General features: G+C 38.2%; 1 pseudogene; it reads left to right on the top strand.

Moving 5' to 3' along the window:
- The first annotated feature begins 41,928 nt into the window (after positions 1 to 41,928).
- On the top strand, positions 41,929 to 43,566 carry LOC136306183 (elongation factor 1-alpha 1 pseudogene; annotated as a pseudogene).
- Positions 43,567 to 72,089: the final 28,523 nt, after the last annotated feature.

Below are 72,089 nucleotides of genomic sequence, written 5' to 3'. Positions count from 1 at the left end.
ATAACTTGATTTCAGACTTCTAGCCTCCATTGTTTTAAGCTGCCTTTATTTTACTATGAATATACTTTTGTATAGATTCTTTCACACTTTTTCTTTTTGCTTATAAAGATCCTAGTGATTTATTAATATTTAAAGAATAATAAAAAGCAGAGAGTTAGTTGGATCATCTTAATGATTAGAAGCAGAAATCTATGATAGTTTGACAGATTAATTTCCATGTGTGTGACAGGCTTGTCAATAAGACACTTATCAGCTGGTGAGAAGAGAAGATAAGTAAAAAATGGGATGTTTAGAAGTCTAGAAGTTTTGGTTTAATGCTGGCCAAACCTAAAGTCATCTATCATTCGGTTTGCTTCCTGAGATACAAAATCAAGTTCTTTAAGATCAATTACTATTCTGTCGTATCATTTTTATGTTTCAAAATATTTACTAGTCACATTTGAGGTTTTTGGTATTAAACATGATGACCTGCTTCCGAGTTCAGTTGAAAGTACCAAACATTTAGATGGGAAGACTGTAATACAACTGAGAGCTGCCTTAAATATCATGGCATCTCTCCTTGGACAGCAGACTTGACAAAGAGGCATGATTAGGACTGTGTGGAGGAATTTACAGAATGAGAGATTTCATTCTATGAAAAATGAATTATTAAAAATTAATTGTGTAGAACTACTTACAGAGATTAACTGTATCTTGTTCATGTTTAAACAAATGAAAAATATTTCTCCCTCCCTTCTTCCAAAGAAGTAACCAGAACTTCCTTTGAAATACAAGTTTTTCTTACTCTCAGGAAAAATGAACAAGTCAAGGTTTTGAAAGAGAAATAGAGTCAATTGTGTAAGAGGTAAACGGTTACAGGATGTGAGCTTAGACCCAAAGGGTTGACCTAGAGATATTGTAGAATCCCAGTCTACTGGAAAAAGAGAAGATAGTACATTACCTGGTGGCCTTGGTTACTGGAGCTTCCATAAAGGTGTCAGCTCTGAAATGGCAGAACCTCAGATTTGTGGCTGGTGAGAGGTAGCAGACAACTTGTTAAATGTCTGGGTTTCAGAGAATCTGCCATGGCCAGTTAAGCTGCCAACCAGCAACGAATCCTAAATGCCTAGATCCACTTGGCACAGAACCATCACACTGGACAGAGAATGGAGGAGGAATGGGAGTATGACTGAGAGATCATGTTTTATTTTCATTTCAAAGTAAGTTGTGTGTGTGTGTAAAATGAATGTGTATTATCTATCTATCTACTGGTGTTTGGGTGAGAGGATGGGTATTTTTCCATGGAATGACTGATAGTGACTTTCCTACAATCTTGGTGAATTCGTTTTAATTTGCTTTTCCTTATTTCAGACATATGACATTATTTGTGCCCTTAATATTTTAAAACAGCTCATACCTACCTCAAATGGAAATTTTAAACAATTTTATCTGTCCAAATATAAAATTGGATGCCTCAGAAATTACTAAGTTTTTTTTTTTGTGTGTGTGTGTGTGTGTGGCTGAATCTAGTAAAACAAACTAGCTTCCAAGAACATCATAAGAAAGAATCTTATACTGATTGGGAGGTTAAAACATTTTAAGATTTATAGTTGTATCTTAGTATTTAAGAAAGTACCAGGAACATGACAGAGTGGCATATATGTGTGTGTAGGTGTGTGTGTGTGTGTGTGTGTGTGCGTGTATATACACACATTTGTTGAATAAGTGGATGAATGGATAGATGCATTAAAGTGACCCCCCCCCAGTGTGCTTATTAGATGAATATATGGATGAACTAAAGTTATTAGAATATAATTTATATGGATGCTATATCAAGCAAGTTATATATTTCTAGGGAAGATTTAAAAAAATCAATGCTTAAACCTATTCATTTTACTTGCAATAACAGTTCTTGATGCTACAAAACCTAATGTAATTGCTAGTGCACCCTTGGATAGGAGCCTGCTTACTCTGACTCATTTGGAATTTGTGGCTCCTCTAATTTTGTCCCTTGTTTCAGCACTAAGTTGCAGACTGCTTGCCTTTTTTGTTCACTCACCACTACACCATTGTCATCTGGATTACATGGTTCTTTTTCTCATGCAAATAGTTATATGTGTGGCCAGGTAGATCATTTGGTTAGAGTGTTGTCCCGATATACCCAGTTTGCTGGTTCGATCCTTGATCAGAGCACATACAAAGATCAACCAATGAATGCTTAAATAAGTGGAACACAAAATTGAGGTCTCTCTCTACCCCTTCCTCTCTCTTTCTAAAATCAATGAATAAAGAATTAAAAAAAATTATATGTGGGCTTTTAAATTCCAGGGTGACCCTCTTCCTAGAGCCTAAGGTAGAAACAGTTTCTTATTTTGTTCTTTTTGTGTCCTTTAAAAACTAAAACAAAAACTCAAATGCGCTATAAAAAGATAAACTTTTCCAATCATTGTTCTTTTATACCATTAATGCATGTTCCTTGTCTGACTTAATGTTTCTAGCTATTCTGGCTACTGACAAAAGTGTGGGTTGTCTTTGTGCTCTTTGCAGCGTAACTGTTTTCAGTGTTATTCTATTTAAATTGAGCAAGGTAGAGCAGAAAAGATCCTGGTTTGAAATTCTGGCTGCAGTGGAAACTTGTCCTTCAGTTTAACCAGGTGGACTCCAAGGTCCATTTTATCTTCAACATACATTTGACACATTGTGTCTGCAGTTTTAGACAATTTTAAAACAAACGGGCATAATCTATTTTGAACTAAAAATAGTTTTCTAATATCAGAGGATTTTTTTTTAATGCTGCATATATTTAGATTTTGAAAATCTGGTTGAAATTTGCACATTAGAAGTTCTGCATTGTAGTATATTCATGTTTCCAGTTTTGAGTCAACAGCTCTGTTTTAGAAAATATTTTGCTAAGTATTTTTCATTTGTTTTAACATAAGTGTGTCACCTTTTAATTTCTCTGGATAATGTGAGAAAATGACATTTGTTTCATTATAGTAGTTACTATTTTTTCTTTCCTTTTTACAACTGGGGTCTGGGTTGGTCAATACATATAAGGTATATGGAGTCTGCATATACTAATGCTTATGTCTAAAGAAGAAGATAATTGTGGGGAATTTTTCTTTTTGGTAAAACACTTTAGAAAAATACATTTTCTTACCTATTCTGAAGTTGCTCCAGCAACGCTCTTGCAAATTAGTAATTCAAGTTTGATTGAACATACATACTCAATGAAAGTTTACTGTATTTTAAGGCTCCATTTTCATTTTAGAAGGCTTTGTTAGGAAACCTTCCCTACCCTTACATTTAGCTAAAGTCTGCCTCTCTTGAACTTCTATACTTTGTTTTTAGTTCTAAAATTTGTAGCTCTCCAAAATAAATTTGATCTTAGTTTTATATGCTAGTCATTCAATAATAAGGCCTTTAATGCCTCTTCTTTTTACATTTTCAATACTAAATATCTTCAGCTACTTACCATTTTGGTTATTCTCTTGGGGAACTTCAATTTGTACATATTTTTTGAAAACAGAAGTAATTAAGAACTGTTTTTTTAATCATAACACTCTATAGGCAGTTCCTGACTTATAAATATTTGATTTACATGATTGCAACCTTGTATGAATAGTGTGGAAGACTGAGTCAAGAACTCTTATTTTCTCAGGAGGAAATGCTATTTTCAAGTTAAAAGTAGTAGGAAATGACTCTTTTATACTCTTGGAAAAATCAGAGCTCACTCTTTTCTCTAGAGTGAACCTATGCTTCTTAATACTTCAAAAAGAAATCAAAGAAAACCAACAAAATACAATAAGGTAGAAATTTCAGGCAGGACTCCAAAGACAAAGAGGTTTATCAATCCCTGCTTATAAAATCTTTTAAAATTTTCTATGTCTGAGCCACTCTGAGCCTCCTAAACTTTTGGGAATTAGACAGAGCTATATTCACCTACAGCTGAGTGGTATCTGCTCCACCAGTGTTCTGGGCCTTTGATAACCTTTCTGGAGCAGATAGCATCATGTGCTGATATAAAATTGGAACTCTAGTCTGGCCTGTGGTAGCACAGTGGATAGAGCATCAACCTGGAATGCTGAGGTCGCCAGTTTGAAACCATGACCTTGCTTGTTTCAGGCACATAGAAGAAGCAAATAATGAACAAGCAAAGTGAAGCAACTATGTGTTGGTACTTCTTGCTCCTCCCCTCTTCTCTTTCTGAAAAATCAATCAATAAAAACCCAGGAAAATTAGAACTCTATGACTTCATTTAAGTAAGATTAGCAGTAATGGATAGAATGCTGGCAAAACTTTGGAGAAAGTTTTCTCTTATAAACTTTTAATCATTGAATATTAATGTTTTTGTTGACTAACACAGCCTTAACTTTCTCTCAGCTTGACTAAACTTAACACAGATTTCTTCCTGACTATAGTCCCTGATCTCCCTTTTCTTAGAGCATTTACAGTAGTAGGTCCTCCTTGGGAGAAGTTTGTAAAATTTGTGTTATTTGATTTTGCTCACTTTTATTGTTAAAAATGGCTGCTGCCCACATGAATGGCTGCTGCCAGGTGAAACTGCTAATTACCTTCCTGCTTGGGAATGGGCTGTGTTATGCTAATGTGTGCTGGAGGAAGGGTTTTCACACCAAAAAGTTTTAAGAAGAAGGAGAAAAGGGGAAGAATGAAGCCATGTTTTGCAGAGTTTGTGCAGAAAGAAGGAGATGGGGAACCAGAGGTGACTTAGACTGGTGGGGGGCCTTTGATTCTAGGAAAAACTGGAAAAGATTCTTCTGGTTGTGGAATCAGAGAATGTGTGAGTGGGTTTTGGTGCCCCATGTGTTGATTTACTTGCCTGCAGGTGCGAGGCTAGAATAAAGGAATGGCCCATTATTTTTTGGCTCTGTTGTTTCTTTACCGTCTGCCTGAATATAATGAGAACCTGCACCTGCACATGCCTGGCTGTGAAGGTTGTGACTACTGGCCCTATGATCCTCAAATAACATCATTTTTTTTTCAAGGCTTTTTTATTAAAACATTGAAGAGAAAATAGTTAATAGCATAATCAGTCATAATCTGTTACTTCCATTTTTTTTGGAAAAGTAGAAAATTATTAAATGCATGGTGATAGCAGAAGGATTTAGGACTGTAAAAGGGGATTTCATCAATAGACTCCAAGAACACCAATCCAGGGAGAAGGTATATAGACAATTTCTTTCTAATATGCAAATATAGTTAATATGTTCATTGGTAGCAGGAACTGGGAATGTTTTACTTTTGAGTGGCTGACATGCTACTGGCATGCCTTTTGGGGTCCTGGCTTGATTTTTCTGTTAAAATTATTTATAATTGAATAATTATAAATTTAATTAAATAATTAAAATTATTTAATATAATTATTAAAATTATAGCTTGGTTGGTTAGAGCCTCATTCTGATAAGTAGAGGTGGCTGGCATCCCTGATTGGGGCACATACATAAACAGATTGATGTCTCCGTCTCCTTCTTTCCCCTTCCTTTCTCTAAAATCAATAAAAAACAACAAGATAAGGCAATAAAATTATTTATAACTGTAGCTGGTTTTGGTCTCAGATGGAATCAAATGGGATAAAGACATGCTTGGGCATGTCTAGTATACTTGAAGAATAGACCTAGAAGGGGCCTCTTCATCTGAGGCCTGAGGGTAACTGTGAGGGAATGTTTGGTGAGAGAGTGAGTAGTCCAACGTGATGAAGGACTTTTTCCTTTTGTTATAGTGCTTCATTCCTCTGATCACTTACCATCATATCCTCTACTCCTGTCACCCTAAAGTCTGTGTGGACTATAGAAATGGCCTCTAACTGATCTCCATTCTTTCTCCCTTCCAAGTCCTTGCAGTTTATTTTTGTTTGCATCCACAGGGATCATTTAGAAATGTCCTTTCAAAATGTTATTTTTCCACTCTCAACTCTCCAATGATGTATTAATATGTTCCAAATAAAATCCAAAGTAATTTCCAGGGCTGCTAGGCTTCAGTGATCAGGCTCTTCTTGGACATGATTTTCTACACTTAGCCTATTCTTTATGTCTCTCTAGCTGCCAGGCCTTCTTGCATTACCTTCCTAGACCAGTCTGTTTAAGGGCCTTTGCACCATTGTTCCCTCTGATTAGAATGTCAGGTATTTGCCTTGCTCCCATCCCCAATCTATTTAAGTCTTTGCTCAAATATCATCTCTTTCGACCGTCTATAAAAGTATACCCAATTATTCTTTCTTTTTCTGAGAGAGAGAGAGAGAGAGAGAGAGAGGCATCAATTCACTATCCTATTTATTGCACTTCATATAGTCCCTGACTGGGACTTGAATCAGCAACTTGAGCCGGTGACCTCGGTGCTCCAGGGCAATGCTCTATCCACTGAGCTACTGGCTAGTGTGGACAAGTCCTGCTGGGGGTGAGGATGATGGAGATGCAAAGACCCGACTCCAGGGACCAGGTTCAGTGATGCAGATCCACTTTATTTGGAAAGTAAGCTACATGGGTTCAGCCTATAGGGTGTTACAGCATGTCCTTCACAGCCAATGGCTGAAAAGATCAGGGAGCTGCATGGTTGACGCTAAGTCACTTCCTTATAGCGGGCGAGCTCCCTTCCTGGGTATGTCCAGGAGGGTTCTGGGAGCTGGAGTATTCTCACAGCATTGCATCAGCCACAGCTGCTAGGAATGTGCACTCCACCCACATCCCCCCTTCTCTTTTAATGAAGGCCAATTGGACTTGATGAATAACAGCTTGCTGTTGTTGTACCTTCTGAATGCTATGCATTATGCAATGAAACCCTAGTAGAACTAAAACAACTATAATACCTATTATACTACATGCTAATAGATTAACTGGATTAAACAATGAGGCAAGCTTCTGTAATGTTTGACTAGTTAGGAAATAGAATGGGGGTCTTAAACAGGGGATTCCTCCTAGGGGTCAGGATGTCATTTCCCTCCCATTGTGTTACAGAGACCTTCTAGGTGCCATTAAACACAGTTCCATTTTGATTGTAAAAAATGGACATAGGTCCATGCATGCCCCTTTCCCACAAAGGTCCCAGCGTCCAAACATGAAATGGATGGCTTGCTGTGGGCTGCGTACTGCATATGGTTGCAAGGCATATTATACAAATTACAACATGACAAATCATACAATTTCAACAATTACAAAGGTACATTTCACCAGTCTCTGAGTACTTTGCCAAAAGCACAAAATGTCCTCAGCCTTCTTTCTAGCTATGGGAAAAGCTTCCCGGGGCAGGGGAGTGCTTCCAGCAAAGCCACCCCCCACCCCCATCAGGGTATTTCACATTGTCCAAAATCCTAAGTCCATCCAACAAAGGATCCAATGCTCACTCTGGTCATAGGCCAGGAAATCAGTCCATGTACATGAGGCCTCAGCCACCCCCCTCATCCCTGCCATCCTGGCAGATCTTACACTGTCCCAAAGAGGAGTACGTGGCAACGGCAGTCAGCATTTCCATCTCTGCTCCAGAGAGCATGACGGCTCCCACCCTATATCCCAAAATGTCAGCAAACCCACCAGCAGCTTAGCAGGCACTCCCTGCCATTCCAGCGACCACTCAGTGATGCAAGCCTGGCTTTCATTCATCCTCCTGCCATAGCTGCTGCCATTTACCTTCTGGAGTCTTGTGAAATGCAACTCCTGCCCAATTCTCCTCATCCTCCAAAGATGAACTGAAAACACCAGCTCGCACTGCGGGCTCGAGCCCTGGGCTGCTGCCGCCTGTGTCTGGGAGTCAGTGGTTACTATAGCACACATAAGCAAGAACAGAGCACCAGGGCCTGGGGGCCCATCAGGGGCCATTCTCTGGGCCCGCCCCATCAAAGCCTCCACATCCCCCCCGGTGATGGGGCATGCATGCCAGCCGCAAGGTCTTCTGGAGCACTGAGGACCTCCTCCTCTCAGGTGTAGTTGGTGTGGAGAAGGCCAGGGCTGTGGCTTTGGATGGGTGAAGACTGAACCACTTAGTGGGTCCCCAAGAAACTCTGTCAAGCAGGTTGGGGGGTTCCTGGGATCCAAATTGGCTGAAAAACACAAGCTTAACCTCTCCCTTGTGTTAGAAGAGGGTGTGATCCCCGCCACTGTGCCGTGGCTGGGTCCTTCCAGCGTCATTTCAGAGAAAGGGGCAGAGGAGATAGTAAGAGATACAGAAAAACAGACAAGACAGACAGATAGAAAGAAAAAAGACAGATGGAGGTGTATAAGCTGGCCCATGGTTCCGCAGCAGGAACATATGTTGGAGTTAAAGCTGGGGTAGAAAATGGCATCTGAGAGGCTGGGGTGGGGCATGAGCCCTGGCAGGGAATGTGGAAGTAGTGACTTCTGCTTTTCCCGGTGGCAGAGCTGATGGCGCAGTTAGCAATTCAGTTGGTTTTGTTTCTGTGCGCTCAGCCGCAAAGTCGGAGGCTAAACTACTTTCCTTCTCAGTGGAGGGGGACGAATAGGGAGGTAGGGGCTCCTCTGAAAGAGGAGTAGCCTGTAGGACCTTAGGGACTGGCAGAGGGTCCCCAGCAGGAGCACTGGTCAAGCAGGCGTGTATTGCCAATAAGACAGAAGTGAGGCCGAGAGGGAAGGCCCGTCCCTCATGTACCTCAGCCCAACGAACACGTTGGAGAGCGGGCCCAAGTGTCTGGGTCCCAGAGGGGCGCGTCCTCAATCCAGGGATTGAGACCAGAGAGAATCTCCCAGTAAGTACAAAGATCCTTTTCACAAACTTCAACTCGCCTACTCTGCAATAGGGCGTGCAGGACTCGAGCCTGCGGGGCTCGGGAGTGAGGGAGAAGGTTTCCCATTGCAGAGGGTCACTCACCCGTCCCTTGTATGCTGGTTAGGTCCCTGCCACATTGGGTACCAGTTGTGGACAAGTCCTGCCAGGGGTGGAGACGACGTAGACGCAAAGACCCGACTCCAGGGACCAGCTCAATGACGCAGATCCACTTTATTCAGGAAGTAAGCTAGCTTATATACACAGGTTCAGCCTATAGGGTGTTACAGCGTGTCCTTGACAGCCAATGGCTGAAAAGATCAGGGAGCTGCGTGGTTGGTGCTGTCACTTCCTTATAGCAGGTGAGCTCCCTTCCTGGGTATGCCCGGAAGGCTTCCGGGAGCTGGAGTATTCTCACAGCATTGCATCAGCCACAGCTGCTAGGAATGTGCTCTGCACTCCACCCACAGGCTAGGGCCACTTTTTCTGCTTTTTATCTTTCATATCACTTCATCATATTTTAAGTTATAGTTATCTGTTTATTGCCCCCCCCCATTAGTCTGTACAGATGGTGAGGTGAAGAACTTTGTGTTATCACTGCATCAGAAGTACCTAGAATGGTGCGCGATGGTAGTAGGTAATGCCTACCATAGTCATGTACTGAACAAATGAACAAATTTAGAATTGCAGGCTGATGAGGCCTCCATGAAAACTGGAGTTACACAAATCAAGACTAACTGTGCACATCTTTATGTCTGGTATGCTACCCCAGGTAGATTATGTCATTGATTATAGTGCTGTATGTGTGATAGACAGAAGTGTTAAATAAATGTACAACATTTTATGGAAAAATGCATTTTGAGTTCCAAATAGCTGGCTTACACTTGCCTTTTTGGAACATGATATATTTAAGTCAGGCATAATGTGGTCTTCCATAAAGGCAGCCAAAAATTTCAATAGCATATTTTGCTAATGTTACTAAGATTATGCTGTTTCTGGAGAAATATTATCTTCTCTTGTAACCGTGGAACCCAATTGGTGAGTAAGATAGGAGTTTCTTGATAGCAACATTACTCAAAGATTTTTTTTTACAAATTTATTTATTTGGAGTAGTAACTCTAGCCATCCTTTAAGGATGTGATGATGAGGGCTGAATTTCTCTGCCGCCTTGGAAAGTAATTGGCAAGAGGAAGGACGATCGTCAGTCCTAGGATATCAACAATGCTCTATTTTCATCTGAAAAAGCATGTGCAGTCGAAACAGAGAATCCAGTGTTGATAACTGGTATTAGGTGAAAGCTACAATGTGGGGGGTATGCAGGAGCACAGAATTTACTTAGGCACGCTTGACACCAAGACCATGGCAATTGTAATTAATTACAAATCTTTTCTACATGCAAGGTTCTTTGTAGTTTTGCTGTGGTCAGCAATAACTTAGGCTTTCCAGAGGAGGTATGGAGGAAAGAAGGAACATTTACTGAGCACTCACTGTGCTGGACCCTGTTACTACACGTGCATTGTCTCATTAAAGCTCACAGCAACCCTACAGAGTGAGTACCTGTATTATCTTTATTTCCTAGACGAGGTGGCTGAGGCTCAGAGTAGACAGGCATCACAGTAAGAATAGAGTGCTGGAACATAAATCTAGGGTTGTCTGACTCAGAGAAGCCAATTCTGTCTTCTGTGGCATTCTGTGATTATAGCTGCATAAGGCTGGGGAATAAACGATCGATGGCATAGACTCTGAGGGCAGCATTTCAGAAAGTTGTCAATATTCTTGTATTTTTCTTGAAAGCTTTTAAAATCATTGTTAGGGATTTAGGGCCAAGTTGGAAGGAGTTGCAAGACAAGAGTAAAGTGCACATTAACTCGTAGGTCTTAGAGTTTCCATGTAGTAATATTTTTTGCCAGTGGGTATCCTTCCACAAGAGCATATACACTAAAGAGAACAATTGAAATTACTAGTCCTTATGAATATCCATATGCATGAATTTACAGCCAGCCACTAAAGCTTGAGTTTGAAAGTTCTTATCAGTTTGATTATTTGTTTTATTAAATAATGGATACCTACAGCAATGAATCTAACAGAAAATTGGGAGCAAGAAAATGGGTGAATGAATGCTATATGTAAATACCATGAGAATTAAAAAAGTTTTCCATATTTCAGAGGCCAGAGAGGTCTGTGGATCCTTTAGGAAATGGCAGTGAGCAAATTCTGCTTTGGGGCATGAAGGCATATGTGGAATAGCTTTTCCTTCATTCTTGTTATTTCCATGAGAAACCTGATTTGAGGCTTTTGGTCTAGGGCAGTGGTAGTCAACCTGGTCCCTACTGCCCACTAGTGAGTGTTCCAGCTTTCATGGTGGGCAGTAGTGAAGCAAACAAAGTATAAATAAAAAGATAGATTTAACTATAGTAAGTTGTTTTATAAAGATTTATTCTGCCAAACTTAGTGAAAATCTGACATAAAGTACTTGGTAATAATTATTATATGCTTTAACTTGCTGTAACTCTGCTGTATAAATTTTATAAAGTAAAGTTACTTTCCTACTTTATAAATCACCATTACTGTGGAACCAGTGGGCAGTTAGAAAATTTTACTACTAACAGAGATACAAAAGTGGGCATGTAAAGCCAGAAGCCAAGGCCAGGGCCACTATCACAGCAGCCTGGCCCATGCAGGTTCGCATTGGATTCGGACAGTCGGCAAAGAAACAGCGGAGCCACAAACTGATGGGCCATAGTCTTTAATCTAGCTTGCACCCGGCGGGCAAGTAAAAAATACACACTGGGCTCCAAAACCCAATCACATTCAGTGCTCACAAAGCCACTGACTTATCCGAGTTTCCTAGAATCAAAGGTTTCTAGCTCACCAGCCTTATTCTCCTCAGTTCCTCATCTCCTTCCTTATCCCAAATACAAACTCTACACAAACTGGCATCTCACTCAGCACTCCGCCATCTTAGCTGCTTCTCCTGGCCTACTCCATGTGGCCTCCTTCTGCTTTCTGCTCTGCTCTCTCCTCTAATGATAATCTCAGGAACCAAGAGCCCAAACTCGTTCTGCCCCCATTTTATATTGTAACTTCACAACCTCTAATCCAATATACAAAACAGGAAAGTCTCTAATACAAAGTCACTTCTCTGAGGCATGATTGGATTGTACCACCCCACATCAAAAAGGGTGGGAAAGGCTTAATCCCAAAACTAAGCCCCGGGCTACAACGATCCCCAACACACATTAATATCACCTGGGCGACGACCTCACGTGGGCAACGTCATCTTTAACAAAGTGAGCATAATATATTTTATCTGCCCAACAGGGCAGTAGGTATAAAAAGGTTGACTATCCCTGGTAGGGTATGAAGGCTTCAGATTCTGTACTATGCTCTTCTCCTAGAGCCTTCAATTATCTACTTTAAGTCATTTAAGTTTTAAAAATAATCTGCTTAAAGAGAGATTTGCCTTTCTGTCTGCAGAGAAGACTTTACATAGGAGTGTGTTGTGATTTGCCCAGACCAGACTTCTAGTCCCCCATAGCAATAATCTTATTCATGACTCCCTGTTGGGCAGGTAAAATACATTATGCTCACTTTGTTAAAGATGGCGCTGCCCACATGGAAGCTGTCGCCCAGACGATATTAATGTGTGTTGGGGGCGGGCTGTGGGCAGGCAGGATCCTTGTAGCCTGGGGCTTGGTTTTGGGATTAAGCCTTTCCCACCCTTTTTGATGTGGGGTGGTACAATCCCATTATGCCTCAAATAAGTGACTTTGTATTAGAGACTTCTCTATTTTGTATATTGGATTAAAGGTTTTGATTTCTACATTATAAAATGGGGGCAGAACGGGAGCTTGCTCTCTCGGTTCCTGGGATTAGCATTAGAGAGCAGAGCAGAGAAAGGCCATGTGGAGGAGGCCAGGAGAAGCAGCCAAGATGGCGGAATGTTGAGTGACAGGCCAGTTTGTGCAGAGTTTGTGCAGGGAGAAGGAAGGAGATGGGGAACAGAGGTGAATAAGTCTGTTGAGCTAGAAACCTTTGATTCTAGGAAACTTGGGTAAGTCAGTAGCTTTGTGAGCACTGAATATGAGTGAGTGGGTTTTGGAGCCCAGAGTGTGTTTTTACTTGTCCGCCGGGTGCAAGCTAGGATTAAAGATGATGGCCCACCAGTTTTTGAATCCGTTGTTTCTTTGCCGACTGTCCGAGTCCAATGCGAACCTGTATGCGCCAGGTGGCTGCTGTGATGGTGGCCGTGGCCACTGGCTACACACTCCCTCATAAGCCTACCTTCTACATGAAGCTCCCAAAGAGAGTCTTGGCCATGAAAGTAATGTGCAGTGAAGGAGTTCTAATGCTGAGAGTTTGTACTCTCAGGGTGCAAGGAGGTCTTGTTTTTTTTTTCTTTCTTCTTCTTTAATGTACTTTCCAGAATTTTTAAAATCAACTAAATCGTACTATAATTTGTAAGTCATTAATGTGCTAAAAAAGTATCGATATATTTTATCCATTAAATTAAAAAAAGGCCTGACCTGTGGTGGCGCAGTGGATAAAGCATCGACCTGGAAATGCTGAGGTCGCCGGTTCAAAACCCGGGGCTTGCCTGGTCAAGGCACATATGGGAGTTGATGCTTCCAGCTCCTCCCCCATCTCTCTCTCCTTTCTCTCTCTGTCTTTGTCTCTCTCTCTCTCTCTAAAATGAATAAATACAATTTAAAAAATTAAAAAAAAACAGGTTTATAAAAAAATGGTAAATTTAAATTAAAAAAAAAATTAAAAAAAAAAGAAGCCATAATTGCTATCTTTTATATAGCTTAATAAGCATTTCCCACCTGTGTGGTTGATAGTTTGTTTTGCTTTTTAATGGTTTGGTCCTATATACAATTGGGTTCATAATCACAAAAAATGAGAGGTAAAACCAAGCAGGGTTGATTGCTTTTTTATCAGGTTTAACATATATATATATGTATGTATATATATTTGAATTTATATATTTATATATTTGTATTTATAAATGTACATATATACAAAATTTGTAGTTTTAGATGTGAAATGCAGTATGATCTCCATGCTATGGATACTTATGAAAAGAAAGTAAATATTTTTTACCATTTCAAAATGGTAAAAAATATTTAATTGGTAATATATATTTATTCCATAAATCCAATTTTAGAGAAAAATATCTGGCAAGAATTCAAATAATTTAAATGTAAAATTTAATGCAACAAGAATGACATATTTTAGTACAAATTAATTAGGTTAGTGAATTGTCCTGAGTCAGAAAAAATAAAAGCAGTTGCATAATATTGGGTACTTTGCAGCAATTCTTAGGTAATCAATTCTATTACTTTACAATTTGAATTCTATTTAAATAATAAAAAATATATAAATCTAATTCTTGTTTTTTTATGGTTAATTACATAAAAATATAACAATGAATTCCATTTATTTGAAAAATAAAACATAACTCTGATTTGTAAAATACTTTTAAATATTTCTTAAATTTTTTTGCTTGTGTTTGTTTCATAGGCCTTAAGGGAAAGTTCCACTTAGTTTGTGTGAATTCATTTTATTTTACTTTATTAATTTATTTACAGTTCAATTTATTCTGCAAATAATGTGGTGGTTTATATATAATAAAAATTTAAAAGAAAAATGTAATATATATCATAGCCATGACCAGAAGAAAACAGAAGAACAGGTGAGAAAACTGGGCCTTGATAAAATAAGACTAAAAATGCAAGCCAGAGGCTAATGTAATTTTTGTGGCTGAATTTCAGATTTGTTTCTAAATTCCTGGCAGCAAAATATAAAATAGGATTAGTTATATAGCTGTCTTAATTCCAAAAGGGAAACTCAACTCAAAATGATCCTCAAGTCACTAAAATATCCACGGGTGTGTGGCAACCAGGCCTAGTTTAACCAGAATTTGATCTGATTGGCTAAGATAGTCATGGCATATCCTTTTTGTGTTATTTCATCTCAGTGTTGTTACACGATCTTGCACAGTGCTGAGCTCACATCTACATACAAATACATGCAGGGGCTGCCTTACCCTTCCCTTAATACAGGGACTTTGTTTCCTTGTCGTCCAGTAAACTTCCTCTCACATCTCACTAACCTAACCATTTGATCAATAACCTACCACCAAAGGAATGCTGTGGGGTAATTGGCTTAGTGCTAGTATCTCCTGAAAAGGAAACTAGGTTATGTTGGAACATTCAGGGCCTCCCTGAAACTGTATGATCAATTTCCCTTTAAGTCATAAGCTATATGGTTTAAGGATGGATACCTGAACAGATGTTAGAAATTAGGGGAAATAAGTACTACCAACATTGTTTTCTATAAAAATAAACCCTAAAACGATCCTATAACAATTATATTCCCTTTGTATAGTCTTCTAAAGATAATTGACTTCATAAACATTTTACATGACAGATAGGCTGGTGGGGTTAAATGTTTTCAATTTAAGTTGAGCAGTTTTGCACAAGTCTTTTCCTACTTTCTGCTGTGTACTCCTAATATTTGTCTAAACAGAAGTAAAAATCATTGCCTGTCAATCAATATATTTATTTGGAAAAAATTAAAAGTATAGAATATACAATTTTGGGGGGAGTATTTAGGGGAACAAACTTGAACAACATAGTAATCACTGGAGTGCTAAGGCTAAAAGTACTGGATTTAAAGATATGTCCCAAAGTTGAAGGTGCTGTTACCTTGATGGTTAATCTTTCAGTAATTTGAACCAAGATCTGAGACTTATTTCTTTTTTTTTTTTTTTTTCATTTTTCTGAAGCTGGAAACAGGGAGAGACAGTCAGACTCCCGCATGCGCCGGACCGGGATCCACCCGGCACGCCCACCATGGGGCGACGCTCTGCCCACCAGGAGCGATGCTCTGCCCATCCTGGGTGTCGCCATGTTGCGACCAGAGCCACTCTAGCGCCTGAGGCAGAGGCCACAGAGCCATCCCCAGCGCCCGGGCCATCTTTGCTCCAATGGAGCCTTGGCTGCGGGAGGGGAAGAGAGAGACAGAGAGGAAAGCGCGGCGGAGGGGTGGAGAGGCAAATGGGCGCTTCTCCTGTGTGCCCTGGCCGGGAATTGAACCCTGGTCCTCCGCACGCTAGGCCGACGCTCTACCGCTGAGCCAACCGGCCAGGGCTGAGACTTATTTCTAATGTTACTTTTTTTTCCCTTCTGAGAATCTTTGGGATTTTAAATAATTTGAATGCTATTGCTTAGATATGAAGGACAAAATCAGTGCTAAGGCTAAAAGTACTGGATTTAAAGATATGTCCCAAAGTCGAAGGTGCTGTTACCTTGATGGTTAATCTTTCAGTAATTTGAACCAAGATCTGAGACTTATTTCTAATGTTACTTTTTTTTCCCTTCTGAGAATCTTTGGGATTTTAAATAATTTGAATGTTATTGCTTAGCTATGAAGGACAAAATCAGCAATTGAAAAATATTTAAAAATATAAATACAATTTAAATATGAATTGGTGATAATAATTATTCAGTCATGCTTCTCTGAATTCAAAACTACCTTGTCCTTCTTCCTCCCAGTCTTTGAGGACAGTGCCTACATTTAAACAATGGCCTCTAATTTTCTGGCTCTGCTGTGCTTCAAGATAATTTTTTTCTTTATAGACAATGGTCTTGGCAGGTAAATCAATTCCCGTAAGTACAGTCTCTTGAAATGAAGGCAGATTCAGTGTCCTGCCTAGAGGCGGACACTGAATAAAATACCAGCCAGTATTTTATTATCGCTTCCAAATCATGACACTTAGTGAAGTGTGGAACTGATAAAAGATGAATTTACTTTAAGGTCCAAGAGAAAAAACATAACAGAAAATAAGAAGGTTCATCATAAATGCATCAATGAGGTTGCTCAGGGAGACTTGGTGATGATGTAACTATCTCATAGCCACAAAAATGGCATTGCACCTTACTCATGGCTGATACTCTTAATGCAGTGGTCCCCTACCCCCAGGCCACGGACCAGTACTGGTCCATGGGCCATTTGGTATTGGTCTGCAGAGAAAGAATAAATAACTTACATTATTTCTGTTTTATTTATATTTAAGTCTGAATGATGTTTTATTTTTTAAAAATGACCAGATTCCCTCTGTTACATCATCTAAGACTCACTCTTGACGCTTGTCTCGGTCACGAGATACATTTATCCATCCCACCCTAAAGGCCGGTCCATGAAAATATTTTCTGACATTAAACTGGTCTGTGGCCCAAAAAAGGTTGGGGACCACTGCTCTAATGGAATCTCAGACTGGCTCAGCATACTGTCTGTACCAGCTTTATTTTCTCTTTCAGGTGCAAAGCAGTGTTTCTGCTTTGACCTATTGTCCCAAGCTAGGCAAAGAGTTTCTTTGGCATTGGCCCAAAGGACAATAGGAAAGCAATCTAGCTAAAATTACATATTGATCTCCCCTTCAACCATCATCTTTTCCAGTTAAATTACACTGCTTTTTCCTGAGGGATGATGGTGAGTTTTCAAAACCTTCTCAACCTAGCTTGTTAGGTGATAAATTTTCCTCCTACAGTCTTCTGGTTTAGATTCTGATATATTTAAATAGCTATTGTTTTCACAAAAAGAAGACCAGTTTTAGAGCATTGTAAGCATAAACATTATGGTATAAAAACAATTTTAGAAGTAGGATAAATTAAATATTTGGAACACAAACCTTTAGAAAAAAATTTCCCTAATAGGGAAAACTTAAATATTCTTCTTTCTTATTCATTTCACCTAGCATGGTTTCCCAACAATGAATTTTTCATATTGCTCAAAAATTCTCCTTCTTGACTAATGTTTACTAATTTTCAAGCCTTTTGAGGTAAGAAGCAATATTTATGCTTTTTAAAAAACTTTATATGCATGGACTTGAATTAACTGTACTCCTTGATTTGTGGCATACTTTCATTAGTCCATTGAAGGTCCTTCCCTGGTTGACACAGTAGGTGTTCAGTGGAAAGTGTTCACCAATTGATTAAAGTCTTACCACTTGTAGAATATGGATACAAGTGTTGAAAATTGATCAGAACTATTTTCTTTAGCACCCACAGTAAAGGTTATTGACAGCTTCTTAGTCAAAGCTGGTGTATATTTTTATATGTTATTTTATATAAATATGAATGTTAAAGGGTATATCTCTGAATATGATTCACTTTTTTTTAGTTTTATAATATATTTACTAACTACTTTATGTATTATTATAGATAAATGCCTGATCCGGTGAACCCTGTCAATATTCAGATATTTGGAATATATATAGTCAGGAAGTTTCACCTTGTATTCAGTCTTAACAAGGTTTAATTTTGTCTAGATTCTACAAGTTGAATAGACACTTACTAAATCTTCTTTGATTGTGTGCTTGATGTGTTACAATTCATTGAGTAGCTGGGCTTATGCAGTCAAGGTTAAAAGACAGTTAGGTGCTACTCACGAAAGAAACCAGGGCATGATTTGAGTTTGCTAAGAAGAGACAATGTGCATATCAAGCTCAAGTGGCATAGTGTTTATTTACAGCAAGAAGAGAGAAAGAGCTAATACCACCCAACCCCTTGCAATGTAGGTCTTCCATGGCCAGTGAATCCACTTTGCAGCCCGCCAACGCAGGCAAGGAGCTGTACACATTTCACTTTCTGCAGGAGAAGTACCTTTGCTCTTCCACTGTGGGGTCTGAAATACAGAAAACAGGAGGACCCAAGGACCATTGACACATATGCTTAAGTAGAACAAAAAAATGCACATTGGGTCTGAAACAGGGAAAGATATTTTTTACAGGAGGTGATAAACACTGCACAGGCAGTGAGGACTCCATGTCTTGATAAGGAAATGTTCTAGGCCCAGGGCCTGTTCTATGTGGCTGAGTATGGGTTTAAAGGCCATATGTATGAGACTGCATTTCCCAACACTTGAGGATGATTGTTTTTATTGCAAACAGATTCACTCATATATACTTTGGGGAAAAAACTCCTTTGGCAGACTTTTCTGGCATGTAAGTTTCTAGAACAGTGTTTCTCTTGTGTTTTTTACTATGATAAGTAAGAAATACAATAACAAAAGCTTTGGAAACAACACTTTTCTTATTAAATACAATACAATGCACTTTCACTCTAACATTTTTTATTTGCTTCTATTCTATCACATTAAAAAATTAATGTACTTAATTGATTTCATTGAGTCCAAACTACCATTGAAAGAAATGCTATTCTAGAAAATGAGCCATACAAAAAAAAAAATAAGTGTACAAGAGCTTTCAGGATTTTGGAAAACAATGGGAAGGGGAAAAAACACACATTTCCCCAGGTGCTCTGGGTTCCACCCTTTTTTTCTTTCTGTTTATCGAAAGGTCAAAAGTTTTAGACACATGCAGCCCCATGTTCATTGCAGCATTGTTCACAGTGGCCAGGACATGGAAACAACCAAAAATCCCATCAATAGATGACTGGATAAAGAAGATGTGGCACATATACACTATGGAATACTACTCAGCCATAAGAAATGATGACATCGGATCATTTACGACAACATGGTGGGAGCTTGATAACATTATACGGAGTGAAATAAGTAAATCAGAAAAAACCAGGAACTGCATTATTCCATACATAGGTGGGACATAAAAGTGAAACTAAGAGACATTTATAAGAGTGTAGTGGTTACAGGGGGAGGGGGGAGAGGGAGAGGGAAAGGGGGAGGGGGAGGGGCACAAAGAAAACTAGATAGAAGGTGACAGAGGACAATCTGACTTTGGGTGATGGGTATGCAACATAAGTGAACGACAAGATAACCTGGAGTTGTTATCTTTGAATATATGTATCCTGATTTATTGATGTCTCCCATTAAAAATAAAATTATTAAAAAAAAAAAAGTAAGGTCTTTGGGCATGTTGTTTGTTCTGCTCATTATATAATCTTTTGTGCCATTCTTCTGCTTTTCTCTCTACACAGTTTAATTATGATTTTCTTTAAATCTCATCAGAATTGTCACATCCCCAAATTTGTCTTGACTTTTCCAAGACTAAATTGTGTCCAATTGTACTATGATTTTATAACATACCTTTCCCAATAATTTTAATAGCACCATGTTCATTTTGGTTCACTGATCACAACATACTGAATACTTTCCAGATCTTATAACTTTTTACTTGGATCATAATTGTTTTTGTACAAGAATACATATACTTCTCTTTCATATCTTTACTCATTAGATTTGGTAGTGGCTTACATGTAAATGACTTATTGGTAGTGACTTGCCAACAAATGTTTGTTGACTTGATTCTTTTAGGATATCTATATGTATAACAAATTAACAATGTCATTATAGATGTGTTTATTGATATTAGTATTTTAGAATCAATCCAATAAAAAGTAGAAAAAAATTTCAGGGTTAATATACGTATGTCACAAGTGTGTTCAAGAGTTCCTGGGAGAAGTAACTGTAATGAAAGTATCTGTTTAGTATTGTTGGGCAGATAAAATATATTATGCTCACTTTGTTAAAGATGGTGCTGCCCACGTGGAGGCCGTCACCCAGGTGAAATTAATGTGTGTTGGGGGCGGGCTGTGGGCAGGCAGAATCCTTGTAGCCTGGGGCTTGGTTTTAGGACTAAGCCTTTCCCACCCTTTTTGATGTGGGGTGGTACAATCCCATCATCCCCCAGATAAGTGACTTTGTATTAGAAACTTCCCTATTTTGTATATTGGATTAAAGGTTTGGATTTATACACTAAAAAATAGGGGCAGAATAGGAGCTTGCTCTTGGTTCCTGAGATTAGCATGAGAGAGCAGAGAGATCACAGCAGAGAGCAGAGAAAGGCCATGTGGAGGAGGCCAGGAGAAGCAGCCAAGATGGCGGAGTGTTGAGTGAGAAGCCAGTTAGTGCAGAGTTTGTGCAGGGAGAAGGAAGGAGATGGGGAACAGAGGTGAATAAGTCTGGTGAGCTAGAAACTTTTGATTCTAGGAAACTCGGATAAGTCAGTAGCTTTGTGAGCACTGAATGTGAGTGGGTTTTGGAGCCCAGAGTGTGTTTTTACTTGCCCGCCGGGTGCAAGCTAGGATTAAAGATAATGGCCCATCAGTTTTTGGCTCCGTTGTTTCTTTGCCGACTGTCCAAATCCAATGCGAACCTGCATGGGCCAGGCGGCTGTGATGGTAGTAGCCCTGGCTACTGGCTTTACAAGTATGTTGTTTATACTTAGTGCTTAACCAATCAAAAGATAATAATAACAATATTAATATCCAACACTGGGAAGAGGTAAAGAGGAGAAGGAAGCAAGGTAAATTAACTAATTTCTTACATTTTATAGTGATGGCAGCCAGTAGTTGTTAAGTCAAAATAGTAATAGGAAATGAACATCTTATTTAAACTTATAGAGAGAGCCACTAAAATCCCTAGCAACAGAAAAAGAGAATATCCTTGGAGAATATATCTGCGGGAGGGGAGGAATTGCATGTGAGATTGCTGCTTTTCGTCCTGGCTCTTTGGTACTAATAAGACAAAAACATAGGAAAGAAGTTATACAGAATTTTACTTTATGATTAACTTCTTTAAAGCTATTTTTGAGGCCTATGCATTTTTCCTCACCTCTGGCTCTTCCTCTGTATTTTACTATGAACTGATTATAATGATTTCTTTTAAAGCATGTATTAAATTGCCATGATGGGACATATTTAGGCCTTCACACTAGACCATTGTTATGGGTGGAAATCTGGATCCCTACAATATTGGCATCCTGGTACTATATACTAGCTTTTAGATTTTCTAAACAGAAAAGTCTCAATACTTCCCAAAGTTTCTTATAAGCAGCAACATTATGAAACCTAGTTAGTAGTTCATTATGGTTCCTTCCAAGGATATAGCATATATCTTTCATCAGTACTGCTCTGTTCAGAGGCAAACATGTACTTAAGATACTTTACAGTGGTTACATTTGTGAATCGATATTTATAAGAATGTTGATTATTTATTAAAATAAAGAGTACTGGAGGCTCAGTTAAATGGTGGTCAGTTGATGCTGTCAGTTCCCAGAAGCTTCAGAGGAGTTAGTGATCTCTTTTTTTTAAAAAAATATATTTATCAGTAATCTTTATTTCTTAGAACAGTTTTAGATTCACAGCAGAATTGAGCAGAAGTGGCTTCTGGTTTCCAGTTCCAGATGTAAGGAGCTTAGAATTTGCTACTCCTCCTTAAATGCAAGTAAAATTCTGAACAGACTGGAAAATCAACAGCTCTCTCCTGAGAATCATGAGAGGTGAGAATGGGGTAAACCACTGCTCCAAGATCAAAGAGACAGGCAGGCAAATCCAAGGAGTCATGCCTGACCTGGGCAGAGACTCACAAGGGGAAGCTGGTGTAAGTATCAGTCCGGGGCAGGAAAATCTGAACAGTAATTGATGAACTGCTGAAAGCTCAGCGTGGAAAACTCTTGAGTCTAAGGGAACCCAGTCATAGGGGAGGCCTATTGTTTACTACATTTTTGTTTACTTAAAGGGAGTTCCACCAGTTCTCACAGCAAATAGTGGGAGAAAAAGAATATTCTTTCTCTTCCGGCAAGGGGAGGGGAAAGGAACCAGTTTTGAGACACTCCAGCATACTTTTTTTTTTTTTTTTTTAAGGCAGAGGAGGGGAGATAGATAGATTTCCGCATGCGCCCCGCCCAGCCTCCACCTGGCAACCCCCATCCAGAGCAGATGGTGGACCAACCAAGCTATCCTCAGCACCCAGGGCCAAAGCTCCAACCAATAGAATCACTAGCTGCAGGGGAAGAGAGAGAAGGAGCTGAGGAGAGAGAGGGAGGGGAAGGGAAGCAGACAGTTACTTGTTATGTGTGCTCTGACTGCGGATTGAACCCCGGAAATCCACAAGCCAGGTTGATGCTCTATCTACTGAGCAAACCGGCCAGGCCTCTTATTGCTGTTTTAATTTGCATTTCCCTTATGACAGATAAAGCGGAGCATCTTTTTATATGCTTATTTATTATCTATAAATCTTTAGTGAGGTGTTTGTTAATGTTTTTGGTCCATTTTTTAATTGGATTGTTTGTTTTCTTATTGTTTATTTTTAAATGTTCTTTGTATTGGATAACAGTTCTTTACTAGATATGTTTCTGCAAATATTTTCTCAGAATCTGAGGCTTGCCTTTTCATTCTCCTGACCGTGTCTTTGGCACAGCAAAAGGTTTTAATATTAATAAAGTCCAGCCTAGCAACTATTTTTTTCCATGGATGGTGTCTTTTTTTGTATCTAAAAAGGCATCACCTTACCCAAGGTCATCTAGGTTTTCTTTTATGTTATCTTCTAAGGGTTTTATAGTTGTGCTTTACATTTAGGTCTGTGACCCATTTTACTTAATTTTTGTGAAGGTTGTAAGGCCTGTATACAGATTCAATTTTTTTTCTTCTTTTTTTTTTTTTTGCTTGTGTCTATCCAACTGTTCCAACACCATTTAGTGTTACATTCTGACTGATTTTTAAAGAAACTTCACTTAGAAAATTGGGAAAGAAACATTAAATCAGAAATAAGGAATCACTTTTGGCTTGCTTAACAAGTTAAGAATTTATTTTTAAAGAATTTTAGAGGTAGGCAGTTTAGGGTCCTTATAACACCCACTCACCTCAGCCTCCTTCAATCTTTCTGTCCCCCTCCTTTTGTGTCTATCCCTGAGTTCTCCTTGGTTTCTGACTTCATTGATTTCTCCTCTTATGAAGTCGCACAAAATTGCTATTCTATTTCAGGCAGAAAGAAGGAGAAAGGGAATAAGGACTTCTGCCAGATAAATAATCCCCGTAAGAGAACTTTGCCCAGTAATTATACTTTAAGACTTTAACGTATATCTCATTTGGTACCCTTTCTGCAAGGGCAACATAAAATTTAGGCCTTTTGCTTGAAAACATCGCGACAACAATCCTATAAGATTATGGAGGAAGGGGAAGCAGAAATTTTGGCAGGCAACGTGCCATCTCTGCCCAAAGCTTTGTCTATGCCAAGTTTCTGCTTTCAGTTATTGGCTCTCTGAAGGAGGAGAGCAAGATGTGGGTCTGCAGAATGCCACAGATATGGGTAAATAACTTCTCTAAGCAATACCCATAATATTATATGCTTTAAGAAGTTATTCCAGGGTCATGAAATAGGACTGGTGGAGAGGAAAATGTATCCCTAAAGTGTCTTGCTAATTTCATTATCTCTAGCATCCAGCAGAGCTCTTGCCATATAGGTGATAGTATTCGTTTTCTCGTGCTGCTGTAACCAATAACCTCAAATTTAGTGGCTTAAAACAATTTAAATTTATTATCTTACAGATCTTTAGGTTTGAATTCTGATGTAATTCTCACTGGGTTCAGTCTTGGTTGGCAGGGCTGTATTCCTGTCTGGAGGCTTAAGGGTGAAATTTCTACTCTTGTCTTTTCTGCTTTCAAGATGTTGTCCAGTTTTTTGAGAAACCACCATAATTTCTTCCATAATGGTTGTACTACTTTACATTCCCACCAACAGTGAATGAGGGTTCATTTTTCTCCACAGCCTCTCCAACATTTGCTATTACCTGTCTTGTTAATAAAGCTAATCTAACAGGTGTGAGGTGGTATATCATTGCAGTTTTGATTTGCATTTCTCTAATAACTAATAAAGATGAGCATCTTTTCATATATCTGTTGGCCATTTGTATTTCTTCCTGGGAGAAGTGTCTGTTCATGTCCTCTTCCCATCTTTTTATTGGATTGTTTGTTTGTTTGTTGTTGAGTTTTATGAGTTCTTTGTAAATTTTGGATATTAGGCCCTTATCTGAGCTGTTGTTTGAAACTAACATTTCCCATTTAGTTGGCTGTCTGTTTATTTTGTTGTCAGTTTCTCTTCCTGAGCAAAAGCTTTTTAGTCTGATGTAGTCCCATTCATTTATCTTTGCCTTCACTTCTCTTGCCATTGGAGTCAAATTCATAAAATGCTCTTTAAAACCCAGGTCCATGAGTTTAGTACCTATGTCTTCTTCTATATACTTTGTTCCAGGTCTTATATTTAGGTCTTTGATCCATTTTGAATTAATTTTAGTACAAGGGGACAAACTGTAGTCGAGTTTCATTGCAGCATTGTTCACAGTGGCCAAGACATAGAAACAACCAAAAAACCCTTCAATAGACGACTGGATAAAGAAGATGTGGCACATATACACTATGAAATACTAGTCAGCCATAAGAAATGATGACATCGGATCATTTACAGCAAAATGGTGGGATCTTGATAACATTATACGGAGTGAAATAAGTAAATCAGAAAAAACCAAGAACTTCATTATTCCATACATAGGTGGGACATAAAAACGAGACTAAGAGACATTGATAAGAGTGTGGTGGTTATGGGGGGGGAGGGGGCGGGGCACAAAGAAAACTAGATAGAAGGTGACGGAGGACAATCCGACTTTGGGTGATGGGTATGCAACATAATTGATTGACAAGATAACCTGGACATGTTTTCTTTGAACATATGTACCCTGATTTATTGATGTCACCCCATTAAAATTAATTAAAAAGATGTTGTCCACATTTCTTGGCTCAAGAAGTCCTCCTTCATTTGCAAAGCCAGCAACATTGAATTTCTACAGCTGTTCTTTCATAGTCACATCTCCCTCTACTCAGACTCTCATTTCCCTCCTCTGCTGTTAAGGATCCAGTGGTTACATTGAAGGAAAATTCAGTATAACTTTCATATTTTAAGGCCTGCTGAACATCAACCTTAATTTTTTTTTGACCATAAGATGACAAATTTATAGGTCCAGGGAATTAAAAATTGGACATTTTTGGGCAGGTCATTACTTTGTTGACTAGAAGAATTCTTAATATTGATACATTTCTGTTAATAAATAATAATTACAAATAGTTCACATACTGATTTTTATTTTATCCTTCAATAACTCTATAAAGCGGGGAAACTGGTGTTTAGAAACTTGGGCTCACTTGCACAGAATCACAAGACCAGGATTTTGCCCACGTCTGTATGACATAAGAACCCATGCTTGCAAACATTGTTTGACACTTTACTTTATTCTAATGAGTGAGTTCGCCAAATGTGAGGCAAACCTGAGATTCTATGACAAAGTTCTATCATTTTGCATAGAGAAAAGTGCTAAATCAAGCTAGACTGGTGAACTTTTAGATATGTAATTGTGAAGTGAAATAAAATTTTTATTGTGTTTTTTGATTTAGAATTATTCTCATCATGTGCCCCAAACTTGAATAAGACCTCCTAGGAAGAATTATAATATTTGCCTTTTCATCTGTCCTTAGTCACACCATATAGACCTGGTAGTTATATGTTAATTAACAGAATTTCCACTTGCTTTTTTTTCCCCCCAAACATTGTTACTCTTATGAACTAGAGGAAGCTCAGATATTTTCGGCATTAAACTGTATTTGAATACATTTTGTACCATAAAGAAACCATCCTAACTAGGAATGGTATGGGGGTTTCTGAATATATTTCCACTCATCTCATCCTCATTTAATTTAGCATTCACATAAGGTAAACCATTATGCTCAGTGTAGGTTAAAACAGTGGTCCCCAACCTTTTTTGGGCCACGGACCGGTTTAATGTCAGGAAATATTTTCACAGACCAGCCTTTAGGGTGGGACGAATAAATGTATCACGTGACCAAGACAAGCGTCAAGAGTGAGTCTTAGATGGTTGTAACAGAGGGAATCTGGTCATTTTTAAAAAATAAAACATCATTCAGACTTAAAAATAAATAAAACGGAAATAATGTAAGTTATTTATTCTTTCTCTGCGGTCCGGTACCTGTCCGCGGCCCAGGGCTTGGGGACCACTTGGTTAAAATATTTTGAACTGTGAAAACCTGTGCAGTTGATTATTATAAATAAATATTAGAATACAATGTTGAGGAAGTTTATATTATTTTCAGTCTCTTTCATCAAACATTATATATTGAGCTGCTGAAATGTATATGAAAAAAATTAGTATTCAATGGAAATTTATATTTGATTGTGAAAGTCAAGTGAAACTGTTGAGTAATACTTGAATTTAGCACAGGATAGATATGGTCTATAGCAACAAAACTTTGTACGTGTTGGGTTCTGATGCTTTATTGATATAGGAACTCATTTTATTCAATAATTGAAATGGTCATTTATGAAAAAGTGTATCCAGTATTTGTGAGGTTCAAGTAATGCTCTGTTTGGGTTATATTGAAATCATTCTTTTAGGTACTGGTTTCATTTCAGCTCCAAATCCTCTCTTATAAACCATTTAGAATGCTCCATGATTGTTCTCATAAATTTTGTAAAAGAAGAAATGAATTAGGAGGATTGTCTAATTAAAATAATATAATGGTCATCTTTCTATGAATAAATAGTGAAGACTCATTCATGTGGTTGTGGGGGCTCATTTGTTTTACAGATAGAAGAGAAAGACTAGCACAATTGTTAGATTTATTTTTTTTCAGGATTCTAAAAGATCCAGAAATGTATATTTTGAACTTCAATATTTATATCTAGACAAGAAAATTATAGGCTTCAGTTTGATTCTCTTTGCCTTGTATGTGGTGATGCATAAATGCAGGGTAAACAGGATTAGAAAAATGAGAAAAACGAAAGAGGTTTTATTTATTAAACATTTTTCACTGCAAGAATTCTCAGCAAAGTTACCATGTAGCGGCAGTGTTTACCAACATTCTCCCTTGTAAGTGTCATTTTCTTTTTGCCACTTGGCTAGATTTTCAAGTGGTATTAACAGAATAGTCTCATGGTATATTCAATAATCAATTTTTGAAATATTATTATTAGTGCATTTAAACTGTAAATATATAGATCCTCATAGGCAGGACTATGTCTATCTTATTTTTTATCCATCAGAGCTTATTCTAGTGTCTGACACATTGGGAGTACTCAATAAATGTTTTTGAATAAAGAAAAGAGTAAGCTAAATCATATATATATTTTTCCTTTTAAAAAAGATTTTATTTATTCATTTTTAAAGAGAGAAGAGAAACAGAGAGAAGGAGGGAGGAGCAGGAAGCATCAACTCCCATATGTGCCTTAACCAGATAAGCCCAGGGTCCCGAACTGGCGACCTCAGCATTCCACGTAGATGCCCTATCCCAGGCAAGGCTAACATACAGCCTGCGGCCAGCCCGCTCAATGAGTTTATGTGGCCCATGATTAAATTTTTAATATTCTCTGCTACTTTAAAACTTCAGCTACTCAGAAGCGGAAGTGTCTTTGATTATTGGAAATCAAGATATTTAAGAAGATAGTGATACACGGAAAAGAATTCCACATGTGACTAATCTAGGGATAACATCCAATAATAGGTTGAATGGATTTGCGATACTTCTTTATTTTTTAAAAAAGTTCCATTATAAAGATTTACAACTTTTGTACTCATCTGTACTCAATATGAACTGTTTGATGTTTATCGGCAATGTGAAACCCACATTCTTTTAAGCAGAGTTTGCCAGTGTGCACCCAAGGTCAAACAATTCGTTATTTTGGTGGCCAAGTGTGCTGAATCAAGTGGCATTGTAGCATAGACAATAGCTGCAGTTGATAAATGAAAACGTGTCCAGGCTGTTTGTAAAATGATATAATTGTTTTATTTGCGATATAACCCCTTCAAGCTCATTCTATTAATTAAATATTGTTTCAATTGATTGCAATACAGTTTAGATATTTATACGATATGTAATTATATTTTTATTAAAATAATGTATATTAAAATTTTTTTCACTCACATTTATTCATAAACAAATTACATAATAAAATTTTGTTTACTTAAATGAATAGTTTTTGTATTTAACATTTTTTAATTTTAATATTTCATCTGGCCCATGAAAAAAGTTTTCTTTCTAATCTGGCCTGGAGGCAAAAACTGTTGGCCACGCCTGCCCTATCCACTGGGCCCCCACAGGTCAGGCTAAATTATATATTTTTTGTCTTCTACTTACATGAAATGTTTTATTTATTCTTTTTCTGTGACTTTAATTTCATATTATTTATTTATTTTTACTTTTATTGAATATATTGGGGTGACATTGGTTAATAAAATTATATAGGTTTCAGGTGTACAATTCTATAATATATCATCTGTATATTGTATTGTGTGTTCACCAACCCAAGTCAAATCTCCTTCCATCACCATTCATTCCCAGTAGTGAGATTCAAATAATTTAATAATTTCTCTGTCCTAATGACTATTTTAAGTATAAAAAGTAATATACTGAAAGGTAGTTTATTATTTCATGCACTTAATACTTAAATAAAAACAATAAAAGAGGTACACAAAACTAGATTATGTTATGAGTTTAAAAATACTAATGAAAATATATTAAATAATACCTAACAAAAAATAAAACTGTTATTTAAGATATTTCCATATTGCTTCACAATTGGTATCCTCACTTGCAATTTTTTTCACCTATGGACAGAGTGGACATTACTATGGGTGCTTAGGATACAGTGTTGCACAGATGAACATTAAAAAAGAGGAAGGAATATAAATTTGTGATTTCCACATTGGGCGGCTGCCCCAGGCGTCCACTTTAGAGAGAACTTTGATTAAATGTGTCATTTTAACAACTGGTTTGACAAACTCAACAAAAAACTAGGTAGTGGTTCTCCTGAGCTGGTATGAACTGGCTGATTCTCATCACTGTTTATCCCTTATTTACATCTTGTACTTCTCTCACTTTCCTTCTCTCTGGTTAACACCATAATGTCATTTGTGTTTATGAGTTGTTTTTTCTTAATCTCTTCACCTTTTTCAACTAACACTGCGATCTCCCCTCAACATCTGTCTGTTCTCTATAAGTATGTTTCTATTTTATTTGTTACTTTATTTTGTTCATTAGATTACACATATAAGTGAAATTTTACGTTTTTCTCTGACTGGCTTATTTCACTGAGCATAATGTTCTCTGTGTCTATCCGTGCTGTTGCAAAGAATAAGATTTCCTTCTTTTTTATGACCAAGTAGTTTCCATTGTGTAAACCTACAATGGCTATTTTTATTTTGGTTCCACAGCTTTTTTATCAACTCATCTACTGATGGACACTTGGGCTGCTTCTAAATCTTGGCTATTTTAAATAATGCTGCAATGAACATAGAGGCACATATATTATTTTGAACTGTTACTTTAGGTTTCTTTAGGTATATTTCCAGAAATGAAATTGCTGGGTCATAAGGTAATTGCATTTTTATTTTTTGAGGAAATTCCATATTGTTTTCCACAGTGGCTGCACCACTCTACATTCCCACCAATAGTATATGAGGGTTTCCTTTTCTCTACATTCTTGCCAAACACTTGTTTGTTGATTTATTGATGATAGCCATTCTGACATATGAGGGGATAGCTCATTTGTGGTTTTAATTTCTCTGATTATAGTGACATTGAGCATTTTTTTACATGTCTCTTGGCCTTCTGTATGGCCTCTTTGAAGAAATGTGTTTGTCATTTGGCCATTTTTTATTTTATTTATTTATTTTTTTTGTATTTTTCTAAAGTTGGAAACGGGGAGGCAGACAGATTCCCGCATGTGCCCAACTGGGATCCACCTGGCATGCCCACCAGGGGGCGATGCTCTGCCCACCTGGGGCATTGCTCTGTTGCAACCAGAGCCATTCTAGTACCTGAGGCAGAGGCCACAGAGCCATCCTCAGTGCCCAGGCCAACTTTGCTCCAATGGAGCCTTGGCTGTGGGAGGGGAAGAGAGAGACAGAGAGGAAGGAGAGGGTGAGGGGTGGAGAAGCAGATGGGTGCTTCTCCTGTGTGCCCTGGCCAGGAATCAAACCCGGGACTCCTGCATGCCAGGACAATGCTCTACCACTGAGCAAACCAGCCAGGGCCTGTCATTTGGCCATTTTTAAATTGAATTGTTGTTTTGTTGGTGTTGAGTTTTATAAGTTCTTTATAAATCTTGGGTATTAACCCCTTATCAAATGTATCACTGGCAAATATATATTATTCTATTTAGATACTTGTTTTTTTCATTTTGTTGATGGTTTCCGTTGCTGTGCAAAAGCTTCTTAGTTTGATGTAGTCACATCTGTTTAGTTTTTCTTCTGCTTCCCTTGCCCAAAGAGATAAATATAAAAAAAATATTCCTACAATAAATATCTGGGATTTTATTGCTTATGTTTTCTTCTAAGAGTTTTTATGGTTTTGGTTTAAGATTTTAAAGTATTTAATACATTCTGAGTTTATCTTTTGTATGGTTTAAGAAGGTGGTATAGTTTCATATTTTTACACACATCTGTCCATTTCCCTCAACACCATTAATTGAATAGAATGTCTTTATTCCATTGCATATTTTTGCTTTCTTTGTTAAATATTAATTGACCATAATAGTGTGGGTTTATTTCAGGGATTTTTATTCTATTTTATTTAGATATATGTCTGTTTATATGCCAGTACCATGCTGTTACAATTATGATGGCCTTGTGGTATAGTTTGATATTAGGTAGTATGATTATCTCAAACTTTGTTCTTCTTTCTCAAGACTGCTGTGGGTATTCAGGGTATATTAAAGTTCCATACAAATTTGTGGAATATTTGTTCTAGGTCTATGAAAAACACCATTGATTTATGATAGGAATAGTGTTGATTGTATAGATTTCTTTGGGTAATATGGATATTTTAATGATGTGAAGTCTTCCTATCCATGAACATGGTATATGATTGCAGTTATTTGGATCTTTTTCAATTTCTTTAGTGTTTTATAATTTTCTGAGTACAGATCTTTTACATCTTTGGTTAAATTTATTCCTAGGCATTTTATTCTTTTTAAATGGGATTGTTTCCCTAGTTTTCATTTCTAGTAGTTCATTATTGGTATATAAAAATGCAACTGATTTCTGGACATTTACTTTGTAACCTGCTACTTTAATGAATTCATTTATTAGTTCTAGTAGGTTTTTGGTGGAATTTTTAGGATTCTCTATCTACAGTATTATATCATCTGCAAATAACGACAGTTTCATTTTCCAATTTGGATGCCTTTTATTTCTTCTTCTTTTATGATTACTGTGGTGAGGACTTCCAGTACTATGTTGAATGAGTGATGAAAGAAGACATCCCTATCTTATTCCTGATCTTAAGGGAAATGCTTGTTGTTTTTGCCCTTTGAGTGCAAGGTTGATTGTGGGTTTGTCCTATAGGCCCTTACTGTGTTGAGGTTATGTTTCTTCTATTCCCACCTTGCTGAGAGTTTTGATCATAAATGGGTGCTGAATTTTATCAAATGCCTTTTTTATATCTATTGATATGATCATGTGATATTTATCCTTCATTTTCTTTATGTTGATAGGTATATCACATTTATTGATTTGAAAATATTATACTAATGTTGCAACCCTAGAACAACTCTGACTCAATCATGGATCTTTTCAATGGATTGCTAGATCCAGTTGGCTAATATTTTGTTGAGTATTTTAGCATCTGTGTTCATTAGAGATATTGGCCTATAATTTTCTCTCATTATAGTATTTTAATCTGATTTTGGATTTAAGATAAAGCTGGCCTCATAAAATGATGTAGGGTGTCTTCTCCCCTCTTGATTTTTTTGTAGTAGTTTGAGAAGGATAGGTGTTAGTTCTTCTCTAAGTGTTTGGTAAAATTTGCCTGTGAAGTCATCCAGCCTAGGACTTTTGTTCATTAAGAGTTTTTTGATTTACTCCTTGAATGTCACTAGTTGTAATCTGTCTATTCAGATTTTCTGATTCTTCTTGATTCAGTTTTAGAAGATTGTATGTTTCTGGCATATAATGGTTCATAATATTTTCTTATAATTCTTTGTATTTCTTTGTTACTTCTCCTGTTTTATTTTTGATTTTATTTATTTGGCTCCTCTCTCTTTTTTGCTTGATAAAAAAGATTTGTCACTCTTGTTTATTTTTTCAAAAAACCAGCTCTTGCTATCAATGATATTTTGTAATTTTTTAAGACTCTATATCACTTATTTCTGCTCTGACTTTATTATTTCTTTCCTTCTACTCACTTTGGGCTTTATCTGTTGTTCTTTTCCTAGTTTCTTGAAGTGTAAACTTAGGTTGTTTATTTGAGATCTTTCTTGCTTCTTGAGGTTGGCTTGTAATGCTATGAACTTCTCTCTCAAGACTGTTTTTGCTATGTCCCACAGATTTTGCATTGTTATGTTATTGTTTTTGTTTGTTTCAAGATATCTTTGATTTTTTTCTTGATCTCATTGTTAACTCATTCATTGTTTGGTAACATGTTATTTAGTCTCTATGTATTTGTGTGTCTTTTTATTTATTTATTTGATTGATTTCTAGTTTTATGCCATTATGGTCAGAGAAGATGCTTGATAAGATTTCAGTCTTATTAAACTTATTGAGATTTGTGTCCTAATATGTGGTCTATCCTAGAAAATGTTCCATGTTCACTTAAACAGAATGTATATTCTGCTGCTTTGGGGTGAAATGCTCTGAAAATATCAATTAAATCCAGATGATCTAGTGTGTTTTTTTCAGGCCACCATTTCCTTGTTGATTTTCTGTTTGGAAGATTTATCCATTGATGTCAATGGGGTGTTATAGTCCCCTACTATGACTGTATTACTATCAATCTCTCCCTTTATGTTCATAAAGATTTTCTTTATGTTCATATTTAGGTGATCCTATGTTGGGTGCATAAATGTTTAAAAGCATTATATCCTCTCGTTGGATTGTTCCTATTACATTATTTAATGTCCTTCTTTGTCTCTTGCTATATATAGTCTTTGTTTTAAGTTTGTCAGCTGTAAGTATTGTTATTCCAGCTCTTTTTAAAGTTTACTTTCAACTTGCATGAAGTATCTTATTCCGTTTATTTTAGTATGTATGTATTTTTCCTTCTGAGGTTTAGTCTCTTGTAGACAGCATATATATGGACCTTTTTAATTTATTTTTTTAAACATTCAGCTACTGCATGTCTTCTTTATTGGAACATTTAAGCAATTTACATTTAAAGTGATTATTGATAGGTATATATTTATTGCCATTTTATTCTTTTAATTATATTCCTGTTTTCATTTTTCTTCCTTTTCTTTCTCCTTTTTCTTCTCCTCCTCTTCCTCACCCCTCTTTCTTCTTCATTCTTAAGAAAGCCCCTTAATATTTCTTGTAAGACTTGTTTGATGGTAACAGATTCCTTTAGCTTTTCCTTGTCCTGGAAGCTCTTGATTTCTCCTTCAATTTTAAATGATTGCCTTCCTGGGTAAAATCGTCTTGGTTGTAGGTCCTGGCTTACCAGAATTTTGCGTATTTTAGGCCAATCCCTTCTGGCCCAAAATGCTTCTGTTGAGAAATCTATTGACTATCTTGTGGGTGCTCTTTTCTAGGTAACTGTCTTTCTCTTGCAGGTTTTCAGAATCTTTTAATCTTTTACTTTTCCCATTTTAATTATTATATGCCTCAGCATGGGCTTCTTTGGGTTCATCTTGTTTAGAAGTCTCTGCTTCTTAGACTTGTGTGTCATTTTCTTTTCTTTTTTTATTATGTTAAGGAATAATTTCAACAATTATTTCTTCAAATTGATTCTTATTCCCTTGCTTGCTGTCTTCTTTTTCTGGTAACCTTATGTTGTGGATGTTGTTACACTTCATGTTGTCCCAAAGGTCCTTTAAATAAGTGTATTTCAACCACCAGTCTGCATACTCATCTGCCAGAAATTTTATGCTGGTCTGCAAAAGAATTAACCACCCTGATGTTTTATGAAGATCATAGACTCAATAATATTGTCAAATTCACTTATGCTGAGGGTCATTTCTACCTTAGTAGTCCCCAAAATAATTTTCCATTTTCACTGGTCTTCAAGTGTAAAAAGGTTGAAAACCATTGCCTTAAACTACCCTTATTTTTAAAATTCTCATTTGATTTTGCTGCTCTAATTGGGTGTTCTTATTCTACTTTGTTTTTCAAATCACTGATCCAGTCCTCTGCTTTATCTACTGTTTATTTCTTCTAGATTATTCTTCATTTTAGATATTTTATTATTTATGTTTTTATGGCTTCTATGTCCTTTTTTATGCTACTGAACATCCTTTTTTGTGTATGTAACAGAGACAGAGAGAGGGACAGATAGGGACAGACAGACAGGAAGGGAGAGAGATGAGAAGAATCAATTCTTCATTGTGGCACCTTATGATGGAGCTCAACAGGTTAGTTGTTCATTGATTGCTTTTTCATATATGCCTTGACTAGGGGGCTACAGCAGACTTGAGTGACCCCTTGCTCAAACCAGCAACTGTGGGTTCAAGATGGTGAGCTGTGCTCAAAGTAGATGAGCCCATGCTCAAGCTGGTGACCTTGGAGTTTCAAACCTGGGTCCTTGGTGTCCCAGTCTGATGCTCTGTCTATTGTGCTACCACCTGGTCAGTCTACTGAACATCTTTATAACCATTATTTTGAACTCTATATCTGATAAGTTGTTTGCCTTCATTTTACTTAGCTTTTTTTTTTCTGGAAATTTCTCCTTGTCTTTGACATAGGACATGTTTCATTGTCACCCCATTTTGGCTGCCTTTTCATGTTTGTTTCTGTGTATTAGATAAATCTCCTATGACTCCAGTCTTGGTAGGGTGGCCTTATATAGTAGTAGATGTCCTGTGAGTTCCAGTGGTCTGTAGGCTCCTTGATCACTTGAGCTGGGTGCTCCAGAAATGTCCCTTGTCTGTGTTATGTGGGCTCTCCTATTGCAATTGAGTTTTGTTTTGCTAGTTTATATTATATTTTTTAAAAATAAATTTTTATTAATGTTAATGGGGTGACATCAATAAATCAGGGTACATATATTCAAGGAAAACATGTCCATGTTATCTTGTCATTCAATTATATTGCATACCCATTGCCCAGAGTCATATTGTCCTCCGTCACCCTCTATCTAGTTTTCTTTGTGCCCCTCCCCCTCCCCCTTCCTCTCTCCCTTCTTCCCTCCCCTGCTCTCCCTCCCCCCGCCCCTGGTAACCACCACTCTCTTGTCCATGTCTCTTAGTCTCATTTTTATGCCCCACGAATGTATGGAATAATGAAGTTCTTGATTTTTTCTGATTTACTTATTTCACTCCATATAATGTTATCAAGATCCCACCATTTTGTTGTAAATGATCCGATGTCATCATTTCTTATGGCTGAGTAGTATTTCATAGTGTATATGTGCCACATCTTCTTTATCCAGTCATCTATTGAAGGGCTTTTTGGTTGTTTCCATGTCTTGCCCATTGTGAACAATGCTGCAATGAACATGGGGCTGCATGTGTCTTTATGTATCAATGTTTCTGAGTTTTGGGGGTATATATCCAGTAGAGGGATTGCTGGGTCATAAGGTAGTTCTATTTTCAGTTTTTTTGAGGAACCACCATACTTTCTTCCATAATGGTTGTACTACTTTACATTCCCACCAACAGTGAATGAGGGTTCCTTTTTCTCCACAGCCTCTCCAACACTTGCTATTACTTGTCTTGTTGATAATAGCAAATCTAACAGGTGTGAGGTGGTACCTCATTGTATTTTTGATTTGCATTTCTCTAATAACTAATGAAGATGAGCATCTTTTTATATATCTGTTGGCCATTTGTATTTCTTCCTGGGAGAATGTCTGTTCATGTCATCTTCCCATCTTTTTATTGGATTGTTTTTTTGTTTGTTGTTGAGTTTTATGAGTTCTTTGTAAATTTTGGATATTAGGCCCTCATCTGAGCTGTTGCTTGAAAATAACATTTCCCATTTAGTTGGCTGTTTGTTTGTTTTGTTCTCAGTTTCTCTTCCTGAGCAAAAGCTTTTTAGTCTGATGTAGTCCCATTCATTTATCTTTGCCTTCACTTCTCTTGCCTTTAGAGTCAAATTCATAAAATGCTCTTTAAAACCCAGGTCCATGAGTTTAGTACCTATGTCTTCTTCTATGTACTTTATTGTTTCAGGTCTTATATTTAGGTCTTTGATCCATTTTGAATTAATTTTAGTACAGGGGACAAACTGTAGTTGAGTTTTATTCTTTTGCATGTGACTTTCCAATTTTCCCAGCGCCATTTGTTGAAGAGGCTTTCTTTTCTCCATTGTGTGTTGTTGACCCCTTTGTCAAAAATTATTTGACCATATATATGTGGTTTTATTTCTGGACTTTCTATTCTGTTCCATTGGTCTGAGTGTAATTTTTTTCTGCCAATACCATGCTGTTTTGATTATCGTGGCCCTATAATATAGTTTGAAGTCAGGTATTGTAATGCCCCCGCTTCATTCTTTTGCTTTAGGATTGCTTTGGCTATTTGGGTTTTTTTATAGTTCCATATAAATTTGATGATTGTATGCTGCCTACAAGAAACACATCTAAGCAACAAGGATAAAAACAAATTCAAAGTGAAAGGTTGGAAAACAATATTTCAAGCAAATAACATCTAAAAAAAAAAGCAGGAGTAACAATACTCATATCTAATAATGCTGACTACAAGACAGAAAAAGTACTCAGAGACAAAAATGGTCATTTCATAATGATTAAGGTGATACTAAATCAAGAAGACATAACAATCCTTTATATATATGCACCAAACCAAGAAGCACCAAAATATATAAGACAGCTACTTATTGACCTAAAAACAAAAACTGACAAAAATACAATCATACTTGGAGACCTCAATACACTGCTGACGGCTCTAGATTGGTCATCCAAACAGAGAATCAATAAAGATATATTGGCCTTAAACGAAACACTAGAGCACCTGGATATGATAGACATCTACAGGACACTTCATCCCAAAGCGACAGAATATACATTTTTTTCTAGTGTATGTGGAACATTTTCAAGAATTGACCATATGTTAGGCCACAAAGATAACATCAGCAAAATCAGAAAAATTGAAATTATACCAAGCATATTTTCTGATCATAAAGCCTTGAAACTAGAATTCAACTGCAAAATAGAGGGAAAATCCCCCACAAAAATGTGGAAACTAAACAACAGACTTTAAAAAATGAATGGGTCAAAGAAGAAATAAGTGCAGAGATCAGAAGATATAAACAGACAAATGAAAATGACAATACAACCTATCAGAATCTCTGGGATGTAGCAAAAGCAGTAGTAAGAGGGAAGTTCGTATCGCCTCAGGCCTATATGAACAAACAAGAGAGAGCCCAAGTGAACCACTTAACTTTACACCTTAAGGAACTAGAAAAAGAACAAAGACAATCCAAAACCAGCCGAAGAAAGGAGATAATAAAAATCAGAGCAGAAATAAATGAAATAGAGAACAGAAAAACTATAGAAAAAATTAATAAAACAAGGAGTTGGTTCTTTGAAAAGATCAACAAAATTGACAAACCCTTGGCAAGACTCACCAAGGAAAAAAGAGAAAGGACTCATATAAACAAAATCCAAAATGAAAGAGGAGAAATCACCACAGACATCATAGATATACAAAGAATTATTGTAGAAGACTATGAAAAAATATATATGCCACCAAATTCAACAATCTAGAAGAAATGGATAAATTCGTAGAGCAATTGAGTCTTGATTGCTATTGGTATGTTTGTGCATGGGATTGACCTTAAGGCTGGCTGAATGTGAGACTCAATCTTGTCTACTGTATGTGAGCTGCTGTATATGTGCTAACTACATTCTGGTTCCTGCTGAGATCTTCTTTTGAATATGACAGTTCTGAAGCTTATTAGACTCTATTCTGGTGTTGTCTGAGGCTGGCCACTGAATGGGTTGGATCTGACCTTTTGGAGGAAAGTTAGGTGCAGACCAGTGTCAGCTGCTGCCTGTGACTAATCCTGGAAAATCCATTTGGAGCTACAAAGTGATCCACAGTTTGTGGTGGCCTCTGCTGAGCCTGAGTGCATGCAAGAACCAAACTATGCACCAAGACCAGCTTTTGCCAGCACTGGTCCTAGGTGTATGTCAGCAAAAGTCTCAAAATACCCCAAGATCTGCCTCTGCCTCCCTCTGGCTATAAACTTCCTGTTAGGCTCAGTCACTGAAAGAATTGAGTTGCATGAAGTAGGGTCTCAATGAGTCACTAGGTGATGGCAAGTAGTATTTACCAGAACTGACATAGATTTAAACTGGGTGTCAGTGCTGTGTCTGAGGCCACTCAGCAAATGTCCTAGGGTACCCAAAGTCTAGCTGCAACCTGCTGGGTGCTTTTATACTTCTGAGATTTGGCAAAATCTCAGGGAATCATCAGGGTGAGGCCAGCAGAATTTATGAGGCCAAAACTGATCCAGATTTAGGTATGAGAAGAGAGGGCTCTGCTCTGGTCAGGTGTGAGAGAAAAAATGGCCCCTGTTCTAGAACCACAGAGGTTAACTGTCCCAGATTCTACTGGGAGATAGAGCTCAACAGGTTAGTCAGCCAAGAGTAGAGAGGGTGGGGGGAGTGGATATCCCATGAGGGGAATATTTCACTTAGGGTTTGAGTAAGGTGGTCTTTAGGCCACCTTCAGACTCTACACAACTGAATCTATTACAGATTTTGCCCCAACCTTGGCAGGGTAGAGCCACTAGGAGTTGGGCAACTGGGGCTGCTGGTGCACAAAGATGTGTCTACTGAAAGCCTGGAAAATGGGCCTGGTGGCTTTCCAGTGAGGGGGAAGTGCTAGTCAGTTTCAAAGAAAAGTGGGGGCATGGCCCTGTCCCAAAGCCATACAGCTCAGTCACTGACAACCCCTGAGTCTTCTCAGACTTCTCTACCCTAGTCAAGGCAGCTACTCCTCAGCAGGGTGTAAGCTCTTCAGTTGGGGAGAGGAAGAATCTAGAGGATGGAGATATTGCTTTCTCCCAGACTGATGCCACATAGAGGGGAGTGCTCCATTGAAGAAAGATGGCCTCTGTAGTTTGGAAGAATGACAACACAGGTATCTTGGCAGGTGTTCTTTTAGCTCTCTCACCAGAGTCATAAATCCTATACAGTTTTCATCTGACTTTTTTTTTCCCTTTTTGATAGAGATAGAGAGAGAGTCAGAGAGAGGGACAGATAGGGACAGACAAGAAGGGAGAGAGATGAGAAGCATCAGTTCTTCATTGTGGCACCTCAGTTGTTCACTGATTGCTTTCTCATATGTGCCTTGACTGGGAATCTACAGAAGAGTTAGTGACCACTTGGTCAAGCCAGGGGCCATGGGCTTCAAGACAGTGACCATGGGGTCAAGCCAGCGACCATGGGGTCATGTCTATGATCTCACACTCAAGCCAGTGACCCTGTGCTCAAGCTGGCGACCTCATGGTTTCAAACTTGGGTCTTCTGCATCCCAGTCTGATGCTCTATCCACTGCACCATCACCTGGTCAAGCTCATGTGACTCTTTTCTGCTCCATTCTTTCTCCACTGAAGCCCAGAATGAGTGGCTATGAATTTAGTGTGTTGGCCCTGTAAGAGGGTACCTGTGTTTCTAGCAAATTCTCATCTCTTTCTGAGGGACAGAAATCCCACTGTTTTTCACAGCCATATGCTATGTGGGCGCCTCTTCCCAGCTTTGGAGTGCTGGCTGGGGAGGCCAGGTTTGGGGTTAAGACCCCCTGCTTCTCAGGGAGAATCCCCCACAACTGTGATATCCCTCTGGAACCGCAGCTCTACCACCCATGGGAGTGGGACCAGTCCTTTTTATGTTTCCACCCTCCCTACAAGTCTCAATTTTGCATATTCTTTAAATCTTATAAGATTGCTCTTCAGGTAGTTCTCTGTAGGTTACTCAGGACGATTGTTCTATAATTACCTGTAATTCCAGTTTGGTCTGAGGAGGAAGTGACTGTAACTACTCTGCCTCCATCTTGTATTCTTCCCATTTTATTAATTCTTGCTGAGCTATGGTATCTAATTTATAAATTGTGAACTTAGATTAGATTTTATCTAAGGCCCTTAGTAGTGTCAACATTTTGTATCTCTTTGATTTTTTTCTTCATTGGTTATTGTAGATAATGAGGCCTTACTTTCCCCTCAATCATTACCTCTGTCTGGTGGTAGAGAAGATAGACACTCCAGAGTAATAAGTTCTCTTAAGTTGACAGGTTACTGCTGATTCTAGTGGTTGATAACAACTGTAGGAGGTAGATTTTGATGGATGGCAAAGGTTTCTAGAAGCTCCTACTTTTTTTAACTCCATGGTGTTTGGGGTGCTCAACCTAACATTCTTAGCACTTTATCTTTTCCTGCTGAGCTTTCTAGAGTTGGGAAAATGTTGAGTGGCTCTTTCAACAGGCAGCTTTGTCATGGGACTTATTCTAAGCTACCTAGAACAGCTTTAAAACTACAATGCTCTCTCTCCTGCTGTGCCCTGAGTCTACAGGTTCACTGACTTTTTTGTAAATCTGCCATAGATTCAAGTTTGCCTGGAATAGTTTTAGTCAATGCCTGATGTAATGGTGGCTCTTTTAATTTCAGAAGTGCCTTGGTTTGGACAATAAATTATAGTGTTAGCTATTAACTTGTATCTTCTACTTCTGAAAAGTTCTTCTCTTTCTATTGAGGTGTACTCATTTGTGGAAGTATGGAGTCTTAGCTATTGGCAATAGTCCTATGTTCCTCCCCTGACAACTTTTGTGAGACCTCTGGCATAAAGGAAAACTGAGTTTACTTACTTTCCTCAGTTTCTTGGGGAAAAAAAAACCCATTTGCATTTCTCTGTGTTAAAAATTTGACCTTTTTCTTCCAAGAGCTACTAAGATAGATCAAAATAATAATAATAGAACAATAATAACAACAAAAACAACACTGACAACAACTATTACACCCTCTAGGCCAATTGTTTATGATAGATAGATTGCTTCCATATCTTGGCTATTATAAATAAGGTTGCAATGAACACAGACATCCATATCTCTTTTTAAATTAGTGTTTTGAATTTTTTTAAATAAATACCCAGATATGGGATTTCTGGGTCATATAGTTGTTCTATTTTTATTTTTTTTTGAGAAATCCCCATATTGTTTTCCACAGTGGCCACACCAATTTGCAACCCCACCAACAGTGAACAAGGGTTCACTTTTCTACACAACCTCACCAACACCTACTTTTTGTTGACTTATTGATGATGATTCTAGGTGAAATAAGTCAGATAGAGGAAGGCAAATACTGTATGATTTCACATGTATCTAAAATCTAAGAAACAGAATAAACAAACAAAACAGAAACAGACTTCTAGATACAGAAAACAAAGTGATGATTGCCAAATAGGAGGGGAATTGGAGGACTGAATGAGAAAAAGGTAAAGCGGCTTTTTTGCAAAGGGTTTGCCGCCAGAACACAGGTGTCGTGAAAACCACCACTAAGTCAAGGCCAAAATGGAAAAGGAAAAGACTCATATTAACATTGTAGTCATTGGACACGTAGATTCTGGCAAGTCAACCACTACTGGCCGTCTGATCTACAAATGCGGTGGGATTGACAAAAGAACCATGGAAAAATTCGAAAAGAAGGCTGCCGAGACGAGGAAGGGCTCCTTCAAGTATGCCTGGGTCTTGGATAAACTGAAGGCTGAACATGAGTGTGGTATCACCATTGATATCTCCCTGTGGAAATTTGAGACCAGCAAGTATTATGTGACCATCATTGATGCCCCAGGACACAGAGACTTTATCAAAAACATGATTACGGGCATATCTCAGGCGGACTGTGCTGTCCTGATTGTTGCTGCTGGTGTTGGTGAATTTGAAGCAGGTATCTCCAAAAATGGGCAGACCTGCGAGCATGCCCTTCTGGCTTACACACTGGATGTGAAACAACTGATTGTTGGTGTTCCACTGAGCCTCCCTATAGCCAGAAGAGATACGAGGAAATTGTTAAAGAAGTCAGCAACTACATTAAGAAAATTGGCTACAACCCTGACACAGTAGCATTTGTTCCAATTTCTGGTTGGAATGGCGACAACATGCTGGAGCCAAGTGCTAATATGCCTTGGTTCAAGGGATGGAAAGTTACCCATAAAGATGGCAGTGCCAGTGGAACCACAGTGCTTGAAGCTCTGGATTGCATCCTGCCACCAACTTGTCCAACTGACAAGCCCCTGCGCCTGCCCCTCCAGGATGTCTACAAAATTGGTGGTATTGGTACTGTACCTGTGGGCCGAGTGGAGATGGGTGTTCTCAAACCTGGCATGGTGGTCACCTTTGCTCCAGTCAATGTTACAACTAAAGTCAAGTCTGTTGAAATGCACCATGAAGCTTTGAGTGAAGCTCTTCCTGGGGACAATGTGGGCTTCAATGTCAAGAACGTGTCTGTCAAGGATGTTTGACATGGCAATGTGGCTGGTGACAGCAAAAATGACCCACCAATGGAAGCAGCTGGCTTCACAGCTCAGGTGATTATCCTGAACCATCCAGCCCAAATCAGTGCTGCCTATGCACCTGTGCTGGATTGTCACACAGCTCATATTGCTTGCAAATTTGCTGAGTTGAAGGAGAAGATTGACCGTTGTTCTGGCAAAACGCTGGAAGATGGCCCAAAGTCTTTGAAATCTGGTGATGCTGCCATTGTTGACATGGTCCCTGGCAAGCCATGTGTGTCAAGAGCTTCTCTGACTATCCTCCTCTGGACCGTCTTGCTGTTCGTGATATGAGACAGACAGTTGCTGTGGGTGTCATCAAAGCGGTGGATAAGAAGGCAGCTGGAACTGGCAAAGTCACCAAGTCTGCCCAGAAAGCTCAGAAGGCTAAATGAATATTATCCCCAATACCTGCCACCCCAGTCTTAATCAGTGGTGGAAGAACAGTCTCAGAACTATTTGTCTCAATTGGCCATTTAAGTTTAATAGTAAAAGACTGGTTAATGATTACAATGCATCGTAAAACCTTCAGAAGGAAAGGAGAATATTTTGTGGACCATTTGGTTTTTTTTGTGTGCGGCAGTTTTTAAGTTATTCGTTTTAAAAATCAATACTTTTTAATGGAAACAACTTGACCAAAAACCTGTCACAGAATTTTGAGACCCATTAAAGCAAAGTTTAATGAGAAAAAAAAAAGAAAGAAAAAGGTAAAGCGATTAAGAAGTACAAATTAACAATCTCAAAACCGTTGGGGGATGTAAAGTATAGTATAGTATAAGGAATATAGTCAATAATATTGGCTTTTAAAAATTTTTTTAAAATTCATTTTAGAGAGGAGAGGGAGAGGGAGAGAGAGAGACAGACAGGGAGAGAGAGACAGGGGGGAGGAGCTGGAAGCATCAATTCCCATATGTGCCTTGACCAGGCAAGCCCAGGGTTTCGAACCGGCAACCTCAGCATTTCCAGGTCGACGCTTTATCCACTGCGCCACCACAGGTCAGGCCTAGTCAATAATATTGTAATAACTATGTATGGTGCCAGGTGGGTAGTAGACTTATTGGGGGGTTCACTTTGTAAGCTATATAAGTGTATAACTGCTGTTCTGTATAACTGAAACTAATATAATATTGAATGTCAACTCTAATTGAAAAAGAAAAAAATGTCAAAAATACCAACAATCATGTGGATGCATTTAATTTTTTTTGAAATAATTTTACTAGGTTCTAAATATGAAAAGGTGTCAGTGTGATAGCAATGAAGAAATTATAAAATAATTCAGATCCTTTTTATCTTCCTGGAACCCTCATTTTTATGCATTTCCAAGCATGTTCTCTTCATAGTGTGGCCTCTATAGCCCTCCAGTCAGGGATATTATGTTCATTGTGCTTCTGGGATGCAGAGATAAGGAAGAAACTCAAGTCTGTTATGAAAAATTATATCAAGTGCACACATAATGCATTTGAAAAGAAAGGAGGACAAGGGACATGTTGGAAGAAAAGAACAAGGAAATGCTTCAGTGTTCCCAAGGGATTTGGAATTGGAGCTCAGCTTTGAAGCTGGGGTGGGATTTCTGCAGATAGAAATGAGGCCAAAATATTAAGAGAAAGAGTGCTGTCTTACAGTGGGGCTGCCCAGCTGTCATCTAATGGGGAGAGAGAAAAGTGAGAGAGAAGATGCCTGGCTCAGAAAGAAAGTTTGAGATCCTGGAGGTGAACTAGTTTGAACCTTCAGATATTCGGCTTTCTGTGACATGTACTTTTATTGTATTTTTAATATTATTCAAAACTTTTTATTTCTATAGAGGGGTTTTTAATCTTAAAAACAGGCATGGACAGAACTGAAAGTAAAAAGCCGTTTAATGTTTCTCCCAAGTAGCTTTATTTCTGTCTCTTCTTTCACTCCTGCAGTGTATGGAACATAAAGGGGGTGAGGAGAGAGAGAAAGTAGTGTGTGTGATTTGATTGTTGCTCGCTTGTTTATGCTGGCTGTGTGTCCACAGCAAACTATAGGCTTCATTTTGACAGAAGTGAGAGATATCAGCTTTGGATATACAGCTCTGGGTTCTATTTTGAAAGATTAGCATTCTGCTGGGACATTCCTTTTAGCCCATAGTAGGAGGAAGAGGGTTTAGGCTGGGGACGAAGGGGATAGGAGATGCCCCTGACTTTGCTCCTTTATAAGTAAAAGACCCTGTTGGAAGTTTTTATCCATTTAGCTAGGTGTGGCCTGGAGGCATTAATGGCAGAAACTTGGGCCTTCAATGCCAGCAGGCCTGCAGATCCTGCTTTCCCCGATCTTCCCTTCCAACTGCCTTTTCTGTACACTTAGTGCCCTAGGTTCCACAGGTAATTTGTTCTGGACACTCTCTCAGGATATAATTTACTTTTGACTTCAGAAGATTTTTAGCTTATGTCCAGTCTGCCCATCCGACATGGTTTTCAGACATGCATTTACATTCATATAAATATTTGAAGTAGCAAAAATCACTCACTTATCCATTCAGTAAATTTTCATCCAGTTTCCACTACTTATTTGCACATGACTGTTGGAAGTGCTTGAATGCAGCAGTGGGAAAAAATAGATAGCCCTCCTGGAACATTCAGCAGAGGGAAGAGCAGCAGCAAGGGCTGGAAGCAGAAACTTGCCTGGTGTGCTCAAAAAGTGGCCAGGAAGCTGAAGTGCAATAGCTGCTGGGAGAATAACAGAGGTTAGAGAAGTACATGGGGCCAGTCATGTGGTGCCTTGACGCATTGCAGGGACTTTGGCTGTTATTTTGAGTGAAGTTATAGGCAGGCCATTTCAGGATATGTAGCATAAGAGTGTCATAATGTACATTATACTTAAAAGGATTACTTTGGCTTTGTGCTGAAAATAGACCATGGTTGTGAATTGGGTGAGTCAGGACAGAAGGAGAAAGACCTGTAAGGTCTCCAGGCAAGAGATGATGGTTGGTTAGATTAAAGTGGTAGCAGAACAGTCAGATTCTTTGGATATATTTTGAAGCTAAATGTTTTCTGATGGATTGGATGTGGGATGTGAGAGAGAGAGTCAGAGATAACTCTTTAAGGTTTTGGGCTTAAGTATTTGGAGTACTGGGATTTTCAATGCAGTTAAATACTTTATAATCAGTAAATTTATTAATTTATAATCTGCAAGTATTCTCATTAATGTTTTTCCTATAATACTCCTAAAATGAAGATTTGGTCAGAATCTAAAGGGTGTACAATAGGTGAAATAAAGTTTCTGCCTCAGTAAAGGTTGTCTTGATAATGTCTTCCTCTACACCCCATTAAAAATGCACACTTCAAAGATAAGGACCAGGCCCTGGCTGGTTGGCTCAGTGGTAGAATGTCGGCCTGGCATGCGGGGGACCCGGGTTCGATTCCCGGCCAGGGCACATAGGAGAAGCGCCCATTTGCTTCTCCACCCCTCCGCTGCGCCTTCCTCTCTGTCTCTCTCTTCCCCTCCTGCAGCCAAGGCTCCATTGGAGCAAAGATGGCCTGGGCGCTGGGGATGGCTCCTTGGCCTCTGCCCCAGGCGCTAGAGTGGCAGAGCGACGCCCCGGAGGGTCAGAGCATCGCCCCTGGTGGGCGTGCCGGGTGGATCCCGGTTGGGCGCATGCGGGAGTCTGTCTGACTGTCTCTCCCCGTTTCCAGCTTCAGAAAAATACAAAAACAACAACAACAACAACAACAACAAAACAAAAATAAGGACCATAAATTATTTCTCTTGTATTTTTGGTACCTAACACAGTACCTGTCATATAATTTATTTCATCAAATCATTGATTTTAAGACAAAACATTATTTTACATCAGGGGTCCCCAAACTTTTTACACAGGGGGCTAGTTCACTGTCCCTCAGACCATTGGAGGGCCGGACTATAAAAATAACTGAACAAATTTATGCACACTGCACATATCTTATTTTAAAGTGAAAAAACAAAATGGGAACAAATACAATATTTAAAATAAAGAACAAGTCAATTTAAATCAACAAACTGATCAGTATTTCAATGGGAACAATCGGCCTGCTTTTAGCTAATGAGATGGCCAATGTGCTCCTCTCACTGACCACCAATGAAAGAGGTGCCCCTTCCGGAAGTGTGGCGGGGCCGGATAAACGGCCTTGGGGGCCGCATGTGGCCCGTGGGCCGTAGTTTGGGGACCCCTGTTTTACATACTACTAATAAATGCTACCACTTATTTAAGTGACTTATTACATTAATTGGGATAAAATTTAATTTAACTCTTTGAATAGTACAAACATTCATGTACCTCCTCGTGCCTCCTGACCATCCAGAGTCCGATCATACAAAAAATTACATTTTTAAAATGAGTAAGGCAACATTAAGAAAAGGAAAATGCATGTTCCTCTTTTTTCCATAAATTGGTTATCAAATATGATTTTAAGTTAATAAAACAGTAACTGGAACCAATTTTATTTTTTGAAAATAACCTCACTCCCACAGGGTCAGCAAGCATGAAAGAAACTCACTACCCAAAGGGTTAATTGACATGATTTTGGACTATTTACAAATATTATTTTAGGGGCATTTCTTGGCATGTAAAAGGCAATGCTTTTCATATAAATACCAGTAAAAAGGAAAATACAGCTTCATCTACTTGTGGTTGTCACCCTTTCATAGGTGTTAAAACGTACTTAGTGTTCCTTTGCAAACACACACACACACACACACATATGGAACTGTATTTATTCTGTCTACAATGAACATGTGCTTTATTAATATTAAATATATGCCCTGCCACACAGATTTTTTCCTGCATATATAATAACATTAATTTTTATGGCGGATTATAGCTTAATCTTTTTGAAGATATTTTAAGCAATGAACTCTATAAATACAGTGTTAACAATGCACAGAACTCAATTGAAGAGATGAAAATATTAGGAATTATGGCTGAGTTCTGTGTAGACTTTGAAAACTGTTGTCACAGCTGACCCCTGGCCAACAAGATGTCATTCACTGGAAGAAGCATTTTGATATCAGAATTGTTAAAATGTGAAAAATGCATACCTTAGAATCAATGAAATATGGTCATAAACATTCAACAAATGTTGAACTGCTTGCGTGTGGTCACCTACACCCTGATTCCCTACATGTGAGCCTCTGGCTCCAGGCTGCCCTGAAAGTCTTGCTGCAACCTCTGACACATTCCTGCTATTTTTCTCCTCTCTTTTTTTTTTTTTTTTGTTGTCTGCCCAGTGTCTCTTCCTGTGGGGAACTATTTCTGTCACTTATACTCTGTCCCTGTGGTTGGGTGGGCTTGATTGAGTCATTTACCAGTAAGTAAATGGCAACTTCTTTCTCTGAGATACTTGGAACAGACTCGGTCTCCTGTTTTTTATAGACGCCAACTTTCACTGTCTTTTTCAAAGCCTAAATGAGTCTTTGTGCCTTCCACGAAGCCCTGGCCACTTGTGATGACAAATACTTCAAACTCACAGTACACATGCACAGTTCAAATGAACTATGATGCTCCTGAGCTTATTTGAAGATTAAAACTGCTCCAGATGAGGTCATCCAACTCCACCTACTTTCCAAAATTTTCTTTGGGGACTCAGATATTCCCAGTGCAGAGATTCATATCTTTCAAACATTTCCTAATTAGACTGCTATGCCATGTATGGCAGTATTATAGTGTGGGCAGAAAGATAAATTTTGGTACTAGAGAAACCTGGGTTCAAATCTTTGCTCTGTCATTTTTAGTTCTATAGCTCTGGATAAGTTATTTTAACTCTTCAAGACTTAATTTGTAAAATGAAATAAAAAAATTGTTCCTAGGTTGAATAACTACAGTAAAGTTAAATGTATCTGTATATTGATCTATATTCTAGCTATTAATCATCTATGTATCTGAATCCATCATACGTGACACTTAGTAAGGTCTCAGAAATAGAAATTCTCATTAGAAAACTGTGTATCAATAAACTAAGATGTCAGTGTTGTAGGTAGAAGCCATACTCACCTCCTCCCAGGACCAACCTAGAATTACAGCTAACATATAGAGCAATCAACCTGAATAACCAAATGAAGACTAGCTGAAGAGAAGTCTTATGATCAAGGATTTATAGAAGAAACCATATCTAGATCTGTAGAAACTGCAGAGAAGAAAAGGCTGGCCCTGCTCCCATGGGAGGCAGCTGAGATCCAGAAGGAATATCTCAGCTACAAACATACCCTCTGAGGAACGTGGGGTTTGAACCCCCACTCCCCAATCCAGAACACCAGAGCTGAGAAGAGGTATCCACATAACATATGGCTATGAGAATCAGTGGGGATTTTGTCTGCAAGGGAAAGATGGGAGTCTGCTAGAGACACAGGTGTCCTCTTACAAAGCCAATGCACAAACTCTCATTCACAGCCACTATCCTGGGCTCCAGTAGAGGTAGGGCACAGTGGACTAGAGTCGTGTAAAGAGGATCTGGGATCTGTGACTCTGGGGAGAAAGCTGAGGGGAAAGCCATCAGATTCCTCGTGTTGAGTCACTCTACCACACTCTAGACATCACCTTTCTTGGGTGGAGCTCACCCCTCCTTATGGGGGAATGCAGTGGCCTTATCCTCTGGATTCCTTGTTGCTCCACCCTGAGCGCATTGTGTCTTCCTTAGGAGTCAGCTACCTGGACCAAGGTCTAAAAGTCTAGGCAGACTCAGGGGGTATCAGTGACTGAGTTGTGTGGCTTTAGTTTGGGAGCAATTCCCTCCATTTTCCCATGAACCTGACTGGTGCTCCCCCTCGTGGGAGATCTACTAGCCCCACCCTCTGGGCTCTTGATATCCCAACCCCCTTGACTCTTAGTGACTCCTATCTGCAGAGATCTGGGCAGAATTTGAGACAGACTGAGTTGTGTTGTCCTGGAGTGGGAGAGTCACATCCCCTAGTAGTGTAGTAGATAGAGGGTCAGACTGGAATGTGGATGACCCAGGTTCAAAACCCCGAGGTTGCTGGCTTAAGCACAGGCTTATAAGCTTGTGTACAGGGTTGCTGACTTGAGTGTGGGATCATAGACATAAACTTATGGTTGCTGACTTGATTTCAGAGATCACTGGCTTGAAGCCCAAGGTTGCTGACTTGAACCCAAGGTTGTTGGCTTGAGCAGGGGGTCACTTGCTCTGCTGTAGTCCCCTGGTCAAGGCACATATGAGAAAACAGTCAATGAACATCTAAGGTGCCAAAACAAAAAATTGATGCTTCTTATCTCTCTTCCTTCCTGCCTGTTTGTCTCTATCTGTCCCTCTCTTTGTCTCTCTCTCTCTGTCACACACACATACACAAAACAAAACAAGACAACCACAAAAGAAAAGGAAAGAAAAGCTGGAGTAGTATACTTATATCTGAAAAAAATTAAAACAAGGGTTATAATAAGAAACAAAGAAGGACATTACTTAACAATAAAGGGAGCAATCCAATAAGAGGGATATAACTCTTGTAAACATTTATGAATGAAAATAAGAGCACCTAAATATAGAAAACAAATCTTGATGGACATAAAGGGAGAGATTGACAGTAATACAGTCAATAAACAAGTATTGTGAAGATGTGGAGAAAAGGAATCCTTGTGCACTGTTGGTGGAAATGCAGATTGGTGCAGCCACTGTGGAAAGAAGTATAGAGTTCTTCAAAAAGTAAAAATGAGCCTGACTGAGCAGTGGCACAGTGGATAGAGCATTTGAACATGGAACGCCCAGGTTCAAAACCCTGAGGTCGCCAGCTTGAGCGTGGGCTCATCTGATTTGAGCAAGGCTCACCAGCTTGAGCCCAAGGTCACTGGCTTGAGCAAGGGGTCACTCAGTCTGCTGTAGCCCCACGATCAAGGCACATATGAGAAAGCAATCAATGAACAACTAAGGTGCTGCAACAAACAATTGATGCTTCTCATCTCTTCTTTCCTGTTTGTCTGTCTGTCCCTATGTGTCCCTCTCTCTGTCTCTCTCTGTCACAAAAAGAAACAAGAAACTATGACCCAATGATTACACTTCTGGGTATATATAACCTGAAACACCAATCCAAAAGAATATATGCACCCCTATGTTCATTGCAGTGTTATTTAGAATAGATTTAGGAGCAGCCTAAGTGTCAATCAATAGATGAGTGGATCAAAAAGCATAGGTATACCCTTCACCCAAAGTCAAATTGTCTTCCGTCACCTTCTATCTGGTTTTCTTTCAGGGGTATGCAACATAATCAAATGTCAAAATAATCTGGAGAGGTTTCCTCTGAACATATGTACCCTGATTTATCAATGTCACCCCATTAAAATTAATTAAAAAAAAGAAAGGGAAAACACTCTAGGTACACTAAAAAAAAAAAAAGCATAGGTACATTTACACAATGGAATACTACTTGGCTTTAAAAAAGAAGGAAATCTTACTTTTTAGGACAGCATAGATTGACCTAAGTGAAATAAACCAGTCGGGGAAAGATAAATACCCATGATTTCACTAATATGTGGAAATTAGTGAACAAAATAAACTAACAAACAAAATGGAAACAGCCTGATATGTACAAAGAACAGACTGACTGCTGTCAGAGGGCAGGGGAGTTGAATGGCTGGGTGAAAAAGGTGAGAAAATTAAGCAAAACAACAACAACAACAACAAAAACTTCCCATAAAACCAACTCAGGAACAGAGAACAGTATGGTGATTACTAGAGAGAAAGGGGGTGGGGGAGAAGTAGATTAGGGTAAATGGGGGATCAATAGAGATAAAAGGAAAATTGACTTGGGGTGTGTTCACCACAATGTAATATACAGGTGATGTACTAGAGAATTATACTCCAGAAACCTATATAATTTTATTTTATTAGCCAGTGTAACCGCAGTAAATTCAGTACAAATATTTATATAAAATCACTCAGGCAATAAATAAAAAATAAATAAAAAAATTAAAAAAATAGTACTTGAGAAATACTTGGGGAAAAATTACATATCATATTATTTCTGAGTGGTTTAATGTCTGGCTTTTGTTTTAAATTAGATTTTATATCGCACGTATTTAATTGTTCTTATTATTTTTCTTATTCTTTCACATATGCACAGTGTCACAATATTCATACTTAATCTAAGGCAGCAACTTTGGATACTTGTAAAACAAAAATCCTTTTAATATTGTGGATAAATCCAAATGCCTTCCTTAAAGTAAAAATACATAAAACTCTAAAAGCAGAGTCAGAATGGTAGTAGAATTTATTACCTAAAAGACAGAACTTGGCCGGGTTCTGCTATCTCTTATAGGTTCAATACATCTTCACAGAATTCTTAGCTGCAGATAAAGTAATCCTGTATGATTTATATGGTCCCAGCTTAAGAAATCTACAGGAGGGCAGATCCATACCAATTCTTTATCTTAGGCCCTTTGTTGGCAATGGTTTATGTCCATAAAGATGTGAAGTAAGGAATAAAGAACTTTTCTCTCCATGTGATTTCTTTGGCTCAGTTACTTCGTCAATATGTAGTGATATTTACTGAGCTCTACTAATTAAAGATTTAAAAAATAGTCTTCTTAGTACTTGAGAAAAGTTCCAGGTTGATTGCCAGGAAGCTTGTGTCCTCTTAATATATCATAATTAATTAAATTTAGTCTCTTCTTTGCCTACTTCTTATACCTATCAAAATCACACGGCCTTAGGAAGACCTGATGTCAGACAATAAAAGTCAATCCTTAAATTTCTTAATACTATGGGGGGAAAAGGTGATTAAAATTTTAGACCTATGGTCAAATTACTAAGAATTATTTATTAATTAACTTGGTTTTTAACCTTTTTGAATCACAGGCCCCTTAGAGAAATTTATGAAAGCTGTGGACATTTTCTATGAAATACAAAAATAGACTTAAATAAAAAATTCTGTTTTTAATTTCCAAGATATTTTGAATCCTTTGAAACTCATTCAGGTTAAAAGTCCCTTTTAAAATCATAGAATCTGCCTGACCAGTGCTGGCTCAGTGGATAAAGCGTCAACCTGGAAATGCTGAGGTCGCCGGTTTGAAACCCTGGGCTTGCCTGGTCAAGGCACATATGGGAGTTGATGCTTCCTGCTCCTCCCTCCTTTTCTCTCTCTCTCTCTCTCTCCTCTCTGAAATGAATAAATAAACTAAAATAAAATCATAGAATCTTAGAATTGAACAAGATGTTAGAGTCTGTTAGATCAGTTTTCCAGTTTTAATTTGGGGGGTTTCAAACTCAGCATTGTGGATATTTTAACTTGGATAAATTCTTGTGGTGGGACTGTTCCATGTATTGTGAGATGTTTAGCAGCATCACTTGCCTCGACTCCTAGATGCTGGCGTATGGGTGGTGGCAGCTAAGATAATTAAAAATGTCCCCTAGGAGACACAATAAATTGAGGTCCACTAGTCTAACTTAAAAATTACTTGCATTTTCATAACAGGTGACCACTTAGTCCCTAAGGACATATTCATTAAGACTAAATTGACACATCTATTTTAATTTGAATCTGCAGAAAATAGACCCTGAGATTATTTTTTGGGGGTAGGTAGTTTATTTGGGGAGTGATCCTCAGAATTACAAGTGAGGGTGGATAAAAAGTGAGATATAGACAGGGAAAAGTCAATGTAGTTTGAATTAATGAGGCAAGTAGGGCTCAGTTAAAATGGAGATTTCCTGAGGAAAAGCAGAGATCCTAACTTAGAATTGCTCCACCAAACGAAGGAAGCTGAGATATTCATTCTGTCTTTTAGATTTTATTGGTTGAGATTGCTCTAGGTCTCCCACTGTGCCCTGTAGGTGGGCTGTGCTAGCTCCTCTTATGCTGGAGAAAGGCCTCAGGCAGAGTAGCAGAGTAGTGGGCATTTAAAATGGACAACTATCAGTTTGCAGAAGAATTGTCTATGGAATAAGAGATTGGGTACATAGAACAGGTTATCAATAGCACCCCCACAACACTTTATGTTTCAATTACTAAAACAATGTGTTTTTAAACTGACATTTGCTTTTTTATCACTAGGACCCAACCTCTTACGTTGTTATAACAGAGTTTGGCATACTTGGCCTATGGGTAGTGAATTAAGAATATTTATCTAAAATTTTAAATTGTTGAAAGAAATGAAAAAAAGAATAGTATTTGTGACATGTGGAAATTATATTAACTTCAAATTAGAGGTTCCATAAATAACTTTTTATTGAATACATCTACGTAATTAATTTTTGTGTCATCTATGACTGCTTTCCTGATACAATAGTAAAGTTGAATGCTTGCAAGAGACTTTAAGGTCCAAAATATTTATTTTCTAGCTGGCATATGACAAAAAATTTGGCTTACCCTTTTCGCTTTGTATGGCTAACTTCTGATCTATAGCAATGATCAATGAAACTATTTCCTCTTCTAAAGATAGTCTGAAAACCTTTCAAGATGTTTCTCATGTTATGGCCCTGGCCAGTTGGCTCAGTGGTAGAGCGTTGGCCTGGCGTGCAGAAGTCCCGGGTTCGATTCCCGGCCAGGGCACACAGGAGAAGCGCCCATCTGCTGCTCCATCCCTCCCCCTCTCCTTCCTCTCTGTCTCTCTCTTCCCCTCCCACAGTGAGGCTCCATTGGAGCAAAGATGGCCTGGGCGCGCTGGGGATGGCTCCTTGGCCTCTGCCCCAGGCGCTAGAGTGGCTCTGGTCACAGCAGAGCGATGCCCCGGAGGGGTAGAGCATCGCCCCCTGGTGGGCAGAGCATTGCCCCCTGGTGGGCGTGCCGGGTGGATCCCGGTCGGGCCATGCGGGAGTCTGTCTGACTGCCTATCCCCATTTCCAGCTTCAGAAAAATATTGAAAAAAAAAAAAAAAAGATGTTACTCATGTTTCCATCCTTTTCTTATATTTTTCTTTTTCAAGATGAATTTTCCAAATTCCTTTGTTTATCATATAGTATTATTGAAGATCTTCATTATCTTGATCACTTTATGCTAGAAGCATTTCTTTTTATCAATGCTTCTCTTAAAATGAAACATATTTTTACGATATTGTGACTTAATCAAAAAAATAGTGACAGTATTGCTTGTGTTGAGTATTCCAGTTATTAAAACAGAGCCCGACTTCATTAGGTTTTTGAAAGGCTCATTACAGTGTTAGCTCATAATGAGTGTTGAATCAACTAAAATTTATTTTCACATAAATTGATGTTCAGTATAGGTACATTATTTCTTTTCTTTTCTTTTTTTTTTTTTTGTATTTTTCCGAAGCTGGAAACGGGGAGAGACAGACAGACTCCCGCATGCGCCCGTCGGGGATCCACCCGGCACGCCCACCAGGGGCGACGTTCTTCCCTCCAGGGGGCGATGCTCTGCTCCTCCGGGGCGTCGCTCCACCGCGACCAGAGCCACTCTAGTGCCTGGGGCAGAGGCCAAGGAGCCATCCCCGCTCCAATGGAGCCTTGGCTGCAGGAGGGGAAGAGAGAGACAGAGAGGAAGGAGGGGAGGGCGTGGAGAAGCAAATGGGCGCCTCTCCTATGTGCCCCGGCCGGGAATCGAACCCGGGTCCCCCACATGCCAGGCCGATGCTCTACTGCTGAGCCAACCGGCCAGGGCCTAGGAACATTATTTCTTAACATTAGGGTGTTTCCTGTTTGACTATTAGACTTTTTTTGTATAATTATTATCAATAATTTTAAAGATCTATTTATTGATTTTAAATGTTAAAATTTGATACTCATTGTTATGAACAGAAATCTTTGTGCTTATATTCAGGTGACCCTGTTTTGGGATCTAATTTATTCCTGGAAAACAATCTCAATATGAAATTACTAGTTAAACTTAAATTTCTACACCATTATATCATAAAGTGGGGCTCTTTTGGCAGATTAAATGTTTTACTCTTTGTAGTAGTATTATGCAACCACATGGTTGTCATGGCCTCATGATAGATGTACAGTAATGTACTTTTGTTTTCTGACTTTGAACTTGGCCATGTGACTTGCTTTGCCAAATGAAATAGTAGCAGACAAGAAATGGGCTTATATGGCTAGGTTTGTCCTCAGAGAGATTCTGATAACTACCATGAATAAAAGAATATGCTCCAGGAAAGTATTGACCTACTTTCAAAACTAGGGTCTAATAAAAAAATATTCCTTTACTTCAAGAGAGAAAGCAGCAGTTGCTCAGTATAATTTCAAATATTCCAGTGATTCCTATGTGTCTAGCATTCTTACCTTTTTGGAATGGAAGTGTTTTGGGTTTTTTTTTGCTATTATCCAGTCTTTCTTCAACCACTATGGAATTTGTCTTTTTGATTTCTAGATCTAGAGCAAGAGTGACTATATTATGATCTGATGTAGATCAGAATTTTAGTTTGATGCTTTGAGTGAACTTTTGGATGTTTTGGGATAGGGTGAAAATATTTTGCTTATGATAGAGATATGAATATTTATAACCAATAAGATAAATTATGTCATATTATGTAATTTTTCCAATTTTTAAAAAATTTACCCTATAGTAATGCTATCATGGCCTAATGTGCTGATGAGCAAATTATGGCAGGCAGAACAATGTAGCTGCAGCATGTTTTTTCGTAAGGTCCTCAGCTAATAAGAGCTTTTTATATTTTTAGAGTATTTTTCTCTTTTGTTTTTTTGAAAAGAAGAAAAACCTAAAATATTTCTATCTGGCTCCTTACAAAAAAAGTTAACTTAGTGTTAGGTGAAGTCCACCTCCCCACACTGGACTTGGGGCTATGCCATATGACTTGCTTTGGCCAATAGGATGTTAGCATATGTGATATGAACAAAGCCTTCAAAACTGTTTAGGAGTTTGGGTTTGATCTTTAGAAGTCTCCCACCAACTCCATATTTTTAAAACTTTCAAGTGTGAAATATAACACAAATGCACACAAATGCATAAAATAAAAATGTATACATCAATGATTTATTAGGAAGCAGTTATGTAACATCATTTGGATTAATATATGAACATTGGCACACTACATTAGAAGTTAATTGTGCCTTTTCTCTACCCTTAAGGTGGCCCCTATCCAATATGTATCCTTGAATTTTCAAAGAATACTAAAATATTAATATTTTCCTCTTCTTCCTGGGCAATAAAAGGACCTTAGAACTCTTTTACTCAATTTCGTGACTCTGGACTTATAAGCCATTTTTGTCTTTGTTCTTTATATATATATTTCAATTTTTCTTAAGTGAGAAGTGAGGCTTCAGAGTGACAGATTCTCATATACACCCACTGGGTTGACCCAGCAAGCCCTTTATCCAGGGTGATCTCTGTCCATCTGCGGCTGTTGCTCCAATTGCTTGGCAACCAAGCTATTTTAGTGCCTGAGATGAGGCCATGGAGCCACACTCAATGCCCAGGGCCAACTTGCTCCTACAAGCAATGGCTGTGGGAGAGGAAGAGAGAGAAAGAAGAAGGGGAGGGGTAGAGAAGCAGATGGTCACTTGTCCTGAGTGCCCTAACAGGAACTCAATCCCAGCATGTCCATATGCTGGGCCAATGCTATACTACTGAACAAACTGGCCAGGGCCTATATTATTATTATTATTAAAATTTTAATTTATTGTGTTAACATGGATTCAAGTGTCTCACTCAATGTAACACCCTCACCCTCCAACAATGTGCCCCCATTACATCTCATTTACTCCCCTCATCCTGATTCCCTCCCTCCTTTTCCTCTGGTAATTACAGTCCTATTATCTGTATCTATGTGTTATGTATATATAATTTCACTAATCCCTTAACCTTTGATGATCCCCTCTCCTCATCCCCCTTCCCTATGACAGCTGTCCCTCTGCTCCCCGTGACCCTACCTTTGCCTCTGTTTCATTCCTCAGTTCACGGTGTTCATTGGGTTCCACATATAAGTGAGATCATATGATATTTGTCTTTTTCTGCATGGCTTCTTTCACTTAGCAGAATAATCTCCAGATTCATCCATGCCATCACAAAAGGTAACATTTCCCTTTTTTCCATGACTGCATAGTATTCCATTGTGTATATGTACTAAAGCTTTTTATTCACTTGTCCACTGTTGAACAATTGGGCTGTTTATAGATCTTGGCTACTGTAAACAATGCTGCAATAAACATGGAAGTGCATATCTTCTTTTGAATCAAATTTTGGGATTCTTAGGAAATGTTCCTAAAAGTGGAATAGCTGGGTCAAAGGCAATTCCATTTTTAATTTTTTGAGAAAACACTATATTTGAGAAATACAAGAAGTTTTCCATAGTGGCTGCACCATTCTGCATTGCCAACAGCAGTGCGGAAGGGTTCCCTTTTCTCCACACCCTCGCCAGCACTTGTTATGTGTTGTTTTGTTGATGAGCGCCATTCTGACAGGTGTGAGGTGGCTTTAATTTGCATTTCTGATTTAAATTTTCATTTCTCTGATGATTAGTGACATTGAACATTTTTTCATCTGCCTATTGGCCATCTGTATGTCCTCTTTAGAGAGGTGTCTATTCAATTTCTTTGTCCATTTCTGAATGGGATTGCTTGCCTTCCTGGTGTTGAGTTTTAGTTCTTTATAAATTTTGGTTATTAACTCCTGAGCAGATGTTTTGCTGAATATGTTCTCTCATTGTGTGGGTAGTATTTTAATTTTAATAATGTCTTTTTGGGTAAAAAATTTTTAGTTTAATATAGTCCCATTTGTTTATTTTGTTCTTTATTTTACTTGCCCATAGAGATATATCAGCAAAAATATTGCTATGAGAAGTATCAGAAAGTTTACTGCCTATGTTTTCTTCCAAGATTTCTGTGGTTTCTTAACTTACATTTAAGTCTTTTATCCATTTTGAGTTTGTTTTGTGAGTGCTGTGAGTTGTTGGTCTAGTTTCATTTTTTTGCATGTACCAGTTTAATTTTCCCAACGCCATTTATTAAAGAGACTATCTTTACTCCATTGTATACCTTGCCTCCTTTGTCAAATATCAATTGACCATAAAAGTGTGGGTTTATTTCTGGGTTCTCTGTTCTGTTCTATTGATCTGTATGCCTGTTTTTATGCCAATACCAAGCTATTTAAATTACAATGGCCTTGTAGTATCAGGATATTGGGAAGTGTGATACCTCCCACTTTGTTCTTTATTTTAAAGATTGCTGAGGCTATTCGTGTTCTTTTTTTGTTCCATATAAAATTTTGGAATATTTGTTCTAGATCTGTGAAGTATGCTGTTGGTATTTTAATAGGATTGCATTGAATCTATAGATTGGGAAGTATAGACATTTTAATGATGTAATTTTTCCTTTCTTTGAACACGGTATATACTTCTACTTGTTTGTATCTTCCTTGATTTCTTTTTTTCAATGTCTTACAATTTTCTTTTACGTCCTTAGTTAAATTTATTCCTAGGTACTTTTATATTTTGTTGCAGTAGTGAAGGGAATTGTTTCCTTAATTTTTCTTTCTGACAGTTCATTGTTGGTGTATAAAAATGCCAATGATTTCTGAATATTAATATTATATCTTGCAACCTGGCTGAATTTATTTATCAGGTCTAGTAGTTTTTTAACTGAGTCTTTACGGTTTTCTATGTACAGTATTATGTCATCACCAAAGAAGAAGTAGTTTTACTTCTTTTCCAATTTGGATGCCTTTTATTTCTTTTTCTTGTCTGGTTGCTGTAGCTAGGACTTCCAGAACTATGTTGAATAAGAGTGGTGAGAGGGGCATCCCTGTCTTGTTTTTGATCTTAAGGGGATTGCTTTAAAATTTTTTCCATTGAGTATGATGTTGGCTGTTGGTTTTTCATAGATGGCCTTTATAATTTTGAGGTATGTTTCCTGTATTCCCACTTTGCTGAAAGTTTTAATCATAAATGGGTACTGGATTTTATCAAATGCTTTTATGCATCTATTAATATTATCATGTGATTTTTATCCTTCATTTTGTTTATGTGATGAGTCATATTTATTGACTTGCAAATATTGTACTAGCCTTGCCTCCCCAGAATAAATCCCACTTGATCATGGTGTATGACTTTTTTAATGTATTGCTAGATCCAGTGTGCTAATATTTTCTTGAGAATTTTAGCATACATGTTCATTAGGGCTATTGGTCTATAGTTTTCATTCTTTGTAGTGTCTTTACCTGGTTCTGGAATGAGGATAATGCTTTCCTCATAAAAGGAGCTTGGAAGTCTTTTCTCCTCTTGAATTTTTTGAAATAGCTTGAGAAGAATAGGTGTTAGTTAGTTCTTTGAATGTATGATATAATTCGCCTGTGAAACCATCCTGTCCAGGATTTTTGTTTGCTGGAAGTTTTTTAATAACTGTTTCAATTTCATTTGTTGTAACTGGTCTGTTTAGGTTTTCTGATTCTTCCAGATTGAGTTTTAGGAGATTGTAAGTTTCTAGAAATTTTTTGTACTTTGTATAGGCAGTCCAATATTTGACATATAGATCTTTATAGTATTTTCCTACAATCCTTTGTATTTCCATGGTGTTAGTTGTTAGTTCACTTTCATTTCTAATTTTATTTATCTGGGTCCTCTCTTTTTTTTTCTTAATGAATCTGGTTAAAGTTTCATCAACAAATCCTTGTTTACCTTTTCTAAGAACCAATCCTTGGTTTCATTGATCTTCTCTCTCTCTCTCTCTCTCTCTCTCTCTCTCTCTCTTTTTGATTTTACTTATTTTACAGAGGGGAGAGAGAGGGAAGGTAGGAGGAGCAGGAAGCATCAACTCCCATATGTGCCTTGACAAGGCAAGCCCAGGATTTCAAACTGGTGTTTCAGCATTCCAGGTCTATGCTTTATCCAGTGCACCACCACAGGTCATATCTCATTGATTTTTTGTATTGGTTTTATAGCCTCTATGTCATTTATTTACACTCTGACATTCATTAATTCCTTCCTTCTACGTCCTCTGGGCTTTTTTTTTTTTTTTTAGTTCTTTTAGGTGCAGAGTGAGATTGTTTATTTGAACTTTTTCTTGCTTCTTAAGGCATGCCTGTAATGCTATGAACTTTCCTCTCAGGACTGCTTTTACTGTGTTCCATAGATTTCGTGTTGTTTTATGTTCATTTTCATTTGTTTCAAGAAAAGTTTTGATTACTTCTTTAACTTCGTTAACCCATTCATTATTTAATAGTATGCTATTTAGCCTCCAAGTGTTTGAACGTTTTCCGGTTTTTCTATTGTAGTTGATTTCTAGTTTCATGCCATTGTGATCAGAGAAGATACTTGATATGATTTCAGTCATCTTAAATTTATTGAGACTTGTTTTGTTTCCTAACATGTGGTCTATCCTAGAAAATGTGCCCTGAGCACTTGAAAAGATTATATATTTTGCTGCTTTGGGGTGAAATGTCCTGAAGATATCAATTTAATCCAGTTGATCTAGTGTGTCATTTAAGGTCACTGTTTCTTTGTTAATTTTCTGTCTGGAGGATCTATCCATTAATGTTAGTGGGGTATTAAAATCCTGTACTATAATACTGTTGCTGTCAATTTCACCCTTTTGTCCATCAAAATCTGCTTTATATATTGTATTTAGGTGCTCCTATATTAGGTGCATAAATATTTACAATAGATATATCCTCCTGTTGGTTTACTCCCTTTATCATTATGTAGTAACCTTCTTTGTCCCTTACTATAGGCTTGTTTTAAAGGCTGTTTTGTCAGGTATAAGTATTGATACTTCAGCTTTTTTTTCATTTCCATTTTCATGATATCCTTTTCCCTATTTCCCCACTTTCAGTCTATATGTATCTTTTGTTCAGAGGTGAGTCTCTTGTAAACAGTATATATATGGGTGCTGTTTTATTATTTATGCAGCTACCCTATGTCTTTTGATTGGTGCATTTAAATCATTTACATTTAAGGTTATTATTGGCGTGTACTTATTTATTGCTATTTTATTGTTTAAACTTACAATCCTCTTTCTCTCAATTTCTTTTTTCCTTACTTTTTTTATAGCAGGCCCCTAAACATTTCTTGCAGTACTGGTTTGGTTGTAATAAACTCTTCAGTCTTTGTTTGTCTGGGAAGCTTTTTATTTCTTCTTCAATTTTAAATTATAGTCTTGCTGGATAAAGTAGTCTTAGTTGCAGGTTCTTGTTTTACATCACTTTGATATGCCAATCTCTTCTGGCCTGAATTGTTTCTGTTGAGAAGTCAGATGTCATACTTATAAGGGCTCCTCTGTAGGTAATTAACTACTTCTCTCTTGGAACTTTTGTTATTCTCTCAACTTTGGCATTTTAATTTTTTTTGTTTTTTTTTTCTTTATTATTTACTCATTTTAGAGAGGAGAGAGAGAGAATGGGGGGAGGCAGGAAGCATCAACTCCCATATGTGCCTTGACCAGACAAGTGCAGGGTTTTGAATCTGCAACTTCAGCATTCCAGGTCGACGCTTTATCCACTGCGCCACCACAGGTCAGGCCAGCATTTTAATTTTGATGTGTCTTAGGTTATGCTTCCTTGGGTTTCTCTTCAATGGGACTCTCTGTGCTTCTTGAAGTTGTGTGGGGAAACTTTCTTTGTCAATTTAGGGAAACTTTCAGCTATGATTTCTTCAAACAAGTTCTCTTTTCCTTGTTCATTCTCTTCTCCTTCAAGAACCCCTATGATGCAGATGTTGCTTTTCTACATGTTGTCACAGAGGTCTTTTAGAGTTTCCTCAGTCTTTTTTGAGCCATTTTTCTTTTTGCTGCTCTGCTTCTGTGCTTTCTTTTATCTTGTCCTCTAAATTGCTGATTTGATCCAGCATTTTATCTAGCCTGCTGTTGATTTTTTTCTCATGCAGTCTTTATTCATGTTATTGTATTTGTCATTTCTGACTGGTTCTTTTTTTATGATTTCAATGTCCTTTTTGATACTTGCTATCTCTTTGAGTTATTGTGATCATCCATTGTTGCTCTAAGATCCTTGAGCATCCTAATAATCATTATTTTAAACTCTGCATCTGGTAGTTCACTTACTTCAATTTCATTTAGTTCTTTTTCTGGAGATTTCTCTTGTTGATTAATCTGGGTCATTTTCTCTGCCCATTTTGCCTGTGTATTAGGTAGCTCTGCTCTGACTTTGAAATTTGTTGTGATGCCATTATGAAGAAGATGGGCTCAGTGGTATTGACCCACAGGCCACCTGAGTTTCTTGCTCTAGGAATATTTCTTGAGGGGGTATTTGCCCTCTTGTTGTATGTGAGTATTAAAAACAGTTGGTTTTTTGTTGAGTGCCATTACCCCTTCAGGCTGGCTTGCTCTAAGGGTCAACCTTGATTGTATGTGTTAGACACCATGCAGTGTCATTCCTGGTGGGCATATTTATTCTCTGCAGTGTCTGGTACCTGCTGTACCCCTCTTTTGGGTGTGCTGCTGGTGAAACTAGCTGAGTCCAGCATTGGTGCTATCTGCCACCCACTACTGGTTTGTTGGCTTTGGGTCTATTTGGGTTGGCATCTGCTATTGTTGTAAACTGCCATGGGCTACCTGTCTTGAGCTATTTCTCTGTTCACTGTTTGTGTCTGCATTTTCTGTGCCTGGATAGTATGGATGATGCCAATGTGTATGTAAGGCTCAGCTTCCTCTTGCTTAGGGATAATAACAACTGTGTAAAAGCCCTAACATCCATGAGATATGCCTTTACTTTTCAGCTGATCCACCTCCTCTCACAGCTGTGTGGTCTTCTGACAGTCCTCTTTAGAAAGACTGTAGTGTGGGCTTAGACTGGCCTCACCCCACCAACCCCTCTACAAGTTGCAAGCTTGGTGGGTTAGGTTAGTTGAAATTAGAAATACAATGTTAGTGGGACCCCCAACTTCATGGTTCTCTTGGTCAGGAGCTCAGTACAGGGAAAGTGGCTCTTACTCCAGAACCTACTCCTCAAATGCTGCAGGATACTCCAATTCTATTTCTCCCCAGTGAGGTGTGCAGTAGGTTCAGATTGGGTGGGCCCAACAGTCCCCTCTGCAGAAGTTCTTCCAGCTGGTGAGTTCCTGGTCTCAGAGGGGAAAACTAAGAGGGTCCTTCCCTGCGGCTAACTGTGACCCCCTGAAAGTGTCTAAGGCCCTCAGCTGGAGCCAACAATAGGCTTGTGGGGACCCACACTTTGAACATCTATGCTCCAAGCCTCTTTCCCCTCTCCCTGTGAAACCTAGGCCAGCAGGATAAGATATCCAAAACCCAGACCAGCTATTGTGAAGCTCCACCCTGTTCAATGTGTGCAAGCTGCTGTGCAGGTGCTGATTATGGAAAGCAGAACTTGCTTCAGCAGGGCCCGGTGTCTAATAAGGCCTTCCTTAGGACATGCCACCAGCAAATGTTGTTAGTCTTGATCTGATGATCTCTGCACCGGATGTACTGGCTCTGGGCCTCCCTGGAGGGAAACTGACCCAGACCTCTGGGGAATACTGTCCATGACTGGCCCTCAATCACCTTTTTGGATCTACAAGTAATCCAGAATTTGTGGTTGTATCTGCTGGGCCACGGTGCACCTGGAAATACCAAGCCACACACCTAGGCTGGCTTTTACCCACAGTGGACCTGAGGGAAGGTCAGCAAAAGCCAAGGTCAGCAGAAGCCAAACTTCACCTTCTACAGCCTCTGTCTGCTAGCTATTTGTTGGGTAGGCCACTAAAAAAACCTCTGGTTGAGTCTAGAGCCTGGGGAAGTTCAGGGATTAGGACGGGTGGTGGGTGTGTCTCCACCCTTCTGGCCCCAGGTGTGTCAGTCTGTCTGGACTCGTCACAGACTTCAGTAGGGTGTGGTCCCCAGGAGTCCAGTGGTTGTGGCCTCTGAACCCCCGAGGTATGGTCTGCTTGCAACTGGACAGTCTCTATTGAGTCTCCTGTGAAGCGAAAGCACCAGTCATAGACTTGAGATCATGTGGAGGGAAAGTTCTGGCCTCGATGCCAGAAAACCGAGTCACCCCCTGCTTCCTGGCTATCTTCTTAGAACAGGCCAGTCTCTACAGGGTAGAGCAAGAGAGATTCCTGAGGGTGGGGAAGTGCTTCCCTTAGGCTGATGCCACAAGGAGGGCACTGTTCCTCCCAAGAAAGATGGCAACAGAATGACTCAGCACAGGGGTTCCGGTGGCCATCCCCCACAGTGTTTCTTCTTGGGCCACCAACTTCATACTCTTCTCACACAACTCTAGTCCTTTCAGCCCTCCCTCTGCCAGAGGCCTGGGTAAGTGGCTTTGAACAAGATTTTCTGTTTTGGCCCTTTAAGATGGGGCCTGCATCTGCAAGAACTTTGTCTCTTTCTTGCAGAGAAATCTTAGCATTTTTCTCTGCCAAATGCTATGTGGGCATCTCTTGTAGGCTCTGGGGCTCTAGGCTGGGATGCTGGGCCTGGGGTTTAGAACCCACACCTGTCAGGGTGAACCTCCCTGCAGTGAGAGTCCTTCTCGACCCTCAGCCCTGCTTGCTCCTGGGAGCAGAACAGCACTTTCCACATCACTGTTCTTCATACTTGTTTCATTGTGGCTTCTTCTGTGATCCTTGCTATAGATTCCTCTTCATTTAGTCCAAAGTTGGGTTTTCAAGATGATTGTTCTTAAATTAAGTTGTAATCCAATTTGGTCCTGGGAGGTGACAGTTGGAATGTCTGCCTACATGGTCACCATCTTGGAATCACTTCTGATTTGTGAAAATTTTCAATGTCTAGCTCAGAATTTAGAATTTAATTCGGGAGACCATCATCATCTAGATTAGGTTCAGTTACACTGTGTTTTGACCACAGCAAGTGTTCAATCAGCCATGCCAATTATATTGTTATTTATTATGACATAGCCTTTACATGAGTAGAACTGGTGAAGTGGGCAAAAGAAATGGTTCCTCAACAAATAGATACATGTAAATTTCAGTCCCTATCTCTTACACTTATTTAGCAAGACATTTAGAGTTTTGAGAAATATCTGACATGCATAATGCCTCCCAACATATCCGCTTGATAGGTAATAAAGTTAAATGGGCCCTTGTGTTCAAAATAAAGAATCAGATGTCCTAAATGCATACTTACATAAACATAAATTTAGTTTTTTTTTCATTTCTTTGCCCAGCATGAAGCTGTTAGAATAGTGTTGTTTTATACATCATTAAATAATAATATTTATCCTGCAGAGTTAAACCATATTAATAGCATTTCTCATTGTTTCATTTTGAAGAAAAATGAAAAAATGTGAAACAACACAAATAATTATAATCACTTTAGAGTTGAATGTTATGTCCAAAATTCAATTTTACTACTCAAGTCATATTAACCATGCATTTTCAATTCTTGAACAATAAAATTTTAGACACATATACCTTTAATTCAATCCCTTATAGTTCTCTATAATTTGGATAAATATATTTTTTAATTTTAACTTATTGTGTTTACATAGATTCTAATGTCCCCCTGAATACATCCCCCCTTCCCTGCGTTCCCCTCAACATCCCCCTAGGCCCCCTCCCTGCAATGCTCTCTCCCTTTCTCTCCAGGATTTTCTTTTCTGCTCTCTATAACACTGTGTTATGTGCATATAATTTCACCAATCTCTTTCCCTTCTCTGATCCCATCCTATCATACCCTTTCTCTCTGTCCGCTTTCTTCTGGTCCCTTTGATCCTTCCTCTGTCTCTATTCCGTTCCTCAGTTCATTGGATTCCTCAAATGAATGAGGTTATAGGATATTTTTCTTTCTCTGCCTGGCTTATTTCACTTAGCATAATAGTTTCCAGGTCCATTCATGTTCTCGCAAAAGGTAAGATTTCCTTCTATTCATGGCCCCATATTATTCCATTGTGTATATGTACCATTGCTTTTTAATCCACTCGTCCACTGACAGACTCTTGGGCTGTTTCCAGATCTTGGCTATTGTAAACAATACTGCAATAAACATAGGGGTGCGTTTCTTCTTTTGAATCAGTGATATGGTGTTCTTGGGATATATTCCTAAGAGTGGAATGGCTGGGTCAAAAAACAGTTTCTTTTCTTATTTAAAAAATTTATTGTGTTTACATAGATTCTAGGGTCACCCCAAAATGCATTCTCCCTCCCTTATATTCCCCTCAACATCTCCCTTGCCCCTCTCCCCACAGCGACCTCCCCCTTTCCCTTCAGGTTTATCCCATCCTACCATCACCTTTCCCTTTGTCCTCTTTTCCTTTGGTCCCTTTGATCCCTTCTCTGTCTCAATTCCCTTCCTCAGTTCTCACTATTTCTTGGATTCCTCAAATGAGTGAGGTCATATGCCATTTTTCTTATTCTGCCTGGCTTATTTCACTCAACATAATAGTTTCTGGGTTCATCCATGTTGTCGCAAAAGGTAATATTTCCTTCCTTTTCATGGCCCCATAGTATTCCATTGTATGTATGTACCACTTGTCCACTGATGGGCACTGGGGCTGTTTCCAGATCTTCACTATTGTGAACAATGCTGCCATAAACATAGGTGTGCATTTCTTTTTTTTAGTCGGTGATAAGGTGTTCTTGGGATATATTCCTAAAAGCGGGATGGCTGGGTCAAAAGACAGATCTATTTTTAATTTTTTGAGAAATCTCCATACTATTTTCCACAGTGGCTGCACCAGTCTGCATTCCCACCAGCAGTGCAGGGTAGTTTCCTTTTCTCCACATCCTCACAAGCACTTATTCTGTGTTGTTTTATTAATAAGCACCATTCTGACTGGTGTGAGGTGAATCTCATTGTGGTTTTAATTTGCATTTCTCTAATGACTAGTGATGGTGAAAATTTTTCATCTGCCTATTGGCCATCTGTATGTCCTCTTTGGAGAAGTGTCTATTCATTTCTTTTGCCCATTTTTGAATTGGATTGTTTGTCTTCTTGGTGTTGTTTTACAAGTTCTTTATAAATTTTGGTTATTAACCCCTTATCAGACATATTATTGAATATGTTCTCCCATTGTGTAGTTTGTCTTTTTATTCTGTTCATATTGTCTTTAGTTGTGCAAGAGCTTTTTAGTTTGATATAGTCCCATTTGTTTATTCTGTCCTTTATTTCCCTTGCCCGTGGAGATAAATCAGCAAATATATTGCTGCGAGAGATGTCTGAGAACCTATTGCCTATGTTTTCTTCTAAGATGCTTATGGTTTCATGACTTACATTTAAGTTTTTTATCCATTTTGAGTTTAGTTTAGTAAATGGTGTAAATTGGTGGTCTAGTTTTATTTTTTTTGGCTGGTAGCTGTCCAATTTTCCCAACACTATTTGTTAAAGAGACTGTCTTTACTCCATTGTATGCTATTACCTCCTTTGTCAAATATCTATTGTCCATAAAAGTGTGGGTTTATTTCTGGATTCTCTGCTCTGTTCCATTGATTTATATGCCTTTTCTTATGCCAGTACCAAGCTGTTTTGGGTATAATGGCCTTGTAGTATAACTAGATATCAGGAAGTGTGATACACCCACTTTATTCTTCTTTTTCAAGATTGCTGAGGCTATTTGTGTTCTTTTTTGGTTCCATATGAATTTTTGGAATATTTGTTCTATATCTTTGAAGTATGTCATTGGTATTTTAATAGGAATTGCATTGAATTGATAAACTGCTTTGGGTAATATAGACATTTTAATGATGTTTATTATTCCTAACCATGAGCATGGTATATGCTTCCACTTGGTTGTATCTTCCTTGATTTCTTTTATCAATATTTTATAATTTTCTGAGTACAAGTCTTTAACATCCTTGGTTAAGTTACTTCTAGGTACTTTATTTTTTGGTTGCAATAGTGAAGGGGTTTGTTTGTTTTTTTTAAATTTTTCTTTCTGACATTCAGTTATTGGTGTATAAAAATGCCTCTGATTTCTGAGTATTAATTTTATATCCTGCCACCCTACTGAATTCATTTATCAGGTCCAGCAGTTTTTTGACTGAGACTTTAGGGTTTTCTATGTACAGTATCATATGATCAGCAAATAATGATAGTTTTACTTCTTCTTTTCGAATTTGGATGCCTTTTATTTCTTTTTGTCTGATGGCTGTGGCTAGGACTTCCAGAACTATGTTGAATAAGAGTGGTGAAAGGCGGCACCCTGCCTTGTCCCTGATCTTAAGGGGATTGCTTTTAACTTTTGCCTATTGAGTATGATGTTGGTTGTGGATTTGTCATAAATGGCCTTTATCATGTTGAGGTATGTTCCCTGTATTCCACTTTGCAGAGAGTTTTGATCATAAATGGGTGTTAGATTTTATCAAATGCCTTTACTGCATCTATTGATATCATGTAGTTTTTCTCCTTCATTTTGTTTATGTGATAAATCACATTGATTTATTTGCAAATATTGTACCAGCCTTGCCTCCCCAAAATAAATCCCACTTGATCATGATGTATGATTTTTTTCATGTATTGCTGGATTCAGTTTGCTAATATTTTGTTGAGAATTTTAGCATCTAAATCAGGGGTCTCAAACTTGCGGCCCGCCGAACAATTTTGTGCAGCCTGCAGACTAATCCACAAAGTTCAAAATATTTTGGATAAAATTAAGTAAGCCTAGGGGCCTACTTGTATTTTTCATTTCTCTAGCATCCTAGCTAGATATTAGCTTAGTTAACAGCAGTTGTGATGCGAACTACAGTTTCTGGTCATTTTGTGACACTGAGTAAACTGCATGTACGATTGTGCTTGTTGTACTGATTTTTTTTTGTTTTCAACTGCAGTGAGAAAAGTGTTGCGTAACAGTTGCCTTTTGTAGACCTAGTGCGGCCCGCCGAGTGGCTGTGATCTTGCTCTGCGGCCCACATGCTGAGTTGAGTTTGTGACCCCTGATCTAAATTCATCAGGGATATTGTCCTGTAGTTTTCTTTCTTTGTATTGTCTTTGCCTGGTTTTGGAATCAGAATTATGCTCACCTTATAAAAGGATCTTGGAAGTCTTCCTTCCTATTGAAATTTTTGAAATAGCTTGAGAAAGATAGGGGTTAGTTCTTTGACTATTTGGTAGAATTCACTTGTGAAGCCATCTGACCCAGGGCTTTTATTTGTTGGGAGTTTTTTTGATAACTGTTTTGAGCTCATTTGTTATAACCAGGCTGTTTAGGTTTTCTGATTCTTCCAGATTGATTTTTGAAAGATTATATGTTTTAATAAATTTTTCCATTTTACCTAGGTTGTCTAATTTTTTGGCATACAGTTCTTCATAGTATTTACTTACAATTTCTTGTATTTCTGCTGTCAGTTGTTACTTCTCTACTCTCATTTCTAATTTTATTTATTTGATTCCTCTCTCTCTTGTTTAATTGGTGAGTCTTGTTAAAAGTCATTACCTTTTTTACCTTTACAAAGAACCAGCTCTTGGTTTCATTGATCTTCTGTGTTTTTTTTATCCTCTATGTCATTTATTTCTGCTCTGCTGTTTATTATTTTCTTTGTTCTACTTCCTCTGGGCTTTACTTGCTGTTCTTTTTCTAGTTCTTTTAGTTGCAGAGTTAAGTTGTTTATTTTAGCTTTTTCTTGCTTCTTAATGTATCCCTTGCTATGAACTTCCCTCTCAGGACTGCTTTTACTGTGTCCCATAACTTTTGAGTTGTTGTATGCTCATTTTCATTTGTTTCAAGGAAATTTTTTATTTCTTCCTTGATCTCATTGTTGACCCATTTGTTATTTAGTAACATGCTATTTAGTTTTCAAGTAGTTGAGTGTTTTTTAGTTTTTCTATTGTAGTTGATTTCTAGTTTTATGCCTTTGTGATTAGAGAAAATGATTGATATGATTTCAATCTTCTTTAATTTATTGAGACTTGTATGCCCTATCATGTGGTCTATCCTAGAGAATGTACCATAAACATTTGAAAAGAATATATATTTTGCTGCTTTAGGGTGAATGGTTCTAAAGATATCTATTAAATCCATTTGATCTAGTGTGTCCCTTAATTCTGCTGTTTCTTTTTAAATTTTCTTTCTTGAGGATCTATCCAGTGATGTTAGTGCGGTATTGAAATACTCTACTATTATAGTATTGCTGTTGATCTCACCCTTTATGTCCATCAAAGTCTGCTTTATATATTTAGGTGCTTCTATATTAGGTGCATAGATATTTATAATGGTTATCTCTTCCTGTTGGATTGCTCCTTTTATCATTATGTAATGACCTTCTTTATCCCTTACTATAGTCTTTGTTTTAAAGTATATATTTTCAGATATAATTATTGCCATCCCAGCTTTTTTTAAATTTCCATTTGCATGAAATATATTTTTCCATCCCTTTACTTTCAGTCTATGTGTATCTTTTGTTTTGAAGTGTGTCTCTTGTAGACAGCATATGTATGGTTCCTGTTTTCTCATTTATGCAGCCACCCTATGTCATTTGATTGGAGCATTTAATCCATTTATATTTAAGATTATTATTAATATGTAGTTGTTTATTGCCATTTTATTCTTTAAATCTGTATTCCTCTTTTTTTTTTTTTTTTCATTTTTCCAAAGCTGGAAACGGGGAGGCAATCAGACAGACTCCCACATGCGCCCGACCGGAATCCACCTGGCATGCCCACCAGGGGGCGATACTCTGCCCCTCTGGGGCGTTGCTCTGTTGCATCCAGAGCCATTCTAGCACCTGAGGCAGAGGCCACAGAGCCATCCTCAGTGCCCAGGCCATCTTTGCTCCAATGGAGTCTCGCTGTGGGAGGGGAAGAGAGAGACAGAGAGGAAGGAGAGGGTGAGGGGTGGAGAAGCAGATGGGCGCTTCTCCTGTGTGCCCTGGCTGGGAATCGAACCCGGGACTCCTGCATGCCAGGCCGACACTCTACCGCTGAGACAACCGGCCAGGGCTTGCATTCCTCTTTTATTGGATTTCTTTCCCTGCTTTGTTCTGTTTACAGCAGGCCCCTTAACATTTCTTGCAGCATTGGTCTGGTTGTAATAAATTCCTTGAGTTTTTTGTGTCTGGAAATTTTTTATTTCTCCTTCTATTTTAAACAATAGCTTTGCTAGATAAAGAAGTATTGATTTTAGGTTCTTGTTCTGTGATACTTTGAATATTTCTTGCCATTTCCTTATAGCCTCAAGTGTTTCTGTTGAAAAGTCATATGTCATCCTTATAGGGGCTCCTTTGTAGTTGATTGACTGCTTTTCTCTTGTAGATTTTAGTATTCTTTCTTTATCTCTTAGCTTTGGTATTTTGATTATGATGTGTCTTGGTGTAGGTCTCTTTGGGTTCTTTTTTTAATGGGCTTTTATGTGCTTCTTGAACCTATGTGACTTTAT

Source organism: Saccopteryx bilineata, chromosome 5, assembly GCF_036850765.1.
Source record: "Saccopteryx bilineata isolate mSacBil1 chromosome 5, mSacBil1_pri_phased_curated, whole genome shotgun sequence".
NCBI classification, from domain to species: domain Eukaryota; kingdom Metazoa; phylum Chordata; class Mammalia; order Chiroptera; family Emballonuridae; genus Saccopteryx; species Saccopteryx bilineata.
Note: the sequence above shows the minus strand (reverse complement) of the source record. Positions and strands in the feature narration are given on the sequence as shown.